Source organism: Muscardinus avellanarius, assembly GCF_963383645.1.
Source record: "Muscardinus avellanarius genome assembly, chromosome: 4".
NCBI classification, from domain to species: domain Eukaryota; kingdom Metazoa; phylum Chordata; class Mammalia; order Rodentia; family Gliridae; genus Muscardinus; species Muscardinus avellanarius.
In genome coordinates, this window is record NC_137789.1 from 150,972,672 (window position 1) to 151,044,192 (window position 71,521).

At 48.8% G+C, this 71,521-nt stretch overlaps 1 protein-coding gene across 1 annotated transcript; it reads left to right on the forward strand.

The window, feature by feature from the left end:
* Nucleotides 1-26,379: 26,379 nt before the first annotated feature.
* BAG3 (BAG cochaperone 3) lies at nucleotides 26,380-50,425 on the forward strand (the record flags this gene model as incomplete). The annotated part of the gene is made up of 4 exons (XM_080694873.1): nucleotides 26,380-26,553; nucleotides 44,962-45,282; nucleotides 47,111-47,512; nucleotides 49,631-50,425. 4 exons carry the CDS (start codon nucleotides 26,380-26,382, stop codon nucleotides 50,423-50,425), a joined length of 1,692 nt encoding a protein of 563 aa, XP_080550999.1.
* Between the last annotated feature and the right edge of the window lie 21,096 nt (nucleotides 50,426-71,521).

A 71,521-nucleotide genomic window follows, 5' to 3' on the forward strand; every position in this document is an offset into this window, starting at 1 on the left:
CTGTCCGCGAACCGTGATCCTCCTGTCTCAGCCTCCCAAAGGCTGGGATTACAAACCTGCACCACCCACCATGCCCGGCTCTCTCCTGGGATTTCAAAACCAAGAAAGCAACAGAAATGTTCAACTTTTCTAGGCATGGTGGTGCACGCTTGTAATCCCAGTCACTTGGGAGGTTGAGACAGGAGGATTGCCGGTTCTCAGCCAGCCTCAGCTACTTAGCGAGGTCCTCTGCAACCTAGTAAGACCCTGTTTCAAAATAAAGAATAAAGAATTGGGCTGGGGACTCTGTTTCATAATAAAGGCCATGTGTGGTGGTGTACTTGGGAGGCTGAGACAGGAGGATTGCAGGTTCACAGCCAGCCTCAGCAACTTAGACCCACTACAACTTAGTGACATCCTGTTTCAAAGTGAAAAATAAGGTAAGGCTGGGTGTAGCTTGAGGGTGGAAGGCCCGTGGGTTCAATCCTCAGCATAAATAAATAAATAAATAAATAAATAAATAAATAAATAAATAGGAAAGGGGGTATAGCTCAGAGGTAGAATATCCCTGGGTTCAATCCCCAGTGCCACAAAAATAAAATACTACCAAAACTGCTCTGAAACTCATTCCTGTGGCCTGCAGCTGAGATCCTCCAGGACTGGTCGCTGTGTCTTAAGGATTCCCTTAGGGCTCGGGTCCTTGGCCTGTGTAGATGAGCTGTTCTGTCATCGGCTGAAGCCTAGTTCTAACACAGGTGCCCCACTGCACACCGAAGATGGAGCTAGGGTGCAGGAAGGTGTGGCCCCTGTGGGCCTTTACGGGGCAGGCAGCGCTACCTCCCATGCCCTAGAAACCTGCCATGTTGGAGAAAAGATCCTGCAGCAGTGTCTAAGGAACGTGCTGCCGGGTGTATGGCACACGCCTGTAATCCCAGTACTTGGGAAGTCTGAGGCAGGAGGATCACGCAGGTTCAGGGCCGGCGTCAGCATCTTTGTCTCTCAGCCACCTAGTGAGACCCTGTTTCAAAAAGAAAGAAAAAAAAAGCTGGCAGTGTAGCTCACTGGTAGGATGCCCCCCTGGGTTCAACCTCCAGTGCCCAAATAAATAAGCAAATCAAAATATATTTTTTAGAAAGAACTTCCTGGAGCTAACAATGACGAAGAAGATCTGCAGAGCTAGTCCTAGTGCCTCCCTTTCTCTTGCATCCTGAACTGGCTGGAGCTGCGCACACACGCGTGCGCACACACACTGTCGCAGACCTTTGGGTCTTTGCCTGCCTTCCCCCTGCCTGCTCACAACGCTGACCATTATTTAATCCCGGAGCTTCGGCTTGCGCTTGTGTCTTCCCAAGCCAAGCCAGTGCTTCCACGGCTGTGCAGCTTGAATGCCATTGACGACACCAAATGCACGTCCCGCAGGTCTTGAAGAGGCCGGCTGGCCCGGCCTCCAGGTCTGGCAGGTGGTCAGTCTGTCCCGCGGTTGCGTCTCAGCCTCCAGGGGGCGCCGTCCTCGTGTCGCCGCCAGGTTCGGCGGTGCAGACTCGTTACGTAAGCGCCAGACCTTGTGCGTTTGCCGCTTACCCAGGGTTCATCTGCAAGAAGATGTAATTGAAACAGTTTCCAGGACGGGAAAATCACTTCTAAAATTTAATTTCTAAGCTGGCAGCCTGGATCGTTCAGGCTGATTACAGGAAATGGTTGGAGCACGGATGGTCCCTGCGCTGGATCCAGATGGGAGTGTTTACTAGGCTGAGAAATGTTAATCCTGTCTTTGGCCCCAGAAATGTCTGGCGTTCACTTGGAGGAAAACAGGAAAAGAGGGTAGTACAGACAGCTAGGCTCAATTATACATCTCTTGAAAAAAAATTTTTTTTTTTTTTTCAAAACAAAGTGGGGATGGAGTCCGACAATTCTAAGCAGGGCTGTTAGGAGATCTTCACTGGGCATGAGTGACGGGGTGCTACTGTTACTGATTTTAAAATTTCAGAACAAGGCAAGTGTACCTTCTGAACCACCTGTGATGGCAGTACTTGGGAGGTGGAGACAGGAGGATAGAAGGTTCCAGAACAGCCTCAGCAACATAGTGAGAAACTGTTTCAAAACGAAGCCAACAGCCAGATGTGGTGGCGCACGCTTGTCATCCCAGCATTCTGGAGGCTGAGACAGGAGGATCGCGGTTAGTGGACAGCCTCAGCTACTTCGTGAGGGCCTCTGCAACTCAGTGAGACCCTGTTTCAAAATAAAGAATAAAAAATAGGACTGGGGGTATAGCTCAGAGGTAGAATGTCCCTGAGTTCCATCCCCAGTACCACAAAAACAAAATAAAACAAAGCAACAACAAAAATGGGATATGGGTACAGCGGGGAGGTAGAATGCCCCTGGTTCAATCCCTTGTCTGTCTGTCCCTCCGTCTGTCTGTCTGTCTGTCTGTCTGTCTGTCTGTCTCTCTCTCTCTCTCTCTCTCTCTCTCTCTCACACACACACACACACACACACACACACACACACACACACACACACACGTTCAGAAGAAGAGCTCTGAGTCACTGGCCTTAACTACCATCCCAAGGCCGGCCATAGGCCTGGCGCTGACAGAGGGCTGCTGGCGACGGGGAGTATGAACTTCTTCTCCAAAGGCCAGGCGGAAGTGCTGCACGGTCCATGCCAGCCAGGAGAATAGCTTGCGTGTTTACTGAGACTAGAAAAAATTCACATTCCTCATATCATCTGGTCCAGTAACTCTGTGTGTGTGTGGGGGGGGGGTGTGTGTGCTGGGTATGGAACCTAGGGGCATTCTACCTCTGAGCTATACCCCCAGCACCCTTTTTTTTTTTTAAATTTTGAAACAAGGTCTCACTAATTTGTAGTGGGCCTCACAAGTTGCTTAGGCCAGCCACGATTCTGTGATCCTCCTGTCTCAGCCTCCCAAGTACTGGGATTACAAGCGTGTGCCACCATGCCCGGCTTCCAATAACTCTTTGATGTAGACACCGCCCTTACCCAGCCCATTTGCAGTTGGAAAAAAAAAAAAAAGATTCAAAGAGTAACTTGTCCACAGTGGCAGATGCCTGCTTGCTTCACAAATACCCGTACACCTTTATTTATTTATTATTATTATTATTATTTTTTTGGTGGGTCTGGGGATGGAACCCAGAGCCATTTAACCTCTGAGCCACACCCCCTGCCCAATTTTTTATTCTTTATTTTGAAACAGGGTCTCACGGAGTTGCAGAGGGCCTCACTAAGTAGCTGAGGCTGTCTGCGAACTGCGATCCTCCTGTCTCAGCCTCCTGAATGCTGGGATTACAAGCGTGCACCACCACGCCCAGCTACCCGTACACCTTTAAACAACTTTGAAACCCTTGTAGGTGAGCCGGTCAACCAGCTGATGGGCCGGGTGACCACTGAGTCCCGTGTGCTGAGAGCTCACCCTCCTCCATCAGGTGCTCCCCAGGCAGGAGGGCGGCAGGCCCTTTTGATGCTAGTAAATATTTCTCTCTTGTAGCACTCAACTCCTGGACACAGATTCAAACCAGACGAGTGACCAACCACCCGCCTGCCCTGTCCGAGCTCTAAGATTCCTTATCTTTTATTTTTGTACTGGGGATTAAACCTAGGGGCATTCTACCTCTGAGTCATACCACCAGCACCCTTTTATTTCTTATTTTGAAACAGGGTCTTACTAAATGACCAAATGTCTTCCTAAATTGCTGAGGCTAGCCTCCAACTCGCAATCCTCCTGTCTCAGCCTCCCAGCTACTGGGATTACAGGCATGAACCACCCATCCAGCTTGAGATTCTGCCTTGAGTTACAAATGCAGTGAACCATGAAGGGAGGAGTAGGTTTTTTTTGATGCTGCGTGACCGTGGCATGGAACTATTTCTGGGCTTCCCGTAGCACCTTCCCACGGATACAACAGCGAGGGAGGGGAGAGTCTGCGTCTCAGTCAAGAGTGCCACCTCGTGACGGTGGCACCAAAAGAGAGAACTGAACACCCTCTCGCCCCTGAGCTCAGGCCTGTGAATCATACCACGTCCTCTTCCTGGTGGTAGGCTCTGTCTGTGACACTCTGTAATTAGTTAATGAACTATATGAATGCTTTTTCTGCAGGCATTCAACCAGCCCCATCCTCAGGGTGGTAACTGTATTGTAAGTTATTTTAAAACATTATCGTATCTGAATAGAGTTTACATCAGCCGACAGCGTGATTAGTAATCCTGCTATCCCTGGCGCTTTTTAAGTTGTGCTATAAGCTGCCTGGTGAGTCCTGCAAAGCTGGCTGCGCCCCAGGTGGCTGCGCCACCAGCAACTGGTGGCCAGGATCCAGCTGACCCTGGTTTAGAACAGGCTGTTTTCAAGAGGTTTGATCTCCTCTTTGGAAGCGAAAGAACTCTTCCCTATGTTTACTTTGCAAGTATAACTCTGACTCTGATCTTGGTTGGCCTTCTTTCACCACCTTTTTTGGAGATAGTAGAGTGATACAGTTCAAAGCACAGGCCAGCTGGATCTGCTGGCTCGCACCTGTAATCCTAGTACTTGGGAGGCTGAGACGGGAGGATCACTGGTTCAAGGACAGCCTCTGCAAGTAATGAGATTGTTATCAACCTAGTGAGATCCTGTTTCAAAATAAAAATTAAAAAATAGGGCTAGGGTGTAGTTTAGAGGCAGAATGCCCCTGGGTTCAATCCCCAGCACACACCCCCCCCACACACACACACACACAGAGGCATAAACCACAGACATAGAGGCTGGAGGTGTAGCTCAGCACAACAAGGCTTTGGGTTCAATCCATCACTGCCAAGGAAGGAAGGAAGGAAGGAAGGAAGGAAGGAAGGAAGGAAGGAAGGAAGGAGGAAGGGCAAGGTGGTGCATACCTTTAGTCCCACTACTTGGGAGGCTGAGACAGGAGGATGATAGGTTTGTGGCCGGCCTCAACAACTTAGTGAGGCTCTCAGCAAATTAGTGAGACCCTGTTTGCAAATAAAAAATAAAATAGGGTTGGGGATGCAGCTCAGAGGTAGAATCGCCCTGGGTTCAATCCCCAGCACCACAAACAAACAAACAAACAAACAAACAAACAAACAAAACACAGGCATGGCCTTCATTTCTTTCTTTCTTTTCTTTTTCTTTTCTTTCTTTCTTTTTTTTTTGTGGTACTGGGTTCCTGGAAACCCTTCTACCTCCGGGCTACACTCCCAGACCTATTTTATATTCTTATTTGGAAATAGGGTCTCTTAAACCAGAGAGGCTGACTTCAAACCTACACGATCCTCCTGTCTCCGCCTCCCAAGCGCGGGGATTACAAGCGTGCGCCACCACGCCCGGCGTGAGACCCTGTTTTAAAATAAAGAATAACAAATAGGGTTGGGGTGTAGAATTCAGAGTTAGAATGCCCCGGGCCCAATCCCCAATACAAAAAAAAAAAGAGAGAGAGAGAAAAAGGAAGGAAAGAAACAATATCGCAGAAAAAATGTGTAAGGTGTTATTGATATATATGTAATAGAGAGAGGTTTATTCCTCTTCTAAGCTTCAGTGGAGCAGGTGCTAGTTGTAGGGCATAAACTGCCCCTTCACCCGTCACATGAAGCGGCTGTGAGAAAAACCAAGCATAGTCATGTACCACCTAATGATGGAGCCAAGTTCTGAGGAACATGTTTAGCGAGGTGACCTTGTCATCCTGCAAACGTCATAGAGCAACGAGTCCTTGCACAAACTAAGCTCCAACGACGTCACCAGGGGACACAATCTAATGGGACCACTGTCATTTACAACTCAAAACGTTACACATGACTGCAGTTACACACAAGCTGAGAGCAGGAAACCGCTCTCTCTCTCTCTCTCTCTCTCTCTCTCTCTCTCTCTCTCCCTCTCTCTCTGTCTCTCTCTGTCTCTCTGTCTCTCTCTTTTTTTTTTCTGGTAGTGCTGAGGATGGAACCCAGGGGCATTCTACCTCTGAGCTACACCTCCAGTCCAATTTATTTATTTATTTATTTATTTATTTATTTATTTATTTATTTATTTTGGTGGTACTGGGGTTCCTGGAAACCCTTCTACCTCCAGGCTACACTCCCAGACCTATTTTATATATATATTTTTTATTTGGAAACAGGGTCTCTTAAGCCAGCGAGGTTGGCTTTGAACCAAGCACAGGGAATACACGCATGCGCCACCACTCCCGGCTGAGAAAATTCTCATGAAGAAACCGCATAACAAGCTGAGCATGATGGCGCACCTTGTAACCCCAGCATTTGGGAGGCTGACACCGGAGGATCGTGGTTCACGGACAGCCTCAGCTACTTAGTGAGGCCCTCCGCGACTTAGTGAGACCCTGTTTCAAAATAAAGAATAAAAAATAGGGCAGGGGGTGTAGCTCTGAGGTCGAATGCCCCTGGGTTCCATTCCCAGACTCGGAAAAAAAAAAAATAGAAAGAAACCACATAACATTGTGGCATAAAACAACGGCAAATGGCCACCATCTCACCCCGTGCCCGTGGGTCAAGAGCTGGGAGCCGCTCAGCGGAGGGTCTTGGCTCAGAGTGTGTTGCCATCAAGTTGTCAGGAGGGGCTGTGGTCATCGCAGGCTGACCGGGACAGGATCCGCTTCCGAGGTCCTGGCTTACGAGCTTCTAGAGTGCTGGGTGTCGAAGGCAGGCCCCCATCCTCCCACGGGGCTGTCCACAAGGCTCTGTGAGCATCTCCACAGCAGGGCGTCTGGCTTCCCCCACAGGCAGCGATTCCAGAGGGCAAGGCAGAATCTGCGATGTCTTTTGTGAGCCATCTTGCAGGTCACACACATCACTCCTGCAATGTGCCATCATTAACACAGTCAGCGCTACTCAGTGGGAAGGGGATGGTGCAGGGCAAGTACCGGGAGGCGATCCTGGGGTGTCTTGGCAGCTGGCTCCCGCCAAGGGCACAGGGTCTCAGGCATCAAGAAAAGCGGCCACAGCCAGACGGGCTCCCAGAGACAAGAGCTGGAGGGCATCGTGGGGGCAAGGAGGCTCTGGGCACGCCGGCGTCAGCGTCCCTAGGACTCTGTCCCTTTCTCTGCCCTGACTCAGCCACAGCCTCCCTCTCCTCCTGCTGGTTTTCCCCAGGCCTCTGAGCTCACATTCCTAAACGCCCAGCTTCCTGGTCTGTTCAGCTTTTCTCTCAGGGCGTCACAGGTCACGTTCCAGCCTCTGGGTGGCTTCTGGGGACCCATTCCTAGCCCAGACATGGGGGAGGCACGGTCTACCAGGCCCAAAATGTAGGCCACTTAGCCCTGGGCTGTGCTCAGTACCTGCTTACTGAGCTGGGCTACTGGGTGGGACAGAGCTGCCCACTGCAGTCACTGCTCCCTGGCATTCAGCTGGATGGATGGGCCACAGGTGGAGGAAGAAATGGAAAACAACGGATCTCAGCCTCTTTGCTTAAAGAGGAACACACTCCTAACCAGATCCCTCATGGCCTGATGGGCGGGGATGATTCCTCTCCCTGGGGCAGAGGGGAAGACTCCCCAGGAGGCCCCTGCCGGGATGCTGAAGGATAAGATGGAGTGTCTCAGATAGAGAAGGGTGAACTACATTCCTGGCAGGAAGGAACCTGCAGATGACATCTTGGGGGAAGGTGAGGTGCTGGAAGGCTGGAGGGCAGGGGTTGGGAGGAAGTTGGTAAGGTGAGCCGGGGTGACGCAGTGATGGTTTGGTGGGCTCAGCCAGGATGGACCAAAGGTGCACAGAAGCATCCTCCCCCTTCTGAGTCTAGTTCACAAGGGCCTAGGTATGGGTCTTCGAAAAACTGTCCTCCATCACAAGAAGAGACAGCGTGCTCATGGGAAACTAATGACTGCTCCTCCACTGGTTTCTGTTAATAGCAGTGCCTCCAAATATAATTCCACAGGCATCTAAATTAAGCAAAGCTTTATTAGGTGCCCAGAAGACCACATCTGCATAATGAAAAGATTTAATTGGAAACCTGAGAAAAGTCTCCCTGTGGGCTCCTTAGCAAATAACTCCTCATCTGCCTACCAACAATCTCCCAACCAACTTGGAAAATAACGTCTGGACAAGAGACCCTGTTTCACAGTTTCTGGCCATACCAATGAGCAGCTCACTGCAGACTCAGGGCTCCTGCATAAAAGGGTGCAATGTGGGTACTCCAGCCTGCAGGAGGAGGATGAGGAGGAGAGTGATGATGACAACGATGATGATGATTGGGGGGGGTCACCGGGGATTGAACTCTGGGGCATTCTACCTATGAGCTACACCCCCTAGCCCTATTTTTGTTTTACTTTAGGTTTTTTTTTTTTTTTTTTTTTTTTTTTTGAGGGTCTGGGGATGGAACCCAGGGGCATTCTATCTCCGAGCTATACCCCCTGCCCTATTTTTTACTCTTTATTTTGAAACTGGGTCTCACTAAGTTGCAAAGGGCCTCACTAAGTAGCTGAGGCTGTCCGTGAACCATGATTCTCTGGTCTCAGCCTCCCGAATGCTGGGATTACAAGCGTGCCCACCATGCCCGGCTAGTTTTTTTTTTTTTTTTTTTTTTTTTTTTTTTTTTTTAAGAAGGTCTTGCTAGGTTGATGAGAGTTTCACTGCTTGCTGAGCCTGTCCTTGAATCTATGATCCTCCTGTCTCACCCTCCCAAGAACTAGGATTACAGGTATGCACCACCATGCCCATTTTTTTAAATTGTTATTTTATTTTTTATTTTTTGCAGTAATGGGGATGAAACCCAGGGGCATTCTATCTCTGAATTACACCCCGAGCCCTATTTGTTATTGTTTATTTTGAAACAGGGTCTCACTGAGTTGCTAAGGACCTCACTAAGTAGCTGAGTCTGTCTACACCCCCTGATCCTCCTGTCTTAGCTTCCCAAGTATTGGGATTATAAGCATGCACCACCATGCACAGCTTTATTTTTCGTTTGAAACAGGATCTCACTAAGTTGCAAAGGGCCTTGATAAATTGCTGAGTCTGGCCACAAACCTGCAATCCTCCTGTCTCAGCCTCCTAAGTGACTGAGATTACAGGCATGTGACACCACCTCCAGCATCCACTGTTTGCTTGTTTATTGATTGATTGATTGATTGCGGTACTGGGGATTGAACCCAGGGCAATCTACTTGCGAGCTACACTTCCAGCCCTATTTTTTTTTTTTTCAGTACTAAGGATTGACCCCAGGGGCATCCTACCTCTGAGCGACACCCCCACCCCCCAGTCCTATTTTTTATTCCTTATTTTGAAACTGGGTCGCACTAAGTTGTGAATCACTAAGTAGCTGAGGCTGGCTGAGAACTCATGATCATCCTGTCTCAGCCTCCCAAGTACTGGGCTTACAAGTGTGTGTCATCACAACCAGCTTCAGGTGCCTTATCTGTGAAATAGGGGTGATAAAAATAGCTCTCAGCCTCCTGAATGCTGCAGTTCGCAGCCAGCCTCAGCTACCTAGTGAGGCCCTTTGCAACTTGGTGAGACCTTGTTTCAAAAAATAAAAGAATAAGCCAGGTATGGTGGCACATGTTTGTAATCCCAGCATTTGGGAGGATGAGACAGGAGGATTGCGGTTTACAGACAGCCTCACTTAGTGAGGCCCTCTGCAACTCAGTGAGACAATGTTTCAAAATAATAATTAAAAAATAGGGTTGGGGTGTAGCTCAGAGTTAGAATGCCCCTGAGTTCCATCCCCAGCACCACAAAAATAAATAAATAAATAAATAAATAAATAAATAAAAGGCTAGGGGTGTAGCTCAGAGGTAGAATGCCCCTGGGTTCCATCCCCAGTACTGCAAAATAATAATAATAATAATAATAATAATAATAATAATAAATAATAATAATAATAATAATAATAATAAAAGAAATGCATTTTTAAAATTCTAACCATAGAAGCCAGGCATGGTGGCACACGACCATAATCCCAGCACTTGGCAGGCTGAGACAGGAGAATCTCTGATTGGAGGACAGCCTCAGCAAGTAGTGTGACTCTCACCAACCTAGCGAGATGTTGTTTCAAAATAAAAATAGGGCTGAAAGTATAGCTCAGAGGTAGAATACCTCCCATTGAATTCTTAATCACACACACACACACACACACACACACACACACACACACACACACTCTAACCATAGGCTGGCACACACCTGTAGTCTCAGTACTTGGGATGCTGAGACAGTAGGATTGCAGGTTTGAGGTCAGCCTCAGCAACTTAGCAAGACTCTTTCAAAATAAAAATAAAAAGGGCTGAGGGTGTAGAATACTCCTGGGTTCAATGCCGAGTACAAAAAAATAAAATAAAAATTCTAACCATAAAATCTCGGTCTGCCCTTAGGGGACTAAGTGAGGAAAGGTGAGGAGCAGGACAGGAGGAGCCACTGGCCGAGTCCAGCACGAGCACAGCGCGGACTCGAGCTTAGGACCGCCTGCTCTACACGTGCGCCGAGTGAGCTGCCACTTACCAACAAATGCTTTCTCGCCTTGACCAGCTCGTAGTCTGCGCCTGGAAGGGTACATGGACTCCCAGGGCCCCCCAGGCCTGTGGGGGGGTGAGCTTACCTGCCCAGGTCACAGAGCCCTTGAGGGCAAAGGCCACCAGCTCCAGCGCATCCCGCGGTCCGAGCAGCTGTGGCCAATCCACGGCGCAGGACAAGGGCTGGGGTGGAGCGCAGTGGCAGCACCTGCCCACCATGCTCAAAGCCCTGGGTTCTATCACGACACTGCAAAAAGACAAAACAAACAAAATAAACAATAGGCTAGCTGGACAAGTAATCCATAGGCACTCAATAACATTAGTCTAGGAAAGAGAGAAACTTAGAAAATCCTAAAGAGTTTTCCCTCAGTTCAAGAGAGTCAAGCACCAGGCCTATAAGAACAACCCTAAAGATTGCAAAGAAAGGCCAAATTAAGAATTAGTGTTTCAGTCGGGCGTGGTGGCGCACGCTTGTAATCCCCGCGCTTGGGAGGCTGAGACAGGAGGATCGCACAGGTTCGAAGCCATCCTCAGCTACTTAGTGAGGCTCTCAGCAACTTAGTGAGACCCTGTTTCCAAATAAAATATAAAATAGGTCTGGGAGTATAGCCCGGAGGTAGAAAGCCCCTGGGTTCCACCCCCAGTATCACCAAAATAAATAAAAAATAAAAATAAATAAAAAAATAGGGCTGAGGGTGTAGCTCAGGAATAGAATGCCCCTGGGTTCAATGCCCCAGTACTACAAAAAATAAAATAAAATAGTTCTGGCAGTATAGCTTAGTGGTAGAAAGCCCAGGGTTCAATCCCCAGCACCCCAAACAAACAATTACATAAATAAATAAATAATAAAATAAATAAAAGAAGTTGGGCTGGAGATGTCAGAGATAGAAAATTTGACTGGTATATGTGTGAGGCCCTGGGTTCAATCCCAGTACTGAAAAGAAGAAGAAAAAGGAAATGGAGGAGGAGGAGGAGGAGGAAAATCCAAGAATAAATAAATAAGCTAACTACTCCTCTTTACTTACTAAGAACAATGCTTCTTTTTATCATCCAAAGTAATCAGATGGAACCAGTTTGGCCTGTCAGGGTGAATAGCTGCTGCTCCCCAGTAGAAGCATGTGATCTTCAGATGCCAACCACCACCAGAGAGTCATTAGACCAGGAGGGGCAGGTTTCCAGGGAACCAACGGGGAGCCATGAAAGGGCCCTTCAAAATTTAACAGCCCGTTTTTCTGGAAAATGGAAATGGCTTCAGAGAAATGTTCTAGTCACAACAGTTTGGTTGGAAAAAAAAAAAGTGGTCTTTTTTGAAAGTGTTTTCAAGCACAAAAACAATAGTGTGTGTCCAGTAGCCAAGAGGTGGCACAGGAACACTAGAGCTGGTAAAAGCATTGATTCTAGAAAACTCTCTCAGCGTGAGATACTCCCAGAGAGCAGCGAGGCCCTACGTCTGCCTTTCACCTTTGCACTTCAGGCCCCACAGCTTGGCTAGCGCACAGTAGGTGCTCAGTAACCGTGAAGGCCCTGGAACAAGTGCAGAGAAAGCTCCCCTAGCGCGGCCACGCTAAGGCATCACGTTTCCAGCGGTGGTGACGTAACGTTATTTTCGTTCACATTTCATCTTTAGGCGTCGGGACTACAGATGTTCTGTCTCATAGTTGTATGCATAGTCTGAATTGTCTACAAATATGTATTTTGGAATAGGAAATAATAAAATTATCTCCCCATTAGGGAAAAAGCAATCCTCATGACCACGGCTGCCAAGTTCCTGTCACTTCCTGGAGAAAGACAGGGAACAAATTCTACCACAGAGCATAACTCAGTGGGAGAGCAAAGCAAATCCATTCATTCCACCATATTTATTCAACATCAGCTTATGCTAAGAGGGAACGGAGGAGGCACAGAGAATGTACACACACAGCACACCGCGCGGGGCCTGCGGAGGGGCACGGCCTTACACACGGCCTCCGGCTAGTGAGTGTCCCGTGAGGGAGGCTCCGGTGTAGGGAGGACAGTGATCTGCACTGGCCTCCTACCGACCTGCCTCTGAAGATTCGCTGCTTCCTCTCCAGGAACTTCCGCCTTTCCCCTCCACCAATTTTTTTTTTTTTTTTTTTTTTTTTGGGTAGTACTGAGGATGGAACCCAAGGGCCTTCTACTCTCTGAGCTTTACCCCCAGCCCTATTTTTATTCTTTATTTTTGAAACAAGTTCTCATTAAGTTCCAGAGGGTCTCACTAAATAGTGGAGGCTGGCCATGAACCCAAGAGCCTCCTCTCCCAGCCTCCCAAATACTGTGATTACAAGCATGCGCCACCATGCCGGCTCAGATTTGATTTTGATTCAGAATCCTGCTCAAGTCTCCAGCTTCTGATCCAGGTCTCCCTGATTGGAGGGGTCCCTGCCGCGGGCATTTCTCTCCTCCTGACACTGTCAGGTGTCACTTTGAGGATCATGGAGCTCATTGGTGGTTGCATTAATTAGGATTCTCCAAAGAAACAGAACAAATGGTGTGTGTGTGTGTGTGTGTGCGTGCGGGCGTGTGTGTGTGTGCGGGCGTGTGTGTGTGTGTGCATGTGTGTATGTGTGTGTGTGCGTGTGCGTCTGTGTGTGTGTGTGTACGTACAGAAATATTTATTTTAAGAAACTGACTTATGAGATTGTGGAAATGCAAGTCTAAAATCTGCAGGATAGGGTGGCATGCCAGAGACCCAGGGACGGAGAATCTAAAGGCAGTCGGCTGGCAAAGTCCTTCTTCCTCTGGGAGGCCAGTCTTTGTGCTCTGTAAACCCTTCAGCTGATTCAGTGAGGCCCTCTCCCATTATGGGAGGCAATTTACTGTATTCATTTCCACTAAAAGTACCTTCACAGAAACATTCAGGATGATGTTTGACTGAATATCTGGTACGGTGGCACAGCCCAGGTTGACGGGTAAATTAACCATCACAGCTGGGCATGGTGATGGTGACGCCTGTAATCTCAATACTTGAGAGGCTGAGACAGGAGGATCACAGGTTCCAGGACAGCCTGAGCAACACAGTAAGACTCTTAGCAACCTAGGAAGACCTTGTTTTATTTATTTATTTATTTTTTGTTTTTTTTTGGTGGTACTGGGGGTGGAACCCAGAGGCTTTCTACCTCCGGGCTATACTCCCAGACCTATTTTATACTTTATTTGGAAACAGGGTCTCACTAAGTTGCTGAGAACCTCACTAAGTAGCTGAGGCTGGCTTCAAACCTGTGCGATCCTCCTGTCTCAGCCTCCCAAGTGCAGGGATTACAAGCATGCACCACCACGCCCGGTTAAGACCTTGTTTTAAAATAAAAATAAAATAGGACTGGGGAGCTCAGAGGTAGAATATCTCTAGGTTCAATCCCTAGTTTGAACAAACCAATGAACAAAAATCTGGAATCTACCAGCTTGGAAGGCATGGATCAGCTCTTACAGTTCCTTGAAACCTTCCATAGGACCTACTTAGTTTAGGGATTAATGTCAGATGTTTAATAAATCCCTGAAGAGTAGAATAGAATGGTGAAGTCTGACAAGTCCTTAAAGGGCAACTTTCTACCCTTTCTGGAAACTATAGAAGACATTCACCAATACCTGCTTAAACCCACTGTGTGCTGGGTGTGGTGTTGGACACCTATAATAACTGCAAGTAGGAAGATGATACAGGAGAATCACAGGTTCAAGGGTGCCTTAGCAACTTAGCAAAACCCTCAGCAACTTAGTGAGATCCTGTTTCAAAATTAAACATTAGCTGGGCATGGTGGTGCACGCCTGTAATCCCAGCATTCGGGAGGCTGAGACCAGAGGATCACGGTTTGCGAACAACCTCAGCTACGTAGTGAGGCCCTTTACAACTTAGTGAGACCCTGTTTCAAATAAAGAATAAAAAATAGGGCATGGGGTATAGCTTGGAGGTCGAATGCCCCTGGGTTTCATCCCCAGGCCTGCAGAAATACATAAATAAATAATAAAAATTAAGCCGGGTGTGGTGGCACATGCTTGTAATCCCAGCATTCAGGAGGCTGAGACAGGAGGATCGCAGTTTGAGGACAGCCTCAGCTATTTAGTGAGGTCCTTTACAGCTCAGTGAGACCCTATTTCAAAATAAAGAATAAGCCAGGTCTGGGGGCACATGCTTGTAATCCCAGCATTTGGGAAGCTGAGACAGGAGGATCTCAGTTTGAGGACAGCCTCAGCTACTTAGTGAGGCCTACCGAAACTCAGTGAGATCCTGTTTCAAAATAAAGAATAAACTTTTGGGCAGGGGGTGTAGCTCGGAAGTCAAAAGCCTCTGGGTTCCATCCCCAGACCCACACACACACAAAAAAAAATAAATAAATAAAATAAAGAAAGAATAAGCCAGGCGTGGTAGCACATATTTGTAATCCCAGCATTTGGGAGGCAGAGACAGGAGGATCGTGGTTCACGGGCAGCTTCAGCTATTTAGTGAGGCCCTTTGCAACTCAGTGAGACCCTGATTCAAAATAAAGAATAAGAAATATGGCTGGGAATATAGCTTGGAGGTAGAAAGCACCGGGTTCCATCCCCAGTACTGAAAAAATAAATAAATAAAAGAATAAAAAATAGAGCTGGGGGGTATAACTCAAAGGTAGAATGTCCCTGGGTTCCATCCTCAAAAACACACACACACACACACACACACACACACACACACACAATAATAAAAGAAGATTTATATGTGGAACAAGCCAGGCTAAAATAAAAAAGGGGAGACTAGTGTGTGGTTAGGAGGTAGAATGCCTCTGGATTCAATCTCCAAACAAACAACAACAAAAATCCATCATGGAAACCACATGTCAGCATCTCCGTCCTGAAAACAGCTCTTCAGCCCTACTTAGCCCTCCCTTGAAGATAACTGATTTAGCCAGAATGTCCTTCTGCTGGGGTTTGAACTTAGCACCCCGTTGGTCAGTGATGAAGAGAAAAAGAACAACGCAAGGCTGTGGCCCAGGGACAAACCTCCGACCATCGCTCTGTGACAGGCGCGCTGTCTTCAGCTCTCCTCCAGGCCTGTGCTAATCCTTTCAAGAAACTCATACCTCTCATTTCCCTCCTGCAACCAAGCTCGCCGCAGCCCCCACGGACGAACCGGGCTCAGCGGAGGGGCCTAGCGGTTTCTCAGACAACTCCCATTCCTAGCTCAAATTTGCAATTCTAAATCCAGTATTTAATTTCCAGGCTTTCCCTCGGTTCCAGAGCCGCTGCTGCTGCTGCTGCTTAGACAGGAGGAGGAGGGGAGCCTGCAAGAGAAACCCCAGCAACTCGCGCAGAGGTAGAACGCCTCCGGCCTTCTCTCCCAACGCCAGTCCCTACCTCTGTGTGCCCCGCAATTATCTGGTGGCCTGATTTTATTCCCTGTTCAGCATCTGTAAAAACCCTTTTCATTCCTCTTCAGTCTCAATAGAAAAATGGGCAAAGGATAGGTACAGGCTGTTCACAGGAAAGGAATTCCAGATGCCTTTTGAGCACACTGAGAAGATGCTCAATTACACTCATCACAATGGAAATGCAAACTAAAGGCACAAGGGGAAGATATCAGATTGGCAAAGATCAGAATGTCAGCTGGCATGATCCAGTAAAACTGGGTGCGAACGCACCCTGAACACTGGGTGTGAGGCTGACCTCGTCTGGCCCCCTTGGAGAGGAATCTGGCAAAAAAAAAAAAATCTCAAATTTTAAAATGCACTGGCCTTAAGCTGGGCATGGTGGCAAAGGCTTGTAATCCCAGCATTTGGGAGGCTTGAGACAGGAGGATCGTGGTTTGCAGACAGCCTCAGCTACTTAGTGAGGCCCTTTGCAACTCAGGGAGACCCTGTTTCAAAATAAAGAATAAAAAATAGGGCTGGGGGTGTAGCTTGGAGGTAGAATAATCCCGGGTTCCATCCCCAGTATCACAAACAAGAAAGAAGAAGAAAAGAAAGAAAGAAAGAAAAAAAGAAAGAAAGAAAGAAAGAAAGAAAGAAAGGCAAGCAAGCAAGCAGGCAGGCAAGTAAGATTGAGGGTGTAGCTCAAAGGTAGAATGTCCTTGAGTCCAATCTCTAGTCTCTCTCACACATACACATACACACACACACACAAAAGAAAAGAAAAGTCAGGTCTATATGGACAGATATTTCAATATAAAGAATAAAAAATAGGGCTGCGGGTATAGCTTGGAGGTAAAATGCCCCTGGTTTCAATCCCCAGTAACACACACACACACACACACACACACACACACACACACACACTAAATAAATAAATAAATAAATAAAAGATCAAAGTGGCCAGATGGTAACACAGGTCTGTAATCCCAGTACTTTGGAGGCTGAGACAGGTTCAAATCAATTCTTACACCCTTAGCAACTGAGATTTTTGGCAACCTAGCAAGACCCTACTTTAAAACAACAACAAAAAAGTCAGGTGTAGAGGCGCACACTTGTAATCCTAGTACTTGGGAGGCGGAGACAGGAGAATCACGGTTCTCAGTCAGCCTCAACTACTTAGTGAGGCCCTCTGCAACTTAGGGAGACTCTCCTTCAAAAGTTTTTATTTTGAAAGAGGGTCTCCCTAAGGGCCTGGTGGCGTATACTTGTAATCTCAGCATTCGGGAGGCTGAGACAGGAGGATCGCAGTTTGCGGACAGCCTCAGCTACTAGTTAGTGAGGCTCTTTACAACTCAGTGAGACCCTGCTTCAAAATAAAAAGAATAAAAACTAGGCAGGCAGTGTAGCTCAGAGGTCGAATGCCCCTGGGTTCCATCTCCAGACCTGCAAAAGAAAAAAAAAAAAAAAAAAAAAAAAAGAAAGAAAGAAAGAATAAGCCAGAAGCCAGGTGTGATGGCGCATACTTGTAATCCCAGCATTCAAGAGGCTGAAACTGGAGGATCATGGTTTGTGGTCAGCCTCAGCTACTTAGTGAGGTCCTCTGCAACTTAGTGAGACCCTGTTTCAAAATAAAGAATAAAAAAATAAGGCAGGGGGTATAGCTCGGAGGTTGGATGCCCCAGGTTCCATCCCCAGACCCGCAAAAAATAAAAAAATAAAGAATAATAAAATAGGGCTGGGGGTGTAGTTCAGAGATAGAATGCCCCTGGGTTCAATCTCCAGTACTGTAGAAAAACAAAAATAAAAAATAAAAAAAGGCTGGGCATGGTGGCACACACTTGTAATCCCAGTATATGGGAGGTTGAGACAGGAGGATGGTGGTTTGCAGCCAGCCTCAGCTACTTAGTGAGACCCTCCTCAACTCAGTGAGACCCTGTTTCAAAATAAAGAATAAAAAATAGGCCTGGGGGTATAGCTTGGCGGTAGAATGCCCCTGGGTTCCATTCCCAGTACTGTCGAAAATAAATAAATAAATAAATAAATAAATAAATAAATAAATAAATAATAAAAGGACTGGGGATGTAGTTTAGAGGTAGAGTGCCCCTGGAGTAATTGTCAGTAACACAGAAGAGAGAGAGAGAGAGAGAGGGAGGTGGATGCAGGGCACGTGACACGCTCTCACTCCTGAGTGGGTACGCAGATGTTGATTCGCGAATGGAGGACCCCGAGGAACCCCAGCAACCTGGAGACACTGGCTGCACAAGGGCAGGGAGTGGAAGGGAGATTTCATTTTTCGCTGAATACCCATTACAGGTGGAATCGTGTCCTCCAGATTCGTCTGTTGAAGTCCTAACCCCCTGTGCTTTAATTTAGCATGTGATCTTACTGGAAAAAGGTCACTGTAGATACAATTAGTCAAGGTGAGATCATGCTGGAGCAGGGTGGGCTCCTTAAAAAAGAGGGAGATTTGAGCCAGGCATGGTGGCGCACGCTTGTAATCCCCGCGCTTGGGAGGCTGAGACAGGAGGATCGCACAGGTTTGAAGCCAGCCTCAGCTACTTAGTGAGGTTCTCAGCAACTTGGTGAGACCCTGTTTCCAAATAAAGTAGAAAATAGGTCTGAGAATATAGCCCAGAGGTAGAAGAGCCTCTGGGTTCCACCCCCAGTACCACAAAGATTAAAAAAAAAAAAGAGAGAGATTTAGCCAGGTTTGAGGACAGCCTTAGCAAGCAGTAAGACTCATCAATCTAGTGAGACCCTATTTTAAAATAAAATAAAATCAGGCTCGGGTGTAGCTCAGAGGTAGAATGCCCCTGGATTCAATCCCCAGTGGCTACACACACACACACACACACACACACACACACACACGGGAAGTTTGGACCCAGCCATGTACAGGAAGAATGCCACGAGAAGATGAAGGCAGACACTGGCAATACCTATTGGAAGCTATGACAGAAGATTATTCCCTGTGGCTGTTAGAAGGTACCAACCCAGATGGTTGTGGTGGCGCAGTTTATAATCCCAGTACTTGGGAGGCTGGGACAGGAGGCTCGCCAGTTCCTGGCCAGCCTCAGGAACTTAGTGAGGCCTTCTGCAACTGAGCGGGAACTTGTTTCAAAATAAAAGAATAAAATTGGGCTGGGGGTATAGCAAAGAGATAGAAGAATGCCCTGGGTTCCACCCTCAGTAACATACACACATACAGACACACACACACACACACACACACACACACACATCTTTTCAATACCCTGGACATATTGATCATAGACTCTGGCCTCCAAAACTGTAAAGACAATAAATCTCTCTTGTTCTAAGCCACCCAGGTTGTGGAACTTTGTTACAGCAGCCCTAACTAAACTATTACAGAACTCTTTGGGACCTTTGAATTCTGTATCATTCATCAGTGGGATATTGCAACACAAATGCTCCCCTCCTTCTGGAAGCCCTCCCAGATGCACTAGGCTGAGCTTTTTGTCTGTCCTTGGGCTCTGGAAGCATTTCAGCGTCGCCTCTGAAACAGCATTTACCCCACTGTAAATCCATTTAACTGTTCACAGGGTTCTTGCCTCCAAACAGCCATCGACCCCTGGAAGACAGGAGCTTGGCCCCTATTTCACTCATCATTAATATTTTGTGTGTGTTTGGTACTGGGAAACAACCAGCCCTATTTTTTTATTTGGAAAAAAGGTCTCACTAAGTTGTGTAGGGCCTCACTAAGTTGCTGAGGCTGGCCTCAAACTTGGAATCCTCCTCTCAGCCTCCCAAGATTTGGGGATTCCAGATGTGCTCCACTATGCCCTGCTTCCTTCATTATTATAATCCCAGAAGAAGGCCCCCAGTGTTTGCTGAAGAGAATGAACGAGTAAGTAGACATTTTTTACTCCTTTCTACATTTCTTTGACAATGTATTGGCTTTTGGCTTGATAAACTGTCACTTCGTTTACTTTTAGCCCAGATGACAACTGAAACCTGGCCCTGAGATGAAGGAGATCTTGATAGGTAGGAAAAAATTCATTTGCAAGAACATTTAAGCCGTGCATGGTGGCACACTTTGTAATCCCAATACTTGGGAGGCTGAGACAGGAGGATTACAGGTTCGCAGCCAGCCTCAGCTACTTAGTGAGGCTATCTGCAATTTAGTGAGACCCTGTTTCAAAATAAAGACTAGAGCCAGGCGTGGTGGACCACGCTTGAAATCCCAGCATTTGGGAGGCGGAGACCTGATGATTGCGGTTCACGGACAGCCTCAGCTACTTAGTGAGGCCCTCTGCAACTCAGTGAGACCCTGTTTCAAAAAATAAAAAGACTAAAAAAATAGGACTGGGGGTGTAGCTCGGAGGTAGAATGCCTTTGAATTCCATCCCCAGTACTGAAAAAAAAAAAAAATTAGGTTGGGGATGGAAATGAGGGGAACAGGTCAGGGCATGTTTAAGGGACAACATTTAGCCAGATGTGGTGGTGCCTGTCTAATCACAGTACTTGGGAGGCTGAGACCAGAGGACTGCAGGTTCAAGGCCAGTCTCAGAAACCTCGTGAGACCCTGTTTCAAAATTTTTTTAAAAAATGGGGCTGGGAGTGTAGCTCAGAGGTAGATTGCCTCTGGGTTCAATCAATAATACCAAAAAAAAAAAAAAAAAAAAAAAAGTCAGGCGTGGTGGTGCACGGTTGTAATCCCCCAGCTTGTGAGGCTGAGACAGGAGGATCGTGCAGGTTCGAAGCCAGCCTCAGCTGGCTTAAGAGACCCTGTTTCCAAATTAAAAAATATAAAATAAGCCTGGGAGTGTAGCCTGGAGGTAGAAGGCCCCTGGGTTCCATCCCCAGTACCACCAAAAAAAAAAAAAAAAAAAAAAAAAAGACAGTCCTGGGGGGAATAACAGCTCCTCCACCTCCAGGATGAGTTTTCCCCTGAAGCCCAGCAGGCCCTGAGAGCGGCCAGGATGCGGGTGGGGAAGCCACACAGAGCTTCTGTGTCCAAGGGCTGCCGACTATACTCGGGCCTCCCCCTCCGTGCCACACCAGAGCCACACACACGCATGAGGCCCGCTGGCACCCTAGCAGGCTCCGGCTCTCTCCCACCAGCCCCAGGCCCCTGACTTCTGCCCACCTTAGCCCCCAGCCCTGATCCTGACGGCACCCCAGGGGTCTCTTACCCCCACCACTCTCCTTTCCTTTCTGAGGAAAAAAAAAAAAATGCTTTTAATGCTGGAGTGCCCAGGTCTGGGGTCTTGCCATTTCTTAAGGGAAGAATGCAGGCAGTTAACCAGCGCGACAGAACAGTTTGTGATGAACGGGCCAGACGCTCCTTACAAGACGTACCTGCCACATGAGGTCAGACAGCGCAGGGTGGCGGGGCTCCAGCACGCACAGATTTTTAACGTGTAATGACAAACAGATGCAGAGTTAGCGCCGCAGTCTGAAAGGCTGCAGCTGAGCCATATTGATCTCCCCCTCCACCTCCACCAGCGTGTATTTATGGAACCGATCACTGGAGTCTCCACAGCGTGACCAGCCCAGACATCTCTCCCGGGCTGCGCTAACACCTACTGCCTGTCTCTCTCTCCCAAGGGACTCACCCATGCAGCTGGTCCCTCCCAGGCCTCCCCGTCTAGACTGTCCGTGAGGAAGGGCCCCGTAGGAGGGGTTGGCCCGGGAAGGTGTGCATGGCTGCGTGTGCTCTGATAACATCCAAAAGGCAAACAGATATGAGTAGGGCTGATCCGTATTTTGCCTAGATCTGGGAGAACTGGCTGTTGTCCTATGCCAACTCATGTTCCATTAGAAATGGATTAAATCATCGGGACACTGAATCTTTTGGATGGCATTTTCATTTAAAACTCACCATCACGGCTAGGCTGGAGTCCCCTGTCTGTGACCTGGGCTGAGTCAGCCAGGTGCAGACACATCATGGGTAACACTGATAGGGCTGACCGTCATCTTCCACAGCAGCTGCTCCTGCCTCTTCGGCACCGAGAAGTATCATGTGCTCAAAGCTTTGCTCCTTGGGTATAGCTCTTTTCTTTCTTCCTTTTTTCTTTCTTTCTTTCTTTCTTTCTTTCTTTCTTTCTTTCTTTCTTTTTTTTTTTTTTTGGTACTGAGGATTGAACCCAGGGGCATTCTACCTCTGAGCAACACCCCCAGACTTATTTTTTATTCTTTATTTTGAAACAGGTTCTCGCTAAGTTGCAGAACGCTTCACTAAGTAGATGAGGCTGGCCGCAAACCTGCGATCCTTTGTCTCAGCCTCCCAAGTACTGGGGTTACAATTGTGTGCCATCATGCCCAGCTCAGGTGCAGCTTTTTACATTGTCCTCAGTGACCAGTGGGACTAAGCCATTAAATAGTGTGAACACTAGAGTCAACTGCCCAAACTAAATCCCACTTACACCAATTAACTCTCCCTCACTCTTTGGTTAGTACTGGGATCGAATCTGGGGCATTCTACCCTTGAGCTACACCCCCAGCCCCATTTTATTTTTTATCTTTAGTGAGACCCTGTTTCAAAAATAAAGAATAGCCGGGCATGGTGGCGCATGCTTGTAATCCCCACGCTTGGGAGGCGGAGACAGGAGGATCATGCAGATTCGAAGCCAGCCGCGCTGGCATAAGAGACCCTGTTTCCAAATTTAAAAAAAATATAAAAATAGGTCTGGGAGTGTAGCCCAGAGGTAGAAGGGTTTCCAGGAACCCCAGTACCACCAAAAAAAAATAAATAAATAAAAAATAAAAAATAGGACTGGCGGTAGAAAACCACTGGGTTCTATCCCCAGTGCTGGGGAAAAAAAAAAAAAAATCAACTCAAAAGGAGCAGGACTGGGCAGGAGTTGAGCTGTGGTGCAGTCCCAAAGCAAACCCCAGAGGGTGTCTGGCCCATTGGCCTACCCTGAGTTGGACCCTGGGGACCAGGCCTATATGGTCCTCAGTCTGATCAATCGTTGAGTCACCCCTAAGGAAATGTGACCCTGGGTGAGGCAGTTTTCTCCAGTTGAGCCAGTTTCTAAAGGATAGCTGAGATTGAAAAATATTATTTTTGAAACAGGGTCTTGCTAGGTTGCTAAGAGTCTTGCTAAGAGTTTGAGGCGAGCCTGTGCTTCCTCTATCTCAGCCTCTCGAGTACTGGGATTACAGGTGTGCCCCACCAGGCCCAGTGGTCTATGTGAACTGTGCCAAGTTACTCCACATCTGTTTCCTCGTCCACATAATAGGTTTAGTAAAGGCCCATGGCCGCCAGGTTGCTGGGCAGATGTTAGATCAGGTCTTGACCTATTCCTGCAGTATTCCCAGCAGAGGGTAGAATTAGTCCCTCATTCCTGGGCAGATCTGGGCAGGACAGCACAACTTCCACCATAAAGATTAAATTCAATAAACCAGTGAGGTGGCACAGGCCTATAATCCCAGTACTTGGGAGGCTGAGCCAGGAGGACCAAGTTCAAAGCAAGCCTCAGCGACGTACGGAGGCTCTCAGCAACTTAGCCAGACCCTGTTTCCAAATCCAAACAATAAAATAGGGCTGAGGGTGTAGCTCAGAGGTAGAATGCCCCTGAGTTCAATCCCCAACACACAAAAAAAAAAAAGTAAGAAAAAAGATTAAATGAGCCTTTAATGTAGCACCTGGCATGTAGTAATTGCTTAATAACTGATAGCCACCACAATTTCGTTGCTGCTTTGATAACTATTATTTGACAGGAATTGTGCTGGAGGCCTGGAATACAATGGTGGCCTCAAGAAACTCAATCAGAGAGACAGACAAGCGATTCCCACGCAGCACACCGGACAGGATGTAGGTGGGAACATCAGGACCCAGGTTAGGAGAGAGTGACTCGGTGGTACCTGATGATGAAGAGGACTCCTCCTGGCCAAGGGAGCCGGAGGCGGAGGAAGTAGCTGGCTGTATGAGGCCTAGTTCAGCGGGGCCAGCCAGACTGTGCGCCAGGCGGGGGAGGGAGGGCCCTGCACACCAGGCAGCGGAGGAGTGTGGATGCCGGGAGCACACCAAGGGCATGGATTTTAGCCAGAGTAAGGGCAAGGTCCATTTTGTGTTTGGAAAAGCCACTCTGGCTGCCATGTGGGCATGTAAATAGAGGTGGATGGAATCAGAGGCTGGGGGACTCTTTGGGAGGCTGTGGCAGGGTCCAGGTGAGGGGCAGGGGTGACCTGGACAGGTTGGTGGCACTGAAGGGACACAGTACTCAGAGTCATGGCATGCTTAGGATGCAGCATGCGTGGATGGTGAGAGGGAAGGCGCCTCCAAGGCCGTGCCTGAGCTTCTGTGCTGGGCAAATGAACTGCAGGAGGCCTTCAGCTGAGCATTCTAAGGCAGGGAGCGAGGGAAGCCAAGGTCAGCCATGACTGCCAGCGGGGCTCCTCTCCAAACCTTACTTCAGAGCAGCCCATCTGAAGTCCCCGTGGAGTCCCGCACAGCCATCAGAAGCAGCTATCGCAGTCCCAGAGGACCCTGCTCCTGCCCCGCTCCTGCCTGGGCGGAGGTAGCCAGCCGTGTGGGCGCTTCGTTTTAGATCGGGGGTTGTAGTGGAAAGCAAAGAGGGCAAAGGAAGAAGACAGAACTACTCACTTTGGGTTTTGTCAGGGTGGGGGTGGGAGAGAGGTACTAGAGGTTGAGCCCTGGGGATGTTACCTCTGAGAAAAGGCCCCAGCCCCTCGTGTTTTGGTACTGGGGATTGAACCCAGGGGCACATGCACTGGGCCGGGGTACTTGAGCTACAACCCCAGCCCAGTGTGTGTGTGTGTGTGTGTGTGTGTGTGTGTGTGTGTGTGCACGTGTGTGTGTTATGGGGATTTAATCTAGGGCATTTTACCTCTGAACTACATTCCAGACCTATTATCTTATTTTGAAACAAGGTCACCCTAGGTTGATGAGAGTCTCACTACTGGTTGAGGCTGTTCTTGAACTTGCAATCCTCCTGTTTCAGCCTCCCAAGTACAGGGATTACAAGCATGCTCCACCACACCCGAATTTTTTTGTTTTGTTCTGTTTTTTTTTTTTTTTTTTTTTACTGGGGATTGAACCCAAGGGCATTCTACCTCTGAGCTACACCTTCAGCCCTTAAAAAGAAAAAATTTTTTCCCTTCAAACAGGGTCTCACTAAGTTGCTGAGACTGGCCATGAACTTGTAATTCTCCTGTTTCAGACTACCAAGTACTAGGTTTCCAAGCTTGTGCCAACTCACCCAGCTACACTAGAAATAATTCTTATGCTAAATCAATGTGCTGATGGGTGTGTATATCAGTTCCTTAAGGTTCTAGAATATTCTGGAGTTTATTTTTTTTTTTTTAGACAAGGTCTCACCAAGTCGCCCAGGTTGCCTTGAAACTTTGATTCAACCTCCCAAACAGTTTCCAGTATAGCACCATGCATGGCCCCAGAATATTCTGAATCTGAGTTGAGAAACTGGGCCCAATATTAGTTTAAAAACCCAAAGATCTAACTGGAACCTCCCAAACATTCTCCTTCTAGAAAACATTCCAGAATCAGCGTGCTCATTGAGGGTACAAGTGCAATCGGCATTGAATCAACCAAATAAAACCTTTTCCTGCTTTGGTTTGGTCCCTACTTTCCAGGTGAGGGCCCAGATTTAAGCCAGCAAGAACCAATTCTACCATCAAATAAGGTCCAAACCCCAAACACCGTGACTTTGGTTTAAAGTGATTCACTGCAAGAAAGTTCCTATATTAGAGATGGCTCAAGGAGAGTAAAACCACCCAAGGACGCAATCTGTTCTTTAGGCTTCCCAAGGCGCGCGGGTTAATTCCCACCGCGCTTCCATTTTCTCCCTGGCTGGCTCTGGTGTCCGGTTAGCTTTCCGGAGCTCCTGCTGGACAGCCCCCACACCCTTGAAAGAAAGTGGTTAAAACCTAACAGAGGAGTGCCCATGTTTCCAGTATCAGTGTCTGGGGGGTGTGGGAGGAGTCTGCAGAAAAGTTGTCTCCTCTACGGAGGGGGACCCGCAAGCCCCCGGCGCGGACAGCCAGCCCGGGGCACCCACGCGGCGCAAAGGAGGCGGCGGGGCTGGAGGCCGAAACGCGCCTGGGTGGGCGGAGGACGCCCCGGGCCCGCGGGGGGCGTCCAGGCCCGCGGAGCCCGCAGCCGGGCCAGCCGGAGCGACCTCCGCCCCGGGACGCGCGCACCGGACAGCCACGGGGGCGGGCAGGAGGCGGGAGGAGAAGGAAGAGGGCCCAGGCCCCGCCCCGCCGGCCCCGCCCCGCAGAGGCCCCGCCCACCGCCCGGCCCCGCCCCGCCCGGCCCCGCCCACCGCCCGGGCCCGCCCCGCGCGTCGGGATTACAGGCGATGACTCAGGGCGGAGCTCCGCATCCCCCCCGGGCGGCCGCCAACTTCTCTGGACGGCACCAGAAGTTTCTAGCCGGCCAGTTGCTGCCTCCCTCCATCTCCTCCTTCCCCCTGGCCGCGCGGAGGCTATTTCCAGACGCTTCCAGCCCTCGGCGGCCACGTCACCCTCTCCCTTAATTCATAAAGGTGCGCGGCGCCGGCCTCCCGGACACGTCGGCGCGCACAGGGCTCCCGCTCCCCGGCGGCCGAGTGTCCGACCCCGACCCCGGCCCCGACCCGGCCCGGCCCGGCCCGCCCCGCGGCATGAGCGCCGCCACCCACTCGCCCGTGGTGCAGATGGCGTCCGGCGACCGCGACCCCCTGCCCCCCGGCTGGGAGATCAAGATCGACCCGCAGACCGGCTGGCCCTTCTTCGTGGACCACAACAGCCGCACCACGACGTGGAACGACCCGCGCGTGCCCGCCGAGGGCCCCAAGGTGAGCGGGCGCGGCCCCGACGGCCCGGCCGCCCCCAGACCGCGGGAGGGGCGGGGGCCTCGGGCGGCCTGGGGCCAGGGCCACCGCGGCTGAGGTTTAACTTGACTTTCCGGTGTCCGACATGGAGTGACTCAGGACGCTGGCGCACACACGTTCTTGTAGCCCCCCCCCCTTCTGTATTTGAAATTAAAGTTGTGTTATTGTTTGAAAGTGCTTTCAGTAGGAAAGTATTCCAGTATGACTTCTTAAAAGACCAGGTGCTCTTCTCCCAGGCAGTTTCTAAAGGAGAGATTCGAGACCGTCCCTTCATAGCTGGCAGTCGCCTTGCGACAGACATTGCCGCACGCTGGAAAGAAAGAGAGTAATCTGTATGTTTTTATAATGGCATACGTTCCCATTTTTGTTATGGTATTGAAGCACTTAGGATTTGCCTCTAGTACACAAATAACTAAGGAGTGATTCTTGTGAATACAGCAGAGGTATGCCTCAATTCCATGTACTTTTTATGGTACTGGGGGCTGACTTTTTTTCTTTTCTCTCTCTCTTTTTTAAATGGTACTGGGGATTGAACCTAGGGCATTCTGCCACTGAGCTACACCTCCAGCTAGCTAGCTAGCTAGCTAGCTTTCTTTCTTTCTTTCTTTCTTCCTGTACTTAATTGCTGAGGCAGGCTTCCAACCTGCAATCCTCCTGTTTCAGCCGCTGGCGTACTGGGATTATAAGTGTGTACCATCATGCCCAGCTTCTTTTTATTTTTTTATTTGAAACAAGGTCTTCCTAAGTTGTTGAGAGTCTCATTGAAAGATCCATACTTCTTCACCTTCAAGAGCATGAAGAGCCGGGCCTGGGGGCACACACTTGTAATCCCAGCTTTTGGGAGGCTGAGACCAGACAGATCCGGTTTGCAGACAGCCTCAGCTACTTAGTGAGGCCCTGTTTCAAAATAAAGAATAAGAAATAGGGCAGGGGGTGTAGCTCAGAGGTCAAAAACAAATTTTATTGGGAGGCTGAGAGAGGAGGATCACAGAGGTTTGAAGGCAGCCCCACCTACTTAGTGAGGCTCTCAGCAACTTAGTGAGAACCTGTTTCCAAATAAAATATAAAATAGGGCTGGGAGTGTAGCTCAGAGGTAGAAAGTCCCTGGGTTCCATCCCCAGTACCACAAAACAAAAACAAAAAAAAGTTTTTTTTTAATGCAGGCAGGTTTGGTGTCCCTCCCCTGTAATCCCAGTATTTGGGAGACTGAGACAGGAGGATCACAGATTTGAGGATAGCCTCAGCAAGTAGTGAGACTGTTAGCAACCTAGTGAGACTCTGTTTCAAAGTAAAAATAAAGTAGGGCTGAGTATAGCTCAGAAGTAAAATGTCCCTGGGTTCAGTCCCCAGTGCTGCCCCCACCCATTTGGAATGAAGCGCATGGAAATGTGAAAATATAAACTTGGCTTGAATCTGCTCTTTTAATAATATAATTAATTAGCTGGATGTGGTGGCACCCGCCTGTAATCCTGGTACTTGGGAGGCTGAGACAGGAGGCTTACAGGTTTGAGGGTAGTTCAGGGTAATTTTGCGAGACCTTGTTTCAAAATAAAAAATAAAATAGGACTGGATGTATATAGCTCAATGGTATAGCACCCCGATTCAGTCCCCAGTACCATATATATGTGTGTGTGTGTATACATATACATATACATATTCAGTATATATATATTAATTTGTTCACTTACTAATGATATCTATAAGTTTTATTTTTCAAAATGAAAAGTTTGGGAAAACATATATACTTACCTAGCACAGTGGCACATGCCTTTAATTCCAATACTTGGGAGACTGAGTCAGAAGTTTCACAGGTTTGAGCTTTAGAAATTTAGTGAAACCCTATTTCAAAATAAAAAATAAAATAGGTCTGGGAGTGTGCTCAGTGGTAGAACACCCCTGCCTCCAGAGTTTAATCTCTAGGACCATCACATGTGCACACACACACACACACACACACACACACACACACACACACAGAAAAAGTGCCTGTTAGTTGCTGTCTGGGAAAATAAAAATTAAAAGCGGTAAGAAGCTGATAAGTTATTTTGAAGATTAAAACTCACCAAATTAAAAATGCCTTATAAACCATTGTTTTAGAAAAATATTTGTACTCTTTATCTTTTTTTTTTTTATGTAATGGGGATGGAACCCAGGGGCAAGCTATACCCCCAGCATTATTTTTATTCTTTCTTTATTATTATTATTATTATTATTATTATCATTATCATTATTTTTTTTTTTTACAGTACTGGGGATGGAATCCATTCAACCTCCGAGCTACACCCCCAGCCCTAATTTTTATTCTTTATTTTGAAACCAGAGTCTCACTGAGTTGCACAGGGCCTCATTAAGTTGCTGAGGCTATCTAAGAACCAGGATCCTCCTGTCTCAGCCTCCCAAATGCTGGAATTACAAGTGTGCACCACCACGCCTGGCTATTATTATTATTATTATTATTATTATTATTATTTTTGAAGTTCTGGAAATGGAACCCAGGGGCATTCTACCTCCAAGCTACACCCCCAGCCCTATTTTGTATTCTTTTTTTTTTTTTTTTTTTTTTTTTGTGGTACTGGGGTAGAATCCAGAGGCTTTCTACCTCCGGGCTATACTCCCAGACCTATTTTATACTTTATTTGGAAACAGGGTCTCACTAAGTCACTGAGAGCCTCACTAAGTAGCTGAGGCTGGCTTCAAACCTGTGCGATCCTCCTGTCTCAGCCTCCCAAGCGCGGGGGTTACAAGCGTGCACCACCACGCCCGGCCTTATTTTGTATTCTTTATTTTGAAACAGGGTCTCACCGAGTTGCATAGGGCCTCGCTAAGTAGCTGAGGCTGGCCGCGCACTGTGATCCTCCTGTGTCAGCCTCCCAAATGCTATGATTGCAGGCCTGCGCCAGCACGCCCAGCTTCCACTCTCATTTTTGTGTTTTCTTTTTTAATCCGAACCCAGGCCTCCCCAATGCTAGGCAAGCACTTTACTACTGAACTACTTACTCCTCCGACTTGCACTTTTTTTTCTTAAACATATTGATGCCGGTTGTGGTAGCTTACACTTGTAATCCTAGTACTTGGGAGGGTGAACAGGAGGATCACAGGTTTGTGGTCAGTCTCAGCTACTTAGTGAGGCTCCCTGCAACTTAGTGAGACCCTGTTTAAAAATAAAAAGGGTTGGGATGTAGTTCAGGGGTAGTGTGTTCCTGGGTTGAATCTAGTATTGGAAAATAAAAAATGTGTGTGTGTGTGTGCGCGCGCAGATGAAACTTGTCTCCAAGAGTGAGACATTGTACATTCAGCAGTTTACATTTACAAGAAATTAATTGTATATTTATTCCTGAAAATTTGTATAAGAGGCTGTAATTAGCTTGGGATGGGCATAATTACATGTACATTTTGCATGTCTGTTCAACCCATTATTGGGTGAAACTTGAGCGCCTTTCAATCCATCTCTTCTCCTGCAGACTGCATGGGTGGGTATAGAAGATGTTTATTGTGGCCAGTGCAATCCCAGTACTTGGGAGCCTGAGATGGGAGGATCACAGGTTTGAGGCCAGTCTCAGCAATTTAGTGTGAGACCCTGTTTCAAAGTAAAAAAATAAAATAGGGCTGGGGGACTTGCTTAGAGGTAGAGCACCCCTGGCTTCAATCCCCAAACTACACACACACCAAAAAAGAAGAAAATATATCGTAGTATATATATGTGTATGTGTGCGTGTGTGTGTTTATGCGCATATGTATGTGTGTGAGGAGTGTTGGGGGACTGAACCCCTGGGCATTCTATCTCTGAGCTACACTCCCAGCCCTTTTATATTTTGAAACAGGGTTTCACTAAGTTGCTGAGGCTGGCCTTAAACTTACTGTGATCCTCTGTTTCAGCCTTTCAAGTGCTGGGCTTACAGGCGTGTGCCACCATGCCCAGTTACAAGTATATTTTTGAAGCCTCCTTCCTGTAGCTAGAGGGACAGTCAGAATCTGCCAGCACCCTTGTTGGGGGTGATGATCATGTTCAAGCAGATATGTTGCCCGAGCTTTGTTTTCAAGGCGAAACTTGCCCAGCAGGTTGGAACCTTCCTGTACCCACCCTGTGGATGGGCTAGATTGGGATTTTGTAAACCTTTTTTCTTTTTCTTTTTGTGTTACTGGAGATCGAACCCAAGGGCATTCTACCTCTGAGCTATACCCTCAGCCCTTTTTATTTATTTATTTATTTATTTATTTATTTTTGAAACAGGGTCTTGCTAAATTGCTGAGGCTGGCCTCAAACCCACAATCAGCCTCCCAAGTACTGAGGTTTACAGGCATGTGCTACCATACCTGGCTTCATTCAGAAAACCTTCTTATGGGGGAAGAAACAAGCTGAGCTACTATTGTTGTTCTCAACAGAAAATATGAATGATAAAAACACAGGTCCTAGGCTGGAAAGGTTGATCGGAAAATTTCACAGAATTTTTAAGTTGAAAGGTCCTTAAAGATCTTGTAGTTCAGGTGCTTTATTTTGCTGGTAAAGAAACAGAAGGCCAGGCCTGGTAGTGCATGCACATAATCCCAGTACTTGGGAGGCTGAGACAAGAGGATCGCAGGTTCAAGGACAGCCTCAACATCTTCACAGTGAGACTCTGAGCAACCTGGTCCTGGTGAGATCCTGTTTCCAAACAAAAAATAAAAAGGGCTGGGGGTATAGCTGGGAGATAGAATGCCTCTGGGTTCAATTCCCAGTACCAAAAAAAAAAAAAAAAAAAGGAAAGAGAGCTCAAGTATTTCTGAAGGTCACCAAAAGCAAGAAGAGACCTGTGTGGACTACCCTGACAAGAGGCAGGGTGTCTGTTCAGAAGTTAGAAGGGGCCTGGCTTTTCTGCAGGAAGGAGTTCTCGAGCATTTTTGTGTCTTCCCTGCACAGAGGATGACTGGCCTGTGTACTATGGCAGCTTAGATTTTGAGGGTGAAACTTGAAATTCATCAATGTGGCACCGAAACCTAAGGAGAAAACTAACATTCAGTCCAGGAGCTGCGTGGCCTGCGGTGTCTGGGAGGAATACCCCCGGGTTTAATCCCCAGTGCCACTACATAAATAAATAAAATAAGTTGGTTTCTTGATGCATAATGGGAAAAGGTCCATGGCCTCAAACCAGGGCTGTTTTGGAGGAGGTGAGGTAGGAAGCCCCTCCCAGCGTCCTTACCTGGGAGGGCAGATGCTGTCACTCAGGAAAGAGCTCGCCACTGAGCGTGAGGGAGGACCAGCCATGTTGGTAGAGGACAGACTGTCATGGGAAGAAGAAAATGACTAGCACTTTATGCTTTATTTAAACGTTCCCCTCGCGGTTGATCCTCCCCTTCCCCGGAAGTGGTTAGAGCACTCTGTTATCCTCGTGTTTATGGGGAACGAAGGAAAGCAAGTGTCTCGAGAGGCAGAGACGCTGGCTTCATCAGCACCTGTCTAAGCAGCTGGGCCTCCCACCTGCAGTCTCCCTGGGTTTTGATTTCTGCACCCTTAGCCTTCTTACCAATCTCTTGGCAAGTTTGCACCTGCCCAGGCCCCTTCTCCACCCAAGAGGCCAGCAGCAGACGCGCAGGCATTTGGAGTTAGTGGACGTGCAGTTAGTTCTCTGTAGACACTCCCCATTCTCTTCCCTGAATAGACAGAGGCCAGGTTCTCTGACTATTCTCCCTGAGAAGGCAAGCAGGCCCTCCTTCCACGCACACACAGCAGGGCTGGTTTTGTTTTTTTGTTTTTGTTTTTTTTTTTGGTGTGTGTGTATGGTACTGGGGATGGAACCCAGAGGCATTCTATCCACGAGCTACACCCCCAGCCTTATTTTTTATTCTTTATTTTAAAACATGGTCTCACTGAGTTGCAAAGGGCCTCACAAAGTAGTAGCTGAGGTTGTTGGTGAACCGCGATCCTCCTGTCTCAGCCTTCCCAGTGCTGGGATTACAGGTGTGTGCCGCTATGCCTAGTTAGGCAGGGCTGTTCTTGCTCAGTGGATCTTGGGGGTCATCAGCTTGTCAGTTTCTAGGAGAGCATTTTAATACTACAGATGTTGCCTGCTTGTAATCCCAGTACTTGGGAGGCTGAGACAGGAGGATTGCAGGTTAGAGACCATCACATATTAACTTAGCAGGACTCTGTTTCAAAATAAAAAGGGCTAAGGGTGTAGCTCAGTGGTAGGGTGCCTCTGGATTCAATCCCGAGTACCACAAATGATAACTGTAAAAATAACAAGAATAATAGTAAAAGGGCTGGGGGTATAGCTCAGTGGTAAAATATTCCTGGTTTCAATCCCCAGTAACACACACACACACACACACACACACACACACACAATAATAATAATAACAAAGCAGCTTGCATGTAACTCTGAGGTAGAATGTCTCTGGGTTCAAGTTTCAGTACCCCCCAACACAAAGATTGCAATGTGTCACCCCAATATCCCATGTTAGATCTGAATTGCTTCATGTAGAGCCCAGAAATATTAAGTCCCAAAAGCTTTCTGATGCCTCCGATTCTGCCAGCCTGGCCTTGAGAGCTACTCTGACTGCCTCCGGTGGAGGGGCTACGGCAAAGTGTGTGCCTGCCTGGGCCTGGAATCCCTTGAGCTGCACCTCCTTCTCATCGGCCTGCAGAGCTTTGCCCGGCCTTTGCTTTCCTTCTTGGGGAAGCTCTCCCTGCTCCTGGGCTTCCGAGCTGCGATCTTGGGGAGACAGGCTGAAGACAACCCCACGCAAGGTCTGGCAGGGTGGCTGTGCGGAAGTGGGGAGGTGGTCAGCCCTTCCTGTGCCCCAGAAAGAAGCCAGCCAGTGCCTCCCTCCTCCCCCTCTTGCCCCCCCAGGACAGTCTCATCATCATAATGTGGCAAATTACTCTGGTGCTGTGAGAGGTAGAAACATCCTTTCAGAGCAAATGGGCAATGTTCTGAGTTGTGATTGAAGTGGAGTAAGCCATTTATTCTGCTTCGGGCTCCGCGGAGCCCCCTGCGTTTCCTTAAGGATGAGATCATTGGGCTCTTTCCGATCGATGGCAAGCTGCCGTGGCTCTTAGAATCAGAGCGCAGTGGGGGATGAGTGGCCCTTTTCTCCTTCACATTCCCAGCAAGTTGCAGTCATGGCTGAGCGAATGCCTTTGCAGCTGGATAAACGGTGATTTGTTGGGGGCGGCGAGGAGCGTGGCCACGTGCCTTGGGAGCCCCGCTCTTCCTAGACCTTCATCTTCTTCTGAACAGCAGCCTGTGTTGGGCTCAAACTTACTTCGCCTCTGAGAACACACTTTGTGTCCTGTTTTGTGGCGTAGATTTGCCCTTTCTGAGGGTAGAGTCGGTACACTGGAACAGTGGCGACGTTTGACGTTAGCCAGGGCCGAGAAGGCTTAAATGTTGGATGCTGTCAGGGCTGGTGGTGAGTCAGAAAGCGTCATACCACCCATGAGGCTTGATTAGACTGTCCTCCTTTCTGGAATGACACACAGTTGCCTTATATAAACCACTCTGCATGTTTATTACTTTTTATTGACATTTAAAAATGATGTTCTGATGTTTACCATCCCAAATAAGAAACTATACATAATCCAAACCTGTACTTTCTCCTTTAAGTTTTGCTGTTTTAATGTTGCTCTTAAATATTTAGGAGGCCTTATGGGAGCTGAAGACAAAGGCATTTTTATTGGGAACCCTGAAGACTCTCTAGCATTGAACAATGCCGTAAATCCTCCGTCCACTTGACTGGTATTCCCCAGCCCTCCTCCCTGGCTCCCCACTGTTGTGAATGAGCTCCACACCCCCAATCCATTTTTGCCTCTGGGCTAGACACCCAGTCCCCTCACTCTGCAGGAGCATAGGTTGGTGCCTGCCCTCATCTGGCACTTGTGAAACCCCGTGTGATATCTGGTGTTACTGTCTTCGCATATTTCTATGGAGACATCTCTGGGGCCTTGGAAGCTTTTCAGGAAGACAGGCTGATTGTAGAAACTTAATGAGATCGCAGACAGCCTCAGCTACTTAGTGAGGCCCTCTGCAACTCAGTGAGACCCGGTTTCAAAATAAAGAATAAAAAATAGGGCAGGGGGTTTAGCTCGGAGGTCAAATGCCCCTGGGTTCCATCCCCAGACAAGCAAAAATAAATAAATAAATAAATAAATAAAAAGAAACTTAATCACAAAGATTCCCTTAGGAAGGAATGAACACAAGGTTGGCCTGTCAACATATTGACGTGTGTGTGCCGGGTACGGATGTGTGCCTTTACAAATCTTGTCTCTTTATGTCCTCCAGACAGCTCTTTGAGGTGGAAATTATTGAGTGTATCTTACGCATAAGAAAACAGACTCGAGAGGGGACGCGCCCGGCCTGTGGTCCAGCAGAGACTGGCAGGGCTTTATGCCCACCTGAGTCCTGCAGCGGTGCAGGACACGCTTGCTGGCATAGCCTGGGTGCGTCTGTACAGGAGCAGCGATATTGGCTGTTTCCCTGAGCCTGGGTCTCAACTCAGAGATGGGCCCTCATCTCGAGTCACGTTTTCATCCCATCTGCGCTGCACCAGTGCCTGGTGTGTTCCTGTCGCAGTATTAGGTGCCATAGAGGACCTTCGATGCCTTTCTCTCTGAAGCATGACTAGCCTCCTTCCAACCAGCAGCTGGCTGTCCCTGCTCTGGACTCCATATGACTCCAATTTGAATCTTTTCTAAAGGTAGACACTTCTCAACCTTCCTGTTGAGAGTTATGGGGGAATCTGTTTTATCCTTCTAACTAGGGTCTCCAGGTTCAGTAAAAATCGGGCCAATGACTGTGTGGGCCTGTGTGGCTGGTTCAAGGAAAGCCGCCTCTGCTGGAGTGTGGGATGTGTGTCCCGGAAGCCTGGGCAGCTCCTCAGCTCTGCATGGGGCACTTGGGCTCTCAGATGTGCGCCAGAGGCCTGTCCCTCCCATCACTTTCTGAATGGCTTTTTCTGCACAGAGGACATCAGTGTCAATTCCCCAGGGCCCTGGAGACGCCCTTTTGTTCCCACTGGTGACGCAGCATCTTCCTGCAGGCCTGTGGGAGGGGCTGGGAGCCCCCAGACGCCACTGAGCTGCGGCTGTGCACTGGGAGAGGAGTCTTTCTCTTTTTTTTTTCTTGTGGCTGGCAGTAAAATCAGACATCATACATAAAAAGCTTCTTACCATCAATTCAGAAAAGCCCAGAATCGCACATTGTTCCCTGCCTGCGTCAAGAGCCTGCTGTAAACACCTCGGCTGCCCGCAGCTCCGGCGTGGAGCTGCGCCCTTGCAAATGAATGTGAGACTTTCCACGGAAAATTCCTTAGCATCCTGTCAGAGAACAAACGTTTCCTATCTCAGAATAACTTCTTCAATTTTTACCATGGTAGAATTGTAGGGCTTTTCTCCCCAGTTATTTAAAAAAAATTCTTCTTGGACACTAAATTAACGAATGGTTCTTAAAAATCCAGACAGTGGGAGGATAGGAAGGCACCTGTGTGTGGGGAGGAGAGGCAGCCCCTTCTCTGGTTGGTTGGACCTCGTAGATCAGAGAGTGCAGCTGGCCAACACAGGGTCCTCTCTACCCGGGGGCCCCGTGCTGACAGCCCCTCTGTGCGGCACACGGTACAGTGCCGAGGCAGCTCAGAACAGAGCCAAGTGTCTTCTCTCTCTCCCTCTCCCTCTCTCTCCCTGCCTTGACTGGGCGGATGACTCAGCACTGAGCACAGAGCGGTGGCTCCCTGACCCAGAGCACACTCGGACTGAATGTTCCAGATCTGAGCCACAGCCCAGCCAGGCCAGGCAAACGAATGCCTTGCCTCCTGATGCCTTCCATCCCAGGAGGATGAGGGGTTTGGAGCCGTTCATCACACGTGGATGTAACTACACAGCACGGGCATGACAGGGCGGGGGCTGGCATGTGCCTGGCCTCCCCAGACACAAACTGGGCTCTCGAGGTCTTAGGCAAATCGTCTACCCCCAGCCTCAGTTTCCCCTTTTCTAAGATGGTGTTGCAGCAGTACCTGGGAACATCCGGAGAGCTGTAGCAGGGAAGGTGTGCATCCAGAGCCTGGCCTAATGTGTTGGTGCAGTCCCTGGAGACGTCCACGGCTTCCTTTGGAGGTCGGAGGGTGTTTGCAGACTGGTGTTTGGCTGCCCCACGTGGTAGGCATGGCTGCGCATGGGTCTTTCCGCTCTCAGGCCTGGAATCTTGCTTCTCAGAAGTCAGGCCTTGTCTTATTCTCTTGGCTTCCCCATGACCAATGTCCAGGCGGCCCCCAGTACCCTGCCCTGGACTTCCTGTGTCCCTGGTGAGGGTGCCGTGTAGACAGCAGTGGCTTGGGATGTGGTGGAGCGGGGCCTCAGTCAGCTCCCAGCCCCATAACCCTGATCCTCCTCCCGGGACAGGCCAGGGGGGGGTGGTATTTCCTGCAACGTAGTTACTCAGCCCCTACTCCTGGACTGTCCCTCAGCCATCCTGTGCAGCTCTGAGGACAGTGCCAGGCAGAAACTAGGTGCCTGGTCTGGGGGGGGCAAGTTGTCCTAATGAGGGCAAGGGGCTGGTCACCTGTACCCAGCTCTGTGGGCAGTAAATGTTACCACAGATGGGAGGGAGAGGAAGGGGTTTGCTCATTGTGACCACCACTGAGTGGGCATGGAGTTGTAGGAAGCTTGCTTTGAGAAGCTGCTTAGGGGGGAGAAGAGCCCCCTGGGAAGCCCCCAAGGGACTTACCTTGGATCAGAGAAGACCTCTCCCCAGCTGCCCTTGATGAATTGGAGATTTTTTCTTTTGGCAAAGTATATACATACCGATTCCTGCCAGGCTTTCGCAGGCGGCATCTAGCAGGTGCGGTGGCCACGCAGTGCATCCCCTTTTTGTATGGGACGGTGCTTGAGAAGGCTGGAAGTGTACCAGGAGGGTTGCTCCCTGGACTCTTTAAATTCAGACAGAGCTTGTTTCCCAGTGTGGAAATTGCAGGTAATTTTCCATCTGTGATTCCTTGCTTTAGATGATTAAAGCAGGTGGCTTTACTTTTTCTTTACCTTTTTTTTTCTGAAGAGGAAGTAGGTGGTATTTACTCTTCCCTGAAGCCTTGAGTTTAGGAGTTGGGCTTCGGAGTTGGCTGTGTACCAGCTTCCTGTGTGACCTTGGGCCCTGTGCCCTCCCCACATCTGCTAAGTGGACTCCTTCAGAGGTGGCAGGCAGTGGAGGCTCGGCTCTGGTCCCAAGCCCTCCCTGTGGCGGGGATGAGCATGCTGGGCCTGGGTACTGCAACGCAGGAGGATGTCGAGTCGATGCGGCAGGTGTTCGGCCCCTGTGCCGACCTTCTCGAGCCCCAGCTGGGCCTGGCTCTTCTCCTCTGCACCTCAGGCTGTGTCAGGAAGCCCCAGTCAGTGCAGTCGTGTGTTGACTCCCAGCAGCAAGCTTGTCTGGACGGTCCCTTCCCCAGAATAGCTGGCAGACCTGTTGGAGAGGGGCTCAGAGCTTAGGTTAGTTCTCATCAGAGAAAATGGCATCCTTGCCAGCCGGTAAGACTCCTAAGGCTCCTGACAAAGGGGCCCCTGCCTCTTTAACAGGCTTCTTAGCAACTTGGTGAGAACCTCGGAGGAACCAGAGGCCCAACCAGCTGTTGCAGGAGAAAACCAGGCCCATCAGTAACTACTGGGGAGTGTAATCACTGACCCTACGGGGCACGGAGGGACCCACATCACAAAGACTTCTCATGCCTTATTTCACTTGACAATTAAAAAACCCCAGGGAGGTGTGGGGATTTTACAGCTGGGGAAACTGAGTCTTGGTAGCAAGGAGTCCTACCAGGGCTCATGTCCATTCAGGCCTATTTGTTTGGACATAGCTGAAAAGAAACAATGCTGGTTTAATCGTCTCAAATGTTTTTCCAGTAGAAACACACAGGGATGTCCATTTTGTTGAACCTCTGATAAAATGCTAATGCTGAGTAACAGGCGTATCGGAGCAAGCCCCCAGTCACCTGTGACTCACATCTGCTCACCGTTTGTGGCCACCAGACCGCCTGTCTTTCCAGGAGTCCCTGGACAAAACCTCTACCTCATCAGAGGTCCTGGAAATGGACTTTGGTGGAATGTGGACCTAGCTTATTATTCAGAATTTGCCCAGGGCCTATCATGTACATGACACAGTGCAGGGGTGGTGGGGAAAATCCTGGATTACAATCCAGTGGGGACTGAAAGAATTTAGAGTTTGGTGTTAGGAATGCAAGTGGCTGTTTATTTATAATCAATCAAACAGACAGTAATATTTAGTGCATTTACAGGGCCTGTCCTGGTAGACGTTAAGCTCAACTCCGCTTGCACTTTCAGTAAAAGCTTTGTGTTGGTCTGTCTCCTGACCAATAAAGGTGAGCCAGGCCACTTCATTTTGACCCAGGTCCTAGCTACATGGAGTTCCAGATTTGCTCTTTCCTCCATCTTTCTTTGTTTTAGAAGAAGCTTTGAAGCGTTGTTAGGAAAACTCAACACCTAACCCTGGTGAAGGCTCTTTTGGCCTAAAAACCCAGTTAATAGAATCCGTGTCCTACTTAGGGCTCCAGGGCGTCAAGTTGGAAGTGCCACGGAGCGGCCATGGGAGTTGCCGCTGTCGCTGTTACCCTCTGTTCAGCCCACAGTGCAGGAGCTCTAGTTTGTAGATGTTAAACCCACTTTTTTAAGAGCACCGTATCATGAGGTCAAAGTCCAGTCACACAGAGAGGGCCTGTTTTCAGGGTTAGAGGCCACTCAGTATATAGGGAACCAACTGAGGATGGGACAACACCCTTCTCACAGCTGTTGCACGAATGGACACTTACCTGACTTATTCCTCACTAGCCACACACCTGGCAGGTGCCCAACAGCTGTTCTTCCTGCCCTGCTTCTGCGGTGTGGGGACTGCAGGACCAGTGGTGGTGTCTAGCCTCGTCATTTGGGATGTGAAACTTTGAAGTACCTTGAGTTCCAGCAATTTCTCATAGGAACTTTGGGTCCCCATTGTTCAGTGTGATCCCTCAGGGTCCTCACACTCCGTACCAGACTTGCCTGGGCTGGCTTAGCGCCTGTTTTTGTCTTTGTTTCTTTTCCTGGATGCTCCATTATTCCCCTACAACCTACATTTCTGAGTCTCCCCTGCATAACTGAGAAAAGTAAGGTCCAGGGAAGAGATGCCAGCTGTGTACATACACAGGTTTACACATACAGGTTTGAAGGCAGAATAAGATGTAAAGATGTAGGACCAAGTGTTTGCGCAGGCTGCCTGTCTCTGTCTCTCTGTGTGCGCCTCCCCCCACACACTGAGGACTAAAACCAGGAGCAGTCTGCCTCTGAGCTACACCCTCAGCCCTTTTGATTTTTTGTTTTGAAACAGGGTTTTGTTTGAATCCTGAGATTCTTGAAAAGTTGCTACGGTTGGTATCAAACCTCCCAAGTAATGGGATTACAGGTGTGCACCACCATGCCTTGCGCAAGGCTCAAGTGCAGTCTCTTTCTGGTCTCCTAGCTGTACTTAGTACCCATGTACTTCTTGCAAACCAATAGAAAAGCTTATTTGCCGGGTCTTCAGCAAATAAGCCACACAACTCACTCACGGGGCTCAATTTGACCTTGGACTCTCTAATAATAATGTCTAATAATAATGTCTGGTACTTAACAGGGCAAGTTCCAGTTCATCTGGGGTAAGTTTTTCCTGCTTTTTATCCCAGCCACCTCATGGAGTTGCTCAATGCCCTAAGACCTGCCTCAGGATTTTAAGCAATATGGAGACAAGGGGAAGAATTAACTAATTCATTTTATAAATTAATGTAGTGAGATAAACAGGGAAAGGCCCTGGGGCTCTTATTTCCTAATTAGGTTTTGTATGTGTTCCTGGTATCTTTACCCACAGATAAAGGATAATGAGCTGAACTGCAGGCGCCCTGGTGACTGTGATCGCAGAGCCCCGCCCAGCCCCAGGAGGAAGCTTCCGGCCCACCGAAGGCAGTGTGGCTGGGCATCTCTCTGAAAGATGCTGGTGTAATCAAGCGGCTGTCTCTGGATGTGTGCTTGAGAATGCTTCTCAATAGGCTGAAGAGGCATATTTTAGTTATATTCTAGGGAAATCATATTGTACTTTCTTATTTAAAGATTTTCAAAATTAGATTCTGATGAAAGTACCATAGAAAATAGAATGGACAATATAAGTCTTCCAGGTGGGTTTTTTGGGGGAGGGGGGTCTGGAGATGGAACCCAGGGGCATTCGACCTCCGAGCTACACCCCCTGCCCTATTTTTTATTCTTTATTTTGAAACAGGGTCTCACTAAGTTGCAGAGGGCCTCACTAAGTAGCTGAGGCTGTCCGCAAACCGCGATCCTCCGGTCTCAGCCTCCTGAGTGCTGGGATTACAAGCGTGCGCCACCACGCCTGGCTCAGGTGGTACTTTTTACTCAGTAAAAACAGGTATTTGCCACCAGGACTCGAGCAATAGCCGAGCAGGAAGGTTGGAAAGTGGCCTGGACATTCGCAGCGCAGACCTTGCCGTGGGTGGGAGTTGCATTTTTTTATTTAAAACATTCATTCAGGTAGAGTGCTAATTGCCTGTTCTGTGAAGTTGGTGTGGTCTTCCACTTAGTTAAAGCACTGTTTTTCTCAGCAAAACTCCATGGGGTAGAAGTAGAGGCTGGAACATCTTTCAGATGGGCCACTCACAGATGGGCAGGCTTTTGTCGCATGCCTGCGTGGGTCATTAATTCTCACAGAGCCAGGACTGTAAGGAAAGCAGCCTCCAGGTGGCCCTTGGATCCTGGCATCTCTGCCTTCCAGGGTGGGCCAGCCCCAGGGTCATTTTCCAGTGGGCCCCAAGCTCAAGCGCTCAGGCCTGGGGGAGTGCCTGCCCCCTCCCCTCCTGCTCTGCCACCAGAGGCCTCGCCGCCTCTGCTAGTCATCCCTCCACATCCTCTGCCCTGCTTGCTCCTGGTCCCCACTCATCCCTGACCTTCCTCACTTCCCGATGTGTCTCACCACCTTCTGCCAGTGTTTCCATCTTGCAGGGGTCCCTGGCCTTGTCATGCTGGGGGCTGTGGGGGCTGCTGCTGGGGCTGTGTTTCCATCTCTGCCCTTCTGGCCTCTTCTTCTCCCACAGCTCAGCACTTTCACCAGCTCCCCTCCCAGCAATCACATTCCTTCCTCCCCTGACCCAGACTGGCCCAGCCCTGGTCCAGGAAGCAGCATCCACCATTACAGTCCTGGGCAGGCTGGTGGGCCTCCTCCTTGTCTTCCTCTCTTCTACTCTACTCTTTCTTCTGAGGTACAGAATACTGTCCGTGAGGTGTATAAATGCGGGGAGCCCCGTTGCCTCCTGGCTCCAGGGCCTTGTCTAGGAGGAGCTGCTGCAGCCAGGCCTCAGCCCAGGGAGGGTCCTGCTGCTTGGGCGTGAGGCTGGCTGCTCTCACCTGCCAAATCTGATAGGATTTGGCAGAGAGCGTGCAATCTGTGATTCCAGGGAAGTGTGGAATTCGAAGGTCTTTAAACAGTTATACACCCATTTACCACTACGCAGGACAAGAGAATATTCCCATCACCTCGGAGTTCTTTCCAGACCTGGATTCCTGGAATCTCCTCCAGAGGTGCCCATTTGACTCATCCTTTATGTTTAGTTCCTCTGCCGCTCGGAGTCCGAGCATCATCTTGAGGCCTTTTGAGCAGGGACCGGCATTGGTTGTGGGCCTTCCTTCTGGGCACTCTCAGTGGAACCTCGCCCTGGTTCCACGGGGCAGGTGTTACCTGCTCTGTTTTGTAGAAAAGGAAATGAAGGCTAACAGAGGAAAGAGGATTATCCGTGCTCGGGGATCTGTTACTAATGGAGGCAGGAATGAACTTGGAATCTATCCGGCTCCACCCTGGAAAGCCCCACATTTGCCTCACACCTCTGCCTCCCCTGCCTTCCAAGTAAGCGCGCTTCCTGTTTGTGTCTTTCTTTAACCTGTCCTGCGAACCCCACATCGCTGGCTTGAGGGCGCGTCATGGTGGTGTGGCAGGTTTTCAGGAGCAGCACGGGGACCTCAGCTTGCTAACTGCTGGCTCCACGTCCTGCAGAGGCTTTTGATACACAGCGGGAGGAAGCAGTGAGCCCCAGCCAGCCGGCCGGCCAATACCATGCGGCAGGATTAGGTGGGCCTCTGATTTCAGCTGGAAGGAAGGTGCCCCAGCCCTGGACAGATAGCCCAAAAGCTGGGTTGTGAGTCCACGCTGAGTAGCAGAGGCCTCTCTGGCTTGCTCTGGTGCCTGCCTCACAGCAAGAATCGTTTTTCTGAGAGGGAGGCCTGGACCTGCTCCCTGCTCTTGGGTGACCTGAGAGTTAAGCAGGCTAAAATAATGCCACTGCCCCGAGCACGTGGTTATTCTAATCTGAGAGTGCCCGTGCCCGTCTGCCCTGGCCCCAAGGACATGGGGACACCGTGCCTTTCCTGTGATGCGGAGGCCCTCCCCGCAAGGTCGCGAGGTCGCAGCAGGAGGGAAACAGTCGATGGGCCTGAAAGGACTAAATTCTGGGGCCAGCCACCTGGTTCCCACGCCTGGACATAAATAGAAACGCCGTGGGGCCTCGCGGAGCTAAGGGTCTTCACCCACAGCTCTGCAGCCCTCTCGTCTGCCCTTCCTTCTGAGCAGCTTTGCAGCAGTAGGTGTCTCCTCGCACACTCGGAGGCCCTCAGCCCTTGGTGGTGGTTTGCTGTCCAGAGAGGCCACCTTACACGCTCCTTAATGCTTGGCCCACTCGGCGTGTCCTCTGTACGAGGGCTGGTGCTCAGGAGCCCCTGTGCAGCGGCTGCGTGGTGAGAGATGGCATTGCCCAGTGAGTGGCTGGCAGGTCTTGTTGTCTGAAATAAGATCTTTCTCTGTGGTACATCTGGAACTTGGCCTTCTCAAGGGTCCCAAAATAGCCAGGCCGCTAAGAGGGACCTTCATGAGAGGACAGAGAGGGACCCGGCGGCTCCTAGTAGGCTTTGTGCTGATGGCAAAATGAGTCTGTGACACTTGTTAAAGCGTGGTGAGGAAGACTTCGTTGGGGACCTCTGATAGGCACAGGGGCCTGAGTGGGGGTTCGCAGTGGGGAGATGACCCGACTCCCAGAGCAGCAGGGCGAGTGGGATTCACAGGCCAGGAGCAGAGTGAGGCTCAGGGTGGAAAATGGCTCCAAGTAAAGATTCTTTATGTAAGGGGACGCTGGCTAAACTGACCTAACGGGGTGATTGGACAGCACCTGGGTAGCAAGGCTCTTCAGGTACTGAGGTCAGGCATGGAGGCAGGGGTTCTGCTGACCTGATTTAGTAGAGCGCTTTTGCTAAAACTGGGTTTTACAAGTCCACAGTTGAGCATACGAGAAGGCTTGGTAGCCGACTGAACACTGGCCAGGCAGAGACTCTTGTCAGTTGGCATCCTGAGACTAGTACAATTAATCCCTGGGTTTTGTTCCCTTTCTGTGCTGCTTCTGCACTCTTGTGTATCTCCCCTTCTTTTTTTATTTCTGATCTTGGCACCAGGAATTGTACTCTGGGACATTTTACCTCTGAGCTATAGCCCCAGCCCCCCCTTTTTTTTGTCTTGAAACAGGGTCTTGCTAAGTCACGGAGGCTGGCCTCACACCTGCGGTCCTCCCAAGAATTGGGGCTATAGGCATGTGCCACCTCACTCACTCAGCGTATCTCCCATTTTTCTTTCTCCTTCTCTTCCTCTCTCTTTTGTGGCACTAGGGACTGAACCCAGGGGCGTTCTGCCTCCGAGCTATACCTCTTCCTGTCCTACTTTATTTCAAAACAGGGTCTCACTGGGTTGATGAAAGTCTCGCTCTTTGCGGAGGCTGTCCTCAAACCTGTGATCCTCCTATGTCAGTCTCCTAAGTACTGGATTACAAGTGTGCTTCAGCGTGCCCGGCTGGTGTACCTCCCTTTCTTGTAGCTTGTTCTAACAATATTTCTGAAGAGGCAGCCCCCTGCCCCAGTAAAATTTTTCAAACTGGATTCTGTATTTGGATCTAATACCAACTCTTGGGCGGTTGGAAAGCTTGAGGGCCTTGTGCTCGGTGTAATGTAGTGCTGGAGTTGAGTCCTTCCCTGGGAGATCGCCTTCTGGTCTGGGTCTCTGAGTAGTCAACTCTCCTGTATACACTGCTCCCCCTTGTCCCCCAGAGCAGAAACCTGCCTTGGGGACTTGGACCACTCTTGTCCTCCACAGGTACCTCAGTTCCCCCGCTTTCTCTTGCACTCCCATGGTCGCTGTGGGAGAGGGGCTGTTCATAGAGGCCGGGGCAGTGGCTCCTGGCTCCCTGTGATCGGCCATGCTGGCTGAGCCATGGGGCCCAGTGCCACTCTCCTCCTCAAGGTGGTTTTTCCCCAGTTTCTCACCAGTCTGTTTCTCTTCTCCACTCTAGGAAGTGCCATCCTCTGCTAATGGCCCTTCCCGGGAGGGCTCCAGGCCGCTGCCCACGAGGGAAGGCCATCCTGTGTACCCCCAGCTCCGACCCGGCTACATTCCCATTCCGGTCCTCCATGAAGGCGCTGAAAACCGGCAGCCGCACCCTTTCCATGCCTACCCCCAGCCTGGGGCTCAGCGCTTCCGAACCGAGGCGGCCACAGCTGCTCCGCAAAGGTCCCAGTCTCCTCTGCGGGGCGGGCCAGAAGGCACCCAGCCAGACAGACAGTGTGGACAGGCAGCCGCAGCGGCCCCGCCCCCGGCCTCCCACGGACCTGAGGTAAGGAGGCCTGCGGCCTCAGAGGTCCCCAGCAAGGACAGTTGACGGCCTGTCTCCCCCACGTCACACAGGTGTGTTTCAGGTGGCCAGGGCAGGAGTCACATGGCTTATTTTTGCAGATAAGAAATTGGGGCCCAAGCCAGGTATGGTGGCTGGCATATGCCTGTAGTCTCAGTACTTGGAAGATGGAGACGGGAGGATTACAGGTTCAAGGCCAGCCTCAGCAACTAATGAGAATCGCAGTGACCTAGCAAGACCCTGTTTCAAAATAAAAAACAGAAAGGGCTACGGATGTAACTTGGAGGTAGAATGCCCCGAGTTCAATTCCTAGTACTGCGGAAGGAAGGGAGGGAGGGAGGGAGGAAGGAAGTTAGTTAGTTAGTTAGTTGGGGCCTGGATGGTAAACTGTAAACTGCTTTGTCCAGATGTGTCAAGATGAAAGGAGCAACGCTGAGACTGGAAGCCGACCTCCTGACTCCTGATCCCGATGACCCTTATCCACATAGGGCTTTCTGTTTCTGAAAGAGCTATGTGTTATTTTGTTGATAATGAAAGCAGGACTGCATCCCTCGGCTCCCCACAGGTTAAGAGGGATCCCGAGTAAGGAGGGGGAAGGCAGCAGCTCTGAGGCAGGGCATCGACAGCTAAAGCATGGCTGCTAACCTGGGTCTTAGCTGCGCTCGTGGGCCACAGACCTAACGGGATTCCTGAGCCTTTCATCTCCTGTCGCGGATCATCCTGGTGTCCGGTGGCTCGTTCTTGAGAGCAGATTTTCATTTCCTGTCTGCACACAGAGCTGTGACTACTTGTCTGCTCTGTCCTGGCGGTTTAGTTACACCACCCACGTGGAGGTGAAGCGTCATGATTAACATGGAACACCAAGGGCTTCCTCTCTTTCCATGGAGAGGCAGTACCTGCATTTTTAATGTTTTTGCTGTTAAAATGATGCATCAGTCAGAGAAATCTTTAAGGCAACAAGGCTCTTACCAGCCAACTGGGAAAGTGCCCTCCTCACTTTCTAGATGAGTGGAAGGTGGCCCAGAAGATGAAGGGCCTGGCTTCCCCCCGACGCACAGGGGCACCTCGGCTGCTGGGAGTGGGCACTCTCGTCGATAAGTCAAGAAGGAGTGAGGAAAGGGAGAGTGAAGATACTGCAGTGACCCCAGGCCCAGTGGACTTTGTCCACTGCTCGCGCCTAGGGTACACGCACGCACGGTGATTGTGCTTAATCTTCAAAACAGCCCTGGGGGGTGCTCCTTTTCTGTATTCAGATGAGTCTCAGAAAGCTAGTGAGCTATCCGGCGTGGTGGCGCACGCTTGTAATCCCAGCATTCAGGAGGCTGAGACTGGAGGATCGCGGTTCGCAGACAGCCTCAGCTACTTAGTGAGGCTCTCTGCAACTCAGTGAGACCCTGTTTCAAAATAAAAGAATATAAAATGGGGCAGGGGTTGTAGCTCGGAGGTCAAATGCCCCTGGGTTCCATCCCCAGACCCAGAAAAAAAAGAAAGAAAGAAAGAAAGAAAGAAAGAAAGAAAGAAAGCAAGCTAGTGAGCTAGTAAGAATTTGAAACCAGGCCTCTTAGTTCTGAAGCCCTCAGTCTTAATACTTTTTACTTGAGTGCTGGGGATTGAACCCAGGGCCTCACACGCTAAGCACTTGGTTTGCCACTGAGCTGTATTTGCAGTCCCCTAACACCACGTTTTGAAGATAGAAACATTCCCAGGTGGGAGGTGTTGGGTGTTGCCTGAGCAGTGCCCGTGAGTCCTGGCATGCTCCTGCTACAGGGCTGCTCAAGGCGCCATGCCCTCCACCCTCTGTCTTTTGCAGCGGTCCCAGTCTCCGGCTCCTTCCGACTGCTCATCCTCATCCTCCTCTGCCAGCCTGCCCTCCTCTGGCAGGAGCAGCCTGGGCAGTCACCAGCTGCCCCGGGGCTACATCCCCATCCCTGTGATCCATGAACAGAACGTCACCCGGCCCGCAGCCCAGCCCTCCTTCCACCAAGCCCAGAAGACCCACTACCCGGCTCAGCAGGGCGAATATCAGACCCACCAGCCTGTGTACCACAAGATCCAGGGCGATGACTGGGAGCCCCGACCCCTGCGAGCAGCATCGCCCTTCAGGTCACCAGTCCGGGGCGCATCCAGCCGGGAGGGCTCGCCAGCCAGAGGCAGCACACCATTGCACTCCCCGTCGCCCATCCGTGTGCACACCGTGGTCGACCGGCCTCAGGTAGGGGAAGTGAGTTGTCAGCAGACCGCTGCAGGGATGGCTTCTTCCCAGGGGCCGAGGAGCCCTGCACAGGTGCCTTGGTTCCCGCCTCGCTAACCGGGATGTTACTAGAGAGGAGCGAGGTTCTGGAGCTGGCTTGCCCTCGCAGACATGCAGCTTTTGCTCAGCTGACCGTGTTCTGCGGTGGCTGCTTTGGGGTAGAGGAGCGCTCGCATTCAGGGGCCACCTGCTGAGTGCTCAGCACACTCTGGCCACAGCCCAGCGGCCTGCGGTCTGACAGGCAGCCCTCTCCCCTCTCCGTGTCCCCTGCGCTCCGCAGACTGTTCTGCTCACTCTCTGTGCCTGACTTGCCCTCACAGTCCCAGTCCCCCACCCCACCCCCCACTCTTCAAAGGACCAGCCAGTCTCCAGTCTCGTCTCTTCCACGAAACCTGCTCATCCTCTCATGGTGCTTTGCGTGTTCCCTGATGACAAGGACCACATCTGATACCTTTTTTCCCCAGCAGGGTGCCATGGTCTCTGGCTGATGCATCGGCCAGCCCTGGTGGGCAGGAAGCCACCCTGGCCTAGGAAAGGTCCCGGCACAAGCCTGCTCATTCTCCGGTGGAGGCCTGGGGTGCTGATTGCTAGAGGAGGAGGTCATTTAGACTGAGCAGCTTAGCAGCGGGACGCTGAGTGGCCCTGGTCCTCTCCTACTGCAGCTGGAGCTGCTGGATTAGATCTTTACCCCAGGTTTTGTTGTTATTGTTGGTACTGAGGATTGAACCTAGATGCCTCTTCCTCTGAACTACAGCCCTTTTTATTATTTGAAACAGGGTCTCATTAGGTTGCTGAGGCTGGCCTCGAAACTGTGTTTCTCTTGTCTCAGCCAGATCTTTACCACAGTTTTTAAAACAAAAGCTCCTTGTTAATAAATGTGGGGATTCTTTTTCTACAAACAGCGACACTGTCCAGGGCCTTGAACACAGAGCACCCTCACTTAAAAAAATTTTTTTTCTTCCTTTTTTTTTTTGCAATCCTGGGGAATGAACCCAGGGCCTTGTCCATGCCAGGCAAGTTCTCTACAACGTTTTTTTTTGTTGTTGTTGTTTTTTTTTTTTTTTTTTTTTTTTTTTTGGTGGTACTGGGGTTTCTGGAAGCCCTTCTACCTCCGGGCTACACTCCCAGACCTATTTTATACTTTTTTTTTTTTTTTTAATTTGGAAACAGGGTCTCTTTTTTTTGTATGTGTGTGGTACTGGGGATTGAACCCAGGGACATTCTACCTCTGAGGTATAGCCTCATTTTAACTCTTTTAATGTAATAATTTCAACCTTATGGAAGAGTTAAAAAATGAACACAAAGAGGTCCCATCTGCCCTTCGCCCGACTTATGGTCCCCTCTGCCGCGTTTGCTTTGCGCTTCCCTCGCTCTGAGTATGAACTCTGTATTTTAACTGAGTCAGCTGCAGACGTCCTGCCCCTTCACCCCGAAACACGACAGCAAGTGTTTTCCAAGCGGTGGGCTCCGGCTCACATGTGCTGGAGCAGAATGCTACGGTTAACTATTTGGAGAATGCTGCCGATTCCCCCAAAATACCTTAGTTTGGGCAGAAAACTCTAGGCTGTCATGGGTTTAAAAAAAGAATATAATTTCTTCTCTGGAATAGGAGATGGAAGGTCACCCGGGGCATGAGGCTGGCTGTGCAGTGAGGAGGGGGGCGGTGGCAGCGACTCCATGGCTGTGCTCTGAGCCGCAGTCTGTCAAGACTCCGCTCCCGGCAAACCTCGCTCAGCAGTCAGCGTGAGGTGTTGCTGTTCTTCTTTAGAAAGTCATTCTGATTTTCTTTTTGCCGTAAGAACACCATCTACAGAGCGAGGCGTTCGGGAGCGATAATGGACCCCTGGCCACAGTGATTGGTGGCGGCTTAGCAAAGGGTTTGGCCACAGACCAAGTTTTTGTTTTGGCTGTTGGTTGACTTTGAAAATCTTTTATATGATTAAACTTTTTTAAAGGAAGAGAAAAAAGCCATTCCCCAATTCTCTTTCTAATTGGTACTGGCTATAAATAACCAATCGCCTGTGACTTTCAGCCAGTTATTAAGAGTATCTTTGTATCGTTTTCTCTTTTTCTGAGCAGCCCATGACACACCGAGAGTCTCCACCCGCCGCCCAGCCCGAAAACAAGCCAGAAAGTAAGCCAGGCCCAGCTGGACCCGAGCTCCTTCCTGGACACATCCCAATTCAGGTGGTCCGCAAGGAGGCGGATTCCCGGCCTGCTTCCCAGAAGCCGCCCCCTCCCACCGAGAAAGTGGAAGTAAAGGTTTCCTCGGCTCCCATCCCGTGTCCTGCTCCCAGCCCTGCCCCTCCCGCCGTCCCCTCTCCCCCGAAGAGTGTGGCTGCAGAAGAGAGGGCAACCCCTAGCCCTGTGCCCGCAGAAGCTGCACCCCCAAAGCAAGGAGAAGCTGAGGCCCCCCCAAAGCATCCCGGCGTGCTGAAGGTAGAAGCCATCCTGGAGAAGGTCCAGGGGCTGGAACAGGCCGTCGACAACTTTGAAGGCAAGAAGACTGACAAGAAGTACCTGATGATCGAAGAATACCTGACCAAAGAGCTGCTGGCCCTGGACTCCGTGGACCCCGAGGGACGGGCGGATGTGCGTCAGGCCAGGAGAGACGGCGTCAGGAAGGTCCAGACCATCCTGGAGAGACTTGAACAGAAAGCCATCGATGTCCCGGGTCAAGTCCAGGTCTATGAACTCCAGCCCAGCAACCTTGAGACGGATCAGCCACTGCAGGAAATCATAGGGATGGGCGCCGTGGCAGCGGATAAGGAGAAGAAAAGTGCTGGAAACGAAGGTCCCCAAACCGAGGCCCAACCAGCAGAAGCCAAAGAAGCCACAGCTCCAAACCCTGGCAGCACGGCAGCCGCGCCGTAGGCCCCTCCCAGAGAAGTCAGACTTCAGAGACTCCAAACAGCTGTGTGTGCTCTAGAGAATTTTAAGTTGCATGCATTTCAGGGACTTTAAGTCAGTTGATTTTATTACTCGTAGGCACTTGGGACACAGTAACTTGGGTGGAGGCAAAATGCTAACACAAGGGCTGGAAGGGAGATGATGCTTTTCTTCTGGGTTCTTACTCTGTGTAGATGAAGACGTCGCAAGGTTGACCACGTTGCCATTCCACATGGGCACCACGTGCTCACCATGGCTGCGTGCTGCAGGAGGGTTGGGGAGGTGGAGAGTCGGTTTCCCATCACAAATATGAAACCCAGTTTTTCAAAAGTGTTGCCATTTTAATGGGATGATTTTCATCTCTTAGTTCAAATATTTAACTTTAGATAGAAGATGTATAAGGAGCCATAGGAATATCTATGCTGGGTGACTTTATTGTTACAACTGAAGAAATTAAAATAAAGTAATTATATAACTCAAATGGTTTTTGTGGGTGATTTTTTTTTTTTTTTCAGTACTGGGGATGAAACCCAGGGTCATTCTACATCCAAGCTACACCCCCAGTGTGATTTATTATTCATTTTTTCTGTGTGTGTGTGGTACTGGGGGTGGACCCAGGGGCTTTCTACCTCCGGGCTATACTCCCAGACCTATTTTATATTTTGTTTGGAAACAGGGTCTCACTAAGTTGCTGAGGGCCTCACTAAGTAGCTGAGGCTGGCTTCAAACCTGTGTGATCCTCCTGTCTCAGCCTCCTAAGTGCTGGGATTACAAGCATGCGCAGTCAGGCCTGGCTTATTGCTTTTTTTTTTTTTTTTTGGTGATACTGGGGATGGAACCCAGGGGCCTTCTACCTTCTGGCTACACTCCCAGACCTATTTTTAAAAATATATTTTATTTGGAAACAGGGTCTCTTAAACCAGCTGAGAACCTGCGCGATCCTCCTTTCGCAGCCTCCCAAGCGCGGGGATTACAAGTATGTGCCACCACGCCCAGCTTATGATGATTTTTAAAAAATTGACAAAAGTGGTAGCATCAAGATTATCTGTTCATAGTTTTAATTAAAAGAAATGGTGGACACTGCCAGGTGTGGTGGCACAGGTTTGTAATCCCAGTGCTTGGAAGGCTAAGACAGGAGGATCACAGGTTCAAGGACAGCCTCAGCAAGTAGTGAGACTCTCATTAACCTAACAAAATTAAAATAAAATAAAATACAGCCGGGAATATAGCTTGGAGATAGAATGCCCCTGCCTGAGTTAAAGTCTCAGGACCAAAAAAAAAAAAATGGTGGCGCAGATGGGTGTGGTGGCACACACTTGTAATCCCAGCATTTGGGAGGCTGAGACAGGAGGATCATGGTTCGCGGACAGCCTCAGCTACTTAGGCCCTCTGCAACTCAGACCCTTTTTCAAAATAAAGAATAAAAAAAGGGCTGGGGTATAGCTTGGAGGATGCCCCTGGGTTCTATCCCCAGTACTGAAAGAAAAAAAAGAAAGAAAGAAAATAGGGCTGGGGGTATATCTCAGATGTAGAAAGCCCTTGGGTCCAATCCTCAGTACCATAAAAGAAAAAGGCAAATGCATTTACAGGCTCTGGGATTCCTCGCGTCTCCACCTGCCCAGTTCTAGAGAACTTGGTCACTCTTTAGTCTCAGATACAGCTGGAACCTGGGAAGGCTCAGGGCTGTGGACTCGGGTAATGGAGTGCACCTGCCCCACCCTTTCAGACTTCCCCAGCCAGCACCGAGGTGCTGCCCACCGGCCTCGGGCCGCGCCATGGGCTGAGGAGGTTCCCAGGGAAGCCACGATTGATTGCCAAAGTGATCCAGAGAGTCCACGTCACTGGGTGGGAAATGTGCTCCGAGAGCCTTGGGGTCATCTTGATCTGGTACCTCTGAGTCACCAGCCTAGATCGGGACCAGGTTGTCTCCCCAGACTGGGTTCCTAGAAGCTTCTGGGGACAGGGGCCAGATGTACTCGGAAGCCACGGGGCAGAAGGTCACTGGTGGCAGTGCCTTTAGCGCTCGGGAAGGACCACAGCCCCATACAGAGTTGAAGGGAAAGGCCCGAGACCTTGGAGCTCTCCGTGAACACAGGTCGCCGAGTTGAATTTCTCATGACTGGATGGGGTTTAATATTGGTGCCTGACGATGCCACACAAAAATACACACTGCTGTACTTGCCACTCTTAGCTTGCTGAGAAAGGTTGAAGTCATTCCGCTGGGAGTCTGCCAGCATCATTCCTGAGTGCACTCATTTGTGGAGGACAAGCCGACATGCCACTGATTCTGATTCTAGAAACTTGAACGTGTAAGTAGCAAAAGAAACCTGCTGGACTATTTTTAAAATGAACCAAAGATAAAAGGCCGTGACCACTTCGTTTTGTGACTTGGGCATCTAATCTCAATGGACTGCCGATGTTAAGGCTCCTGGAGTGCTTACCAAATTAGGTTGATGATGTTGTTATCACCAAATATCATGAGTAGCTCTTTTATGTAGTTAGAATACTTTCACTCATCTTAAGTTAGGTGAAAACGGGCATCAAGAGCAGAGTTGTTTGCCGAGTTGGTGGGCTCTGGGCCTTGCGTGGGGGCTGGTATAGGGCTGGCCACAAGGCTCTTACTAACATAATTGTCTTGGCCCCTGTAGGATTTGGAGGTTCGATGCTTCCTGGGAATCTACTGTCAAGGAGTTGTGGCTTATTTTATCATCCTGGTAACCCTTTTTTTGTTGTTTTTGGTGGTACTGGGGATTGAACCGAGAGGCATTCTACCTCTGAGCTATTCCCATGGACCTATTTGAGGAGGAGGTACTGGGGATTGAACTCCAGGGGCATTCTACCTTTTAGCTAAACCCCCCAGCACGTTTTTTTTTTTCCATTTCATTTTGAAACAGAGTCTAAGTGGCTAAGGCTGGCCTTGAACCTGCTATCCTGTCTCCACCTTCCAAGTACTGGGATTACAGGTGTGTGCCACTATGCCTGGAATTTTTTTTTTTCAAAGTCTCACCAAGTAACAAAGGGCCTAAGTTGTGGAGGCTGGCTTCGAGCCTGCCGTTCTCCTCTCTCAGCCTCCCAAGTACTGACTGGGATTATAAGCATACACGACCATGCCTGGCTCCCACTACCCTTCAGAAAACATTGAAGCTGGACGTGGACATGGTGGTGCACACACATGTAATCCCAACATTTGGGAGGCTAAGACAGGAGGATTCCTTTTCGCAGACAGCCTCAGCTACTTAGGCCCTTTGCAACTCAGTGAGACCCTGTTTCAAAATAAAGAATAAAAAATTGGGCTGGGAGCCGGTCGTGGTGGTACCACTTGTAATCCCTGCACTTGGGAGGCAGAGACAGAAGGATGGCGCAGGTTCGAAGCCAGCCTCGCTGGCTTAAGAGACCCTGTTTCCAAATAAAAATATAAAATAGGTCTGGGAGTATAGCCCGGAGGTAGAAGGGTTTCCAGGAACCCAGTACCACCAAAATAAATAAATAAAATTCAGAGTTAAAAGTGGCACCTGGCAGAGAAGAGTCAGCTGTTACTAGCCTCCCCATTTAACAGGTAAAGAGATTGTCAGTATGAGGCCAGTGCACAGTAACTAGTGGGGTCCTCTTTTAAAATATCGACTTTTAGGCCGGGCGTGGTGGCGCACACTTGTAATCCCAGTGCTTGGAGGCTGAGACAGGAGGATCGCACAGGTTCAAAGCCACCCTCAGCTACTGAGTGGGGCTCTCAGCAACTTAGTGAGACCCTGTTTCCAAATAAAGTATTAAAAAAAATAGGTCTGGGAATATAGCCTGGAGGTAGAAAAGCCCTTGGGTTCCACTCCCAGTACCACCAAAAAATAAAATATCGACTTTTTCAAAAGAGCTGGGGCATATAGGTAGAATGCCCCTGGGTTCAATCCCAGTATCAACAACAACAACATCAACAACAACAACAACAACAACAACAAGTAAGGGAACAGGAAGTGAGGCTCTCACCTCACAGCCAGGAGCAAAGCAAGGATCTGAATCCAGGTGCACACAGCAGCAAAGACAGCCTTAGTCTTGGAGCCAGGCGTGGGGGCGCACACTTGTAATCCCAGTGCTTGGGAGGCTGAGACAGGAGGATCATGGTTTTCAGACAGCCTCAGCTACTTAGGCCCTCAGCAACTCAGGAGACCCTGTTTCAAAAATAAAGAATTTTAAAAAAGGCTGGGGCCGGGCGTGGCGGCCCGCACTTGGGAGGTGGAGACAGGAGGATCGTGCGGGTTCAAAGCCAGCCTCGCTGGCTTAAGAGACTCTGTTTCCAAATAAAAATATAAAATAGGTCTGGGAGTGTAGCCCGGTAGAAGGGTTTCCAGGAACCCAGTACCACCAAAAAAAAAAAAAAGAGGGCTGGAGGTGTAACACAGAGGTAGTGCCCCTGGGTTCCATCCTCAGCACCGTATACACACACACACACACACACACACACACACACACACGCACGCACTACTATGGGAAGGCTGGGCACCGTGGCACACACCTATAATCCTAATGCTTAGATGGCTGAGACGAGGATCGGGGTTTGAGGCCAGCTTCATCAACTTAGCAAGGACCTTAGAATTTAGCAAGTCAGTTTAAAATACAAAACAAAACAACAACAATAACAAAAAGCCTTAAAGGGGCAGGTGTGTAACTTGGAGGCAAATGCCTTTAGGGTCAATCCCTAGTACTCCTATTCCTCCCCCACAAAAAAATCCTATGGGATTCTTCCTATCTCCCAGATAAAGCAAGTGCCATGGCATTACTACAAGTGACCCCTGACTTGAAATTGACAGGTGTTAAGCTGGGTGTGATGGCACATGCTTGTAATCCCCGTGCTTGGGAGGCTGAGACAGGAGAACTGCACAGGTTCGAAGCCAGCTCAGCTACTAAGTGAGGATCTCAGCAACTTAGTGAGACCCTGTTTCAAAATAAAGTATTAAAAAATAGGTCTGGGCCGGGTGTGGTGGCACACGCTTGTAATTCCCTGCGCTTGGGAGGCAGAGACAGGAAGATTGCGCAGGTTCGAAGCCAGCCATGCTGGCTTAAGAGACCCTGTTTCCAAATAAAAAAATATAAAAAAAAATAGGTCTGAGAGTGTAGCCCAGAGGTAGAAGGGTTTCCAGGAACCCCAGTACCACCAAAAAAAAAAAAAAAAAAAAAAAAGTTCTGGGAGTGTAGCCTGTATTTTGAATGGGTAGCAGGGATCTCCCATGTGGTGTGGGCAGAGGCATGAGCCGCAGCCCGGGCAGCCCTGTGGCCCGAGGAAGGACAGCTGGCGTCTACAGTGCTGTGTGGCAGAGCTGGACGTCTGGTAGGGAAGGTGTAGGAAATGCATTTTCAGCAATGATTTCGGCAGCTAATGATGAGTACAGTGGGATGTCATCTAAAGTCGGACGCCTAAGTGATGGGGTCCACGCTGGAAGCCACGTGCGGCCTGCATCCCCGGCTTGGTGCCAGGCTTTCTGCTGCGCCCCCTCCTCCCTCTCACCTCCATGCACCCCCCACTCCAGCCACTCCCGCCACTGTCCTCCATCCCTCCCCACCCTCCTTTCCAGATCCTGCTCGCCCTGAGCCCTTGTGAAGCTTCCCTATTTGGACCTTAAGTTCCTTCTCAGACTTTCCCAAAACATTCAGCACCCTTTGACCTATTTGCCGGAGCCCAGTTTTTCTTTTTTTTTTGTACTGGGAAATGGAACCCAGGGCTTTCTACCTCCAGGCTACATTCCCAGACTTACTTATTTATTTATTTATTTATTTATTTATTTATTTATTTTTGTGGTACTGGGGGTGGAACCCAGGGGCATTCTATCTCTAAACTATACCCCCAGCCCTATTTTTTGTTCTTTATTTTGAAACAGGGTCTCACTGAGTTGCAGAGGGCCTCACTAAGTAGCTGAGGCTGTCCGCAAACTGCATTCCTCCTATCTCAGCTTCCCAAATGCTGGGATTACAAACATGCTCTACCACGTCTAGCTTTTACTTTATATTTTATTTGGAAACAGGGTCTCACTGAGTTTTTGAGAGCCTCCCTAAGTAGCTGATGCTGGCTTTGAACCTGCACAATCCTCCTGTCTCAGCCTCCCAAGTTCTGAGATTAAGGCCTGGCTCCCCAGTTTTTTTTGCTGTTGTGTCTAGGTGTGTGTGTGTGTGTGTGTGTGTGTGTGTGTGTGTGTGTGTGATGTGTGTTCCTGGGATTGAACCCAGGGGCATTCTACCTCCGAGTTACACCCTAGCCCTATTTTATTTTTCTTTTGAAATAGAGTCTCTCTGGGTTGATGAGAATCTCACTACTTGCTGAGGCTGCCCTGAACCTGCCATCCTCCTGACTCAGACTTCTAAATACTGGGATTAGAGGCATACGCCATCACATCCAGTGCTAGGGGGCTCTTAAATGTCCCTTTGAGGAGCTCGGTGATAGATCCCCTGCTTAGTATTTATGGGGTTTGATCCCCACCACCACCAAAAAAAAAAGTCCATATGATTTAAGATTTTATGATTCCAGCCGGGCCCACTGGAGCATACCTGTAATCCCAGTTCTTGGGGCTGAGACAGGAGAATTGTAGGTTCGAAGATAGCCTCAGCAACTTAACAAGACCCTGTTTCAAAATTTAAAAAGGACTGGGGGTAGAGCCAGGCATGGTGGTACATGCTTGTAATTCCAACATTTTGGAGGCTGAGACAGGAAGATCGTGGTTCGTGGCCAGCCTCAGCTACTTAGTGAGGCTCTTTGCAACTCAGTGAGACCTGGTTTCAAAATAAAAAATAAGCCAGGCTTGGTGGCACACGCTTGTAATCCCCGTGCTTGGGAGGCTGAGACAGGAGGATCGAAGCCAGCCTCAGCTACTTAGTGAGGCTTTCAGCAACTTAGTGAGACCCTGTTCCCAAATAAAATATAAAATAGGTCTGGGAGTATAGCCCGGAGGTAGAAAGCCTCTGGGTTCCACCCCCAGTACCACAAATAAAACAAAAATAAAGAATAAAAAATAGGGCTGTAGGTGTAGCTCAGAGGTAGAATGCTCCTGGGTTCCATCCCCAGTACTGCAAAAAATATATATATTGGGGTATAAATCAGAGGTAAATGGCCCTGGGTTCAACCTCTAGTACCCCCCACACGCAAATTATTATTTCAATATTAAGTGGAGGTTTCTTCAGAGTGCCATCTTCAGGAGATGAAGGTTTAGGGTCGGCTCTCCCACCAGTTTCCTCTTGTAACCCCAGATATGTCTCCTCTCTGGGACTTTTCCTGCCATCTGTGGAGGGTGGGCACTGCACCAGCTCTGGTGGTCCAGGGGATTCTGGGAAGCGCGTGCTTGTCCCCATAGCCGTCTCTGTCCTCCTGTCCTCGGAATTCCTCCCGGCCAGCCAGCCAGCCCGGCCTGGGCCTCTGCTGTGGGCCGCGCATTCCTGCGAGCCCCCGTGTGAGTGTGGCCTGTCCGCCCGCTGCTCTGTAACATTATACAAATGTAATCATATGCCCACGGCCGCGATCCAGGGCCGCAGTTATTTTGGGATGTGCAGGAGCCTGTGGGAAATGCTGGAACATGTCTTAGTCACTCAGGCAAATACCTTCCTTTCCGTGTTCCAGCATGTTTTGAACTTTGAGGCAACACAAAGCTCCAGCGGGCACACACGCCCTCTGCGATGCGGTGCCCTTCCTAGCCGCTCCCCTGCCCCCGGCCTGTGCCGCCACATCCTGCCCGCTTGAGAGCGCCGGCCCTGAGCCTGGAAACAACTGTGGAGCCTCCTTCCACACATAGCTCAAAAAACAGTGGCAACCCACAATAGACGTGTAAGGAAGACCTGAATTTCCCCCGTTACACTTTGTGTGAGCGGGGAGGAGGGGCAGCACCTCGGGAGGGAGCAGGGGCTGGCCATGGCGCCCACCCGGCACCAGTGGGAGGACAGCAGCCACAGGCCCTGGACAGGAGAACCTGGACCAATAGGGCAAGAGTGTCTCGTCAACTGGAAGCCGGCCTGCAGGGTATGCAGAGGGGGCTAGAAAGGCATCTCCTCTAGAAGGTTCTAGAACTTTCCTTTGCCTCTGTCCCCGGAGCTTGGCCCTCAAGAGCTGAGAACACGGAGGAACTGGGCCGCTCCCCCGTTCCTTTGCTTTATCTCTTTCTTTCAGTTGCTCCCTTCCTTCTCCTTAGCCTACACAAACTGCAACCCCCAAAGGAAACAACCTCAGTTTAATCCCCTTTTATTTATCAAATATCTTGATCTCAGTTTAATCCCTTTTATTATAAAATATCTTGACAGCCAGTTCCCACCTGGTTCCCACACCCCCGTCCACCCATCCTCCCCTGTGGGCACCTTTGCACCTGAGCACCCGCCGGCTCCAGTTCTCCACCCCATGACACTGACTCATCTCGTCCCCTGCCCTCTTAGCCACTGAGGTCTTCCACGTACCTTCCTCTTACCACAGTGTGCACAGTGTGGGTGTTACTTCTTGGTTTTGTGTGTGTGTGTGTGTGTGTGTGTGTGTGTGTGTGTGTTACTGGGGACGGAACCCAGGGGCTTTCTACCTCCAGGCTATACTCCCAGACCTATTTTATACTTTATTTGGAAACAGCGTCTCACTAAGTTGCTGAGAGCCTCACTAAGTAGCTGAGGCTGGCTTTGAACCTGTGCGATCCTCCTGTCTCAGCCTCCCAAGTGCTGGGATTACAAGTGTGCGCCACCACGCCCGGCTACTTTTTTTTTTTTTTTTTTTTTTTGGTGGTACTGGGGTTCCTAGAAACCCTTCTACCTCCGGGCTACACTTTCAGACCTATTTTATACTTTTTATTTGGAAACAGGGTCTCTTAAGCAGAGCGGCTGGCTTTGAACCTGCGCGATCCTCCTGTCTCTGCTTCCCGAGCGCGGGGATTACAAGCGTGCCCACCACGCCCGGCTACTTTTTGTTTTGTTGCATCGTGGAGCAGGGGATTGAACCCAGGCGCATTCTACCTCTGGGCTGGGGGGTAATTTTATGTGTCAGCTTGGCTAGGCAATAGGACCCAGCTACTTCATCAAACGCCAGAGGTTACCGTGAAGGTATTTTGCAGAAGTAGTCCACGTCTACAGTCCGCTGCCTTTAAATCAAGGAGATGACCTTCCTTGTTTGTGTCCTTGTCCAATCTTTTTGTAAACGCTGTGAACAAAAGCTGGTTTCCTGGATGTGAATCTGCCCTAGGACTGTGTTAGCTCCCACCTGTGTCCAGCCTGATGGCCCGCTCTATGGATTTCCACCTCATCACCCTACAGTCACGTGAGCCAGCTCCTTAAAATAAGTCTATTAAAAGCACACGTGCATAGCCAGGCGTGGTGGCGCACGCTTGTAATCCCCGCGCTTGGGAGGCTGAGACAGGAGGATCGTGCAGTTTCGAAGCCAGCCTCAGCTACTGAGTGAGGCTCTCAGCAACTTAGTGAGACCCTGTTTCCAAATAAAATATAAAATAGGACTGGGAGTATAGCCCAGAGGTAGAAGGCCTCTGGGTTCCACTCCAGTACCACACACACACACACACACACACACAAAAAAAAAAAAAAAACCAAAAAACACACATCTGGGTGTGGTAGCTGTAAGCCCAGCATTCGGGAGGCTGAGACCAGAGGATTGCAGTTCAGTGACAGCCTCAGCTACTTAGTGAGGCCCTCTGCAACTTAGTGAGACCCTATTTCAAAATAATAATAATAATAATAATAATAAATAAGGCAGGGGTGTAGCTCTGAGGTAGAATGCCCCTGGGTTCCATCCCTGTTATCACAAAACACACACACACACACACACACACACACACACACACACATGGTGGCACATGACTATAATTCCATTATTTGGGAGGCCAAGTCAGGAGATTCGCCGGTTTGAGGTTAGCTGAGGTTAGCCTCAGCAACTTAACAATACCCTATAGAATGCCCCTGGGTTCAATCTTTAGTACCAAAAAAGAAAACACACACACATTGGGCATGATGGTACATACCTATAAGCTCAGTACTCGAGAGGCTGAGACACGATCGCAGATTTGAGCCCAACCTTAGCAACTTAGGCCCTCAGCAACTTAGTGAGACCGTTTCAAAACAAAAAACAAAATAGGGCTGGGAGTATAGCTCAGAAGTGGAATGCCTCTGGATTCAATCCCCAGTACCACAACACACACACACACACACACACACACACACACACACACACACTTCTATGTCTGAAGAGCCCTGTGTGATGCATATAGTTTCCCAGTTACTGATATGCCAGACTCCTCCGCCCGACCCAGACCCCAGTCACTCTGGGTCTACATGTCTGATTCCCTCTTCCTCCTGAGCAGCAAACTTACATGCAACGTTGCCTACAGGGACGCAGGAAGAGGAACATCTATCTCGTGTCCTCCAGGGAGCTAGAGTTCAAATGTGGAGGTCCCCTCGGGTTCCCCCGCCTGGGGTCTGCTCTGGGTCATCACAGGACTTCCACACCTGGATCTCCCAGTCACAGAGGCCGGCCGGGGGCGGAGCTACTCGCCACAGGCAAGAGTAAGACAGGCCTGATGCTCAGCCCTAGGCTCTGGCTGCCATGTGCGGACACAGCCCCGGGGTTGTGGTTTCTGATTTTCAAGAAAGACCAGAAATCTGTTCCTATAAAATTTTTTGAAATATTTTGAAATAATTTTTTAAACTAGGCAGGCCTAGCGGGGCATGGTGGCGCACGCTTGTAATTCCAGCATTTGGGAGGCTGAGACTGGAGGATCACGGTTCGCGGACAGCCTCAGCTACTTAGTGAGGCCCTCTGCAAATCAGTGAGACCCGGTTTCAAAATAAAGAATAAAAAATAGGGCAGGGGCTGTAGCTCGGAGGTAAAATGCCTCCTGGGTTCCTTCCCCAGACCCACAAAAACAAACAAACAAACAAACAAACAAAAAAAAAAAACTAGGCTGGCCTAACAAAACCCATCTGCGGGGCCGGATTTGGCCTTGGGGTTGCCAATTAGCAAGTTCTAAACCCACTGTACCATACATATTTAATTCTGCCTTCACTCCCTCCTGTCCTTCCCTCCAGCCCAGGAGTGTTGAGGGCAAGGACTGTGGCCAGGGCTTCTTGGACTTTGGAACGTTCTACTTGGAGTGGGACAATTCTCTGCACCCATTCATTATTCCCCCAACACATCAAGGCTTACCCTGTTACTCAGATGTTGTCAACAGCACCCTGTTGCGCTGAGTTTCAAGTCCCTGGCTCCCAATCCTTCAGTTCTATGGGCAGCCTCCAGGATCCTGCAGTGTAGACAAAACTCCTATTCAGATCTCGCATGTCCTTTTGACTGGGCCACACTGTTCATCCCAGGCATTTTTTTTTTAATAGTACTGGGGATGGAACCCAGGGGTATCTACCTCCAAGCTACACCCAAAGCCCTATTTTTTATTTTTTATTTTGAAACCGGGTCTCACTGAGTTGCAAAGGGCCTCACTAAGTAGCTGAGGCTGTCCGCAAACCCTGATCCTCCAGTCTCAGCCTCCCGAATGCTGGGATTACAAGCGTGCGCCACCACGCCTGGCTCCATCCCAGGCATTTTAAGGGTAGTGGTAGAGTCAGCTCTGGAGTTGGATAGGTGGGTCTCAATCTGAGCTTCCTCACTCAATATCCTGTGACTGCTGGCTTGTTCTTAACCTTTTGAAGCCTGTTTCTCCTCTAGTTAATTGGTGACAATATGAGTCCCCATCTCAACATGAAGTAAGACATTTAATTTAGAGGACAACTTGACCAAGACAAGCAATGTCTGTCTGACGATGCTGCTACCCAGTCTTCCCTCCTAATACCCGAAGACAAGGAGGAAGGGCGAGAAACTTGTAGAAAATGTGGGTTCCTCTGCTCCCCACCTCAGGCTGGTGTCCAGGCAGGGTCCAGGTGAGGGGTGACTAAATTCATCTCTCCTGGCCATCATCTTCTCTCCTGGCCATCGCTACCCACCCATGCTGCCTTCCTACTCAGATCTAAACGACTTCTACAATGTGGTCCAGGTAGGGACTTTGTGGTTACAAGGAAAAGGGACAGAGAAGACTCTGTTACTGCTTCCGTCTGGAATGTCCCCCCAAAGCTCATGTGTTGAGAGCCTGGTCCCCAGTGGAGTAAGGTTCGGAGGAGGGGCTTTTAGGCAGTGGTTGGATCATGAGTACTGACTCATCGGTGAATTAATCCATCTGGTGGAGTAATCCATTGGTAACTGAATGGACTACTGGGAGGTGGTGAAAACTATAAGCAGGTGGAACAGGGCTGGAGCAAATAGGTGGCCTTGAGCACGCTCCTGTCCCTGACCCTTTATTGTATTTCTTTCTCTCTCTGCTTCCAGCTGCAACGAGTTGAGCAGCTTTCTTCAGTCTCAGAGCAATGGAGCTGGATGACCATGGACTGAATCCTTTAAAACTGTGAGACAATGTAAATCCTTCCTCTTCTAAGTTGTTCTTTGTAGCAGATGGTGTTGTTGTTGACTGATTGGAGATCTCTCTCATGAATGACAATGGAGTTATAATAATTTTATAAAAAATTATTATTAGAGAAACAAGACAGCAGAGGGAGCTGGGAGGAGATATCTCTCCTCTCTGTACTTTCATCAGTGTCTAGCTTTTATTGAGAGATTTTGTTTTTTTGTTTTTTTGTTTTTTGTGGTATTGAGGATTAAACTCCGGACATTCTACCTCTAAGCTACACCCTAAGCTCTATTTTTTATTCTTTTATTTGAAACAGGGTCTCACAAAGTTGCAGAGGGCCTCACAAGTAGAAGAGGCTAGCCTCGAACCTGCGATTCTCCTGTCTCAGCCCCCCAAGTACTGGGATTACAAGCATGTGCCACCAAGCCCAGTTTATCGAGAGAGTTTTAACCAAAGCATTATAATCACAGGATACAGCAAAGCCGTCACGGGGCGAGTCAGGGAAAAGCATCAAGGTGGTCACAAATGAATCAGGCAACGAAAAGGTAAAATTCTGGGAATTGAGGAAGTCGTCAGGGTCTTTGCTTATTGATGTCATCTGGGCCTTGGAGATTTGTCAGAATGCAGAAATCTCCACTTGGGCAGTTTGTGCCCCACAAGGCAGGTCGGGGTGACCTCAAGGCTGATGGCTAACAATGCTCCCAACGGTTTCTGTCAGGTACTTTGGCCACAGAGACAAAAAGCCAACACAACCCCTTTAAAAGACCACAGTCTATGGCATTTAATGCGATGATCTCTGGGCCCAGGGGCGCAGGAAATGCCCAGGCCAAACCTCGTGGGGAGCAGGAGCTGAACGGGGCAAGAGAGTCCTGGGATCTGCCACCGACTGGCCCTCCGGCTGTTCCTGAAGCTTCTCCTCTCCCTCCACTGCCGAGTGAGACATGAGAACCAGAACACTTGTTGCCATGAGGGAGGCACTAAGTTGGGAACCACTGCCGCACCATGGGATCACCAAGGAGAATGACCTCGGCAGTGGGAGACCAGGAAGCAGCGTGGTTTCCAGGCAGGCCCTGGAACCCAGTGTTAAGAACACAAAGGATTATACAAACTGGGGCTGAAAGACCCATGACTGTCAACTCTTTCACCACTCGGTACCTGGCATGGTGGTCACCCTTGAGGGCCCCTCGCCACATGTACAGAAAGGTCTTGATTAGCCGGGCGTGGTGGCGCATGCTTGTAATCCCCGCGCTTGGGAGGCGGAGACAGGAGGATCGCGCAGGTTCGAAGCCAGCCGCGCACGCTGGCTTAAGAGACCCTGTTTCCAAAAAATAAAAATGTATAAAATAGGTCTGGGAGTATAGCCCAGAGGTAGAAGGGCCCCAGTACCAGAAAAAAAAAAAAAAAAGAAAGAAAGAAAGGTCTTGATTAAGGAAACCCATCCAGTTCCCCAAAGCACAAACAGCTGCCACTTTGCACATTTCTAAATATGTGTGTGTGTGTGTGTGTGTGTGTGTGTGTGTGTGTGCGTGCATGCATGCGTGTGTGTGTGTGTGTGTGTGAAGGAGTACTGGGATTGAACCCAGGGACATTCTATCTCTGAGCTACATTCCCAGCCCTATTTTATTTTTTTATTTGGCAACAGGGTCTCACTAAGTTGCTGAGGCTGACTTTGAGTCGGTGATCCTCCTGCCTCAGCCCCCCAAGTACTGGGATTATAGGCATGTGCTACCACACCTGGCTCCAAGTAAAATTGAAGCAAATTAAATCCAAGGTGGCGAGTCGGGCGTGATGGCGCACGCTTGTAATCCCCACGCTTGGGAGGTGGAGACAGGAGGATCGTGCAGGTTCGAAGCCAGCCTTACTGGCTTAGGAGACCCTGTTTCCAAATAAAAATATAAAAATAGGTCTGGGAGTGTAGCCTGGAGGTAGAAGGGTTTCCAGGAACCCCAGTACCACCAATCAATCAATCAATCAATCAATCCAAGGTGGCAGGTTTGGGCTGGCCAGAGCAGACGAGTGGACCTTAAAGGCAAAGGAGCTCAGCCTCGCAGAACCCCAGATGCCCTCACATCTTCCGGCCATTCTCCCGCGGCAACAGGAAGGATGTGACAATATCACTGTGCCCAGGCCTGGCCAAACTTCCAGCAGAAAGGGCTGGGTTGGAATCAGTCCCAAGGAAATCATCAGTGGACGAGCTCCGGGAACGAACGTCTGCACTGTGGCTCCTTATGAGCTCCAGTTCTAAGAGCTGCTTAGCGTCAAGTCATCACAGCAGGACGGGACTCCAGTGAACAGTGGAGGTGGCTCTTAAGGTGCTGATGTCCACTTTGTATGTTCTGGAGGATAAGGGGGTGCTTCGGCCTGCCTGCAGGCAAGAGAGACAGAACGTTCTGGATCACAGAAGAATCTTCAGAGATGGTGGCAACTGCATCAGTGGCAGCAAAATTTGACCACTTTAGATGGTGTTCTTATCACCCACCTCCTTCAGCACCTCCCTGGAGGTGATGTGGACCTTCAGGTCACACAGGCTCTCTGTGGCTAGAGTCATCTTTTTATATTTCCGAACCTTTTAGCTTTCTCTCCCACCATTTATTGTCTCATTCTCTACATATATATGTGTATTTTTTAACATCAGCCTCATGAAGATATGATTCACCCATCATACAATAAGCCCATTAAACTGTATGATTCAGCCAGGAATGGCAGGGCACACCTGTAATCCCAGTACTTGGGAGGCTGAGACAGGAGGATCACAGGTTTATGGCCAGCCTCAGCTACTGAGTGAGGCCCTCCACAATTTAGGGAGAATCTGTTTAAAAATTAAAAAAATTGCCGGGCGTGGTGGCGCACGCTTGTAATCCCCGCGCTTGGGAGGCGGAGACAGGAGGATTGCGCTGGTTCGGAGCCAGCCCCGCTGGCTTAAGAGACCCTGTTTCCAAATAAAAAATATAAAATAGGTCTGGGAGTGTAGCCCGTGGGAGTGTAGCCCGGAGGTAGAAGGGCTTCCAGGAACCCCAGTACCACCAAAAAAACCAAACAAACAAAAAAAAAATTAAAAAAATTAAGAGCCAGGCGTGGTGGCGCACGCTTGTAATCCCTGCACTTGGGAGGCTGAGATAGGAGGATCACACAGGTTCGAAGCCAGTCTCAGCTACTGAGTGAGGTTCTCAGCAACTTAGTGGGGCCCTGTTTCCAAATAAAGTATAAAATAGGTCTGGGAGTATAGCCCGAAGGTAGAAAAGCCCCTGGGCTCCACCCTCAGTACCACACACACAAAAAAAATAATAAAATAAAATTAAAAAATAATAAAATATGGCTGGGGGTTGTAACCTCAGAAGTAGAATGCCCCATGTTCCAATTCCCCAGTACAAAAAATAATGATAATTATAAAATATATGATTCAATTGGCAGTAATTAATCAAGTCACAGAATTGTGCAGCCATCACCACAATGTTAGGAGATTTTCATCACTGCAAAACAAATCCATTGGCATTTACCCCTTGTCCCCCTAAGCTTTCCTACACCCACACCCCTTAGGCAGCCGCTAATCTCCTTTCTGTCTTTACAGATTTGCCTATTCTAGATATCTTATATACACGGAATCCTCTCTGTCGGGAACAATTTAGTGACTGCCCACCAATAACTGCTGAGAACCGTGTGTTGTAGATTCAGAAATGGACACGCCAGGGATAAACACATCCCCTACTTTCTAAAACTGCCAGTTACGCTGTCTTTCAAATAGCTATTATAAATATTAATAATATACTTTAAAACGCCTCACAGTCAGGCTGATGCACTCCTTCGTAAGGAAAATCTACACCCCAAATTTAAAACATTATCTATGCTTGGTTTGCCAAAAATGAGAGGAGAGAGCAGTTAAGCAGAAAGATCTTTTAAATCCAAACCACTGTTTACCTGGGCATGGCTTAGCACTGTGTCATTCCCAGAAAGCAGTAATCTTATAGCCAGAAGACTACAGCCCCTCTGAAACAAGTATCTGACAGTTTTCTTCCCTGGGTCTAATATCTGAAACTGTAATACCTGAATTGAAGGGTTATGTGAAGCCCAATGCATAATTATGCAAGGTGAAATTACCTTGAAACATAAAAGAAGCCAGGCACGGGGGCATGCCTGTACCCCAGTGCTTGAGAGGCTGAGCCGGGAGCATCACAGGTCTAAGGCCAACCTCAGAAAATAGCCAGAGCTGGGTGTGGTGGCGCACGCTTGTAATCCCCACTCTTGGGAGGAGGAGACAGGAGGATCGCGCAGGTTCGAAGCCAGCCGTGCTGGCTTAAGAGACCCTGTTTCCAAATAAAAAGTATAAAACAGGTCTGGGAGTGTAACCCGGAGGTAGAAGGGTTTCCAGGAACCCCAGTACCACCAAGAAGAAAAAAAGAAAAAGAAAAAAGAAAAAGAAAAAAAGAAAATAGCCAGAGCCTTAGCAACCTATCAAGACCCTGTTTCCAAACAAAAAATAAAACAGAATAAAAATGGAAGGGTGTAGCTGGGCTAGGTGGTGCATGCTTGTAATCCCCACACTTGGGAGGCTGAGACAGGAGGATTGCACAGGTTCGAAGCCAGCCTCAGCTACTTAGTGAGGCTCTCAGCAACTTAGTGAGATCCTGTTTCCAAATGAAGAATAAAAAATAGGGCTGGGGGTATGGCTTGGAGGTCGAGTGCCTCTGGGTTCCATCACCAGACAGGCAATAAAAAAATTTTTTAAATTAAAAATAAAAATAAGGGACTTCCGGGAAGATGGCGACCGAGAAAAGCGGGGCTTAAGAGCCCCGCTAACAACCAATCTCCATTACCACAAAATCAGCGCCTTTCATAGCCAGAAAACACCATCACCAGAGAAACAAAAAAATCACCAGGCACCAAAGAGAAAGCGGACTGAGAACAGAGCTCAGAGCCACAGAAGAGATACACCGGCCTCACGCCCGAGGACGCGGCAGCAACGCCATGCTGCCGGCGGCAGCAGCGATTTCACCAGACGACTACAGCAAGCCGAGGTGAGCCGCTGCGGAACAGCCAGGCGGGATCTTTCGGCATAGGGAGCATCTAAAGCTCCCAGTGGCTGAGCTCAGCACACGCTGCAGGGAATCAGAGTGGAACTCAAAACCAGAGAAGAAAAAAATACGCCAGTCTCACAGCCGAGGGCGTGGCAGCGGCGCCATATTGCCACCGGCGGCAACAGCACCGAATTCACCGAGGCCAGTACAGCTACATCTGCGTACTCAAGAACAGTGAGTCAAATTGCAGGCCACAGAGGAGAAATCCCAGTACTGTACTCCCTGGGACTTGACCCGGTGGGGGAGTGGCGGTGGCAGAGATATCACACCATAGGAGAACGTGCAACCTGGCACCCCCCACAGTCTAAAGCAGCCTCTATCGACTCCCTGGGTCGGAGATTCTGTGATACAACCTAGTAAAGGAGTAGTGGGGTCAGAGATACTACAGACTTGAGATCCAGAGCACCTTAAGCGAATTCATAGTGACCCAAGGGAAGAACCCAGGGAAGGCACAAACTTCTGAAATCATGGGAAAGAGGAATAACACTGGAGCAATGAATGCCCACAACCCCACAACATCAGAACCCGATAAAACAGAAAATCAGAGATTTCTAGAAGATCAAATCAGGAAAATAACTGTAGAAATAATAGAGGTGCTTCGAAAAGAATTCAGAGAGAGCCAAAAAGAGATAAAGGATGCAATTAATGAAGTAAAGGCCTCAATTCAAAGCATGAACAACCGATTAGACCACATGGAGAACAGAATCTCGCTCTTAGAAGATGATCATTCCAAAAATGAACGCATAGTTTCTAATCTAGAAAAAAATATCCGACAGCAGGAATCTGACATTGAAGAAATATGGGCCCATTTTAAGAGAACTAACCTAAGAATAATTGGAATAGAGGAGGGAAAAGAAAGTGAAACCAAAGGGATCAACAATCTCTTCAAGGAAGTAATAGCAGAAAATTTTCCAAACATAGAGCAAGAGGTTGATACACAGGTCCAGGAAACTTATAGAACTCCCTTTAGACAGGATCGGAGAAGAGGATCCCCACGCCACATAATTGTCAAAATGACCAATGTGGAAGCCAAGCAGAGAATCTTAAAGGCAACAAAAGCAAAGGGCCAAGTGACATTCAGAGGCAAACCAATTAGAATCACTCCAAACTTCCCAAACCAAGTTATGAGAGCCAGAAGGGCTTGGAGTAACATATTCCAAACTCTGAAAGAAAACAACTTCCAGCCAAAAATTTCCTACCCAGCAAAACTTTCTATCAAATTAGATGGAGAAATAAGAAGCTTCCATGACAAACAGAAACTGAAGGAATTTATGTCTTCAAAACCAGCACTAGAGAAAATACTCAAAGAGATTAACTACAAAGAAGAAATAGGTAACACACACCAGAACCAGAGAAACAAGAGTTTCCATCCAATAGACAACTAAGATTGGTTATCTGTGGAGATTCATTATTTATGTTAGTCTTTTACCTATCTCTAAATGGTATTGTTTGCCTTTATTGTTGTTAATTTTTAGGATTTCTAGCTGGAATATTAATATACCTTCAGATATAGCATTTGGAAATATTTTATCCCATTCTATCAGTAACTTTTAACTCTGTTTACATTGTCTTTGGATATACAATTTTTTTTTATTTTTTAGGGAGTTTGTATACTCTTCTGTTGCCTGTGCCATTGAAATCATATCCAAGAAAACACTGCCAATTTCAATGTTGTGAGGTTTTATGACTATATTTTCTTCTAAAAGTTTATAGTCTTAAGATTTATATTTAGGTCTTTTATCTAGTTTGAGTTAATACTTGTATGTGGGATTAGGTAAGGGTCCAATTTTATTCTTTTCCATGTAATTATTATTTTTCAACAATATTTAGTTAAAAGATTATTATTTCCACCACCAAATGTTCGTGGAAACCTTGTCAAAAATAACTTGACAATATAGGGAAGAATTTAGCTCTAGGCTTGTATTTAACTCCAATGGTTTATATATCTGCCTTTAGAACAGTACTACACTGTTTCAATTATTGTAGCTTTATATGGTTTGAAATCAGAAAATATATATCTTCTAGCTTTGTTACTTTTTCAAGATCGTTTTGGGTATCTAGAGTCCATATTCCATATTAGGATAGATTTTTTTTTGAAAAATAAATATATAAATATATGATAGTTTCACCTAAAAAAATAGAAAAACAAATATTCTCTGGTAAGAAAGAAAGCAAAAAGATATATTGAAATGTTTTCATGTAATTTTAATTTTTCAACATTACTTAGTTAAAAGATTATTATTTCCTCCACCAAATGTTCGTGGAAACCTTGTCAAATATAACTTGACAATATATGGAAGAATTTAGCTCTAGGCTTTTATTTAGCTCTAATAGTTTATATATCTGCCTCTAGAACAGTACTACACTGTTTCAATTATTGTAGTTTTATATGGTTTGAAATCAGAAAATATACATCTCCTAACTTTGTTCTTCTTCGAGATCGTTTTGGGTATCTAGAATCCATATTCCATATTAGGATAGATTTTTTTCTGAAAAATAAATATATAAATATATGATAGTTTCACCTAAAAAAAAGAAAAAAGAAAAAAATATTCTCTGGTTAGAAAGAAAGCAAAAAGAAATATTGAAATGTTATCTTTATGTTATCAAAAGCTTGGTATCAGACAAATGAAACTGTTATGTGAGATTATCATTTTTAATTTTGGATAAATTGCTATAATACTAGATGTCAACCACTAAGCCAAGCATGGGAAGGATGGATGGGGAGGGAATGGGGTGGGGATCGGGTGGGGGTTGACTGGTGATGTGTGCATGTATGTCTACAAAAGTTTTCTTTGTATCCCACTATGATGTATGAATACAGTGCACCAATAAAAAATAAAAAAGGATGTATGACTACAATGCACCAATAAAAAATTTGAAAAAAAAAATAAAAAAAATAAATAAAAATAAAAATAAAAAATAAGGCTGAGGCTGTAGCACAGAGGTAGAATGCCCCTGGGTTCAATCCCCAGTACCAAACACACACAAGGTAAATGGTTGCTTTGGGATAAATATGATTTTGTGTGTGTGTGATCCACTGAAATCAGAAAATTAAATTTCTTTTTCTGCAGCTCCAGCTTTACCAAAGCGTTGCGCAGGTTGGAAATCTTCAGCAGGGCTGATTTATGAGCACTTTAAGGCTACCGTGGCCTTGGTGAACTGGAGCTATCGAATTGGTCCCTGCAGTCCTGTAATCTGCGCTCTTCCTCTCCGCCTCCCCGGGAACACACTGTGTGTTTTAGCAAGTCATTTCCTCCTGGATTTGGGAAATTCACTTCATTTCTATGATTCGCAATAAAGGACCACAGTCATTAAAATCTGAGGTCATTAAAATCTGACAAGGGACTGTGCCTTGTTGACCAGCAGGGGGCGAATCGTGACTGTGCCTTCTATTTTCACCCCAGCCCAGAGAAATCGTTTCGAGCTTTCTCAGGAAGCCATGCCTGTAATTGTGGGCTCCATTTTAGAATGCGTCACCTGAAGAATTACTTCTTTCATGACTTTGTGTTTCCTCTAATACAAATGATCTGCTAGCAGAGACCCAAGACCTTATTAGAAAAACAAGCAAAGGATGCATGCATGTGTGTGCTGGTCTGGCCAGGGACTTA